Source organism: Hetaerina americana, unplaced genomic scaffold (genome assembly GCF_022747635.1).
Source record: "Hetaerina americana unplaced genomic scaffold, ioHetAmer1.1.p SCAF_636, whole genome shotgun sequence".
NCBI lineage: Eukaryota > Metazoa > Arthropoda > Insecta > Odonata > Calopterygidae > Hetaerina > Hetaerina americana.
The window spans coordinates 14670-80000 of record NW_027287246.1 but is presented as its reverse complement, the minus strand read 5'-3'; the positions used below and the strand labels follow the sequence as shown (position 1 = coordinate 80000).

Below are 65331 nucleotides of genomic sequence, written 5' to 3'. Positions count from 1 at the left end.
ACATATATATATGTATATACATATATATACATACATATATATATACATATATATACATATATATATATATATATACATATATATATATACATATATATATATACATATATATATACATATATATATATACATATATATATATACATATATATATATATACATATATATATATATACATATATATATATATACATATATATATACATATATATATACATATATATATACACACACATATTTATATTAATGTTCTCAGCATGGCAAGCTATCAGAATTGACCTATGAATATTTTGATTCCAATAGAACCTGCATCTAAGACCACTTTCTCTTGAAAGCAGTTTTTCCTGTTATTTTCTAGCACATAATTCGCAAATATTCCAGCACTTGGTCTCTCTCAGCTGTAGATCAGTATATCAAAGTCATATTCTATGTGATCTCCTGATATTTCAGGCTGCGTGAAGAGCATGTTCTCACTGAAAGTGGTGGGATATACTCCAATGTAATTATTTTTGCACCACCACTTTGTTTCAACTTTGAAGACATAGTGTACATCCTCAAGACCCTGAATCGTATATTTTTGGAAATGGAAATTGCGGAGTCACAAGAAGTGTTTGATCTCTTAAGAAGCCAACCAGGAAGGTAAGAAAGTCTAAGCTACAAGTAGAAAAAAAATGTCTCTTGAATATATTTCACATCAACCATATGGTTGTGAATATATATTTTAGTAATCATTGGTTATATTTCTCTGATATATGCCTTCACCAATTTTACCTAATTATAACAATTTCTGTATTCACAATTGAGGGCCTACTTTAAGACCCAAGTTCCACTAAACAATGGCCATTCTTGTTAATAATTAATGCATTTTATTACTTTTCTTTCCCATAGGGTATATATACCCTCCAAGATTTTTTGGAAACAACATAAATTTTGTACATTTACTCGGGTTTATTGATTTCACATTATTACAAAATTAAAAATATTTACCTCTATCACAGATTTGAAAAATATTGCCCACTTCCACAGTGGAAGATCATATGGTCATGCAGAGGGTTCTCTTGACGTGGGATATTTTTTGTCCCTTGTCATGTTTTGGCATTTTTTTTTTGTCCTCTGGTAATGGCATAATAGAAATGCGGAGCTGCATTAATAACTGTAAAAATTATACATATTAGTTCTGATCGAGAGATGAAAGATATCATGAAATTTTATTTGATGACGTCTGCTGACAAAAACAATGGAGAGGATTTTGTAAAACCTTGTTTAGAAATCTCAGATTACTGGTAACATTTTGGTGAAACTAAAAATTATGGAAAAAGGAGAAATGTCATAAAAAATCTTAGCCCAAGAGTAAAGTGGCTAAGACACACAATCGGGTATAGTGAAAGTGCCAAAAAATTCCAAAATATTTAAAAATAATTCCAGTGTAGCTTGCAAAAACTGAATAACATGAATGACGTCCGCATCTTTTTATTCAAGATGCGGTGGTTTTCTGCATAAGAAAAAAATATTAATGAAACACCTGAAGAGATAAAAATGAGTCCTTCAGAAATTTTAGTTTCATGTTTAAGGTTCATCACTGCATCTCTTTTCCAATAACTGATTCTCAAATTATGAATAATCTAGTTCCAGGGATGGACCAGAAGTAATTTGGCCAGAATCACCAGGAGGAGTAATCAACACAGGGTCTGACTACTATTCCCTTGACTGAACTAATTGGATAGTGAATTATGAAATATCTGTTACTCGCATACATTACTTTTGTTGTTCAAAATTTCCATCAATATTTTTTCCATTTGAAAGATTTTATAATTTCTAAACTGTAAATGCATTTTCATTGTTTCATTAAATCTTAATTTGAAAATTTTAAGTTAAATTTTTCATATTCAGTTGTCATTTACTGGCTGAAAATAGGTAGGGAAGTGCTTTGGTTTTGCATGAATGTTTGTTCAAGCATGCAACTGCTACATAAACTCTTATTAGTTGGTTTATTATTGTCTACATTCACTATATATGTCATTTATGTCACATGAATCCTAGTAGTTGCCATATAAAATTCATTTCCCCTCATTCAATGCGGTTGTGCTTTCTCAGTGTCAGCGACTTTAGGTTTTGTGTGCCCTGTCATTCTAAATATAAACCCCTAAATTTTCTGGGAAAGCTATTAAAATATAAAACCAACTGGGATCTATTTTCAAGTTCTATTAAAATCACAGGGATATTACCATTTGCCTTACATATCAAATATCAGAGGCAATTGAGAAATACTAATTGGATATTATTTCTACCGGTAAATAAAATATTGAAAAAGTTAGGCAATTAAATATTTAATTTTCCCTTAATTCTTATAATAGTGATGAATTTGCTTTACCTATAGCTTTCTAGTTCTCATGAATGGTAACTCATACCAAATATAATATGATAGCAGGAGACATCAAGGTAAACTAAGAAATGAGGGAAAAGTAGCAACAACTTTACTAAATATAGGTAGCACATTAGTGGAGAGGAGAGCCCCACTTGACAAAATAATATTGTTTTAACTTAACAAATATAAATGTGGCAAATGGGCTGCACCTAAATTTAAATAAATTGAAAGGTAGTGACAGTTTGAAAAAGGTACAGCTTGAAGTCATTCTAAAGAATTATTTAAGTCTTGATTTGCAACACTCTGGGACTGGAAATACCTCACTAGCATTTGCAAACAAGGCCAGCAATCACACTAAAATGGTTGAAGATTATTACACCAATCCTTTTTGTAAGAATTTCTGATTTCATATTGATTTTTGCTATTTTCCCAAAGTTTATTTGTCTCATCACTGCAAGAACATCCTCCTTATAAGTAAATTTTGCACTAAGTAATGGTGAAGTTAAGGAAATTGATGTCGCGAGAATATTAGTAGTAGTATTTAGGGGAGGAGACTGACAGGTAAGGTCATTTGTGCCATTAGGGATGGACAGGAAAGAATGAAGGGTGGAGAGAAACCCAGTGTCGGCATTAGCCTACTCTTAATGAAAGGCGTCAAGGAGTCCACAGCTTAACGTCCCATCTGACGAATGGTGCACTCACTCAATGCCTGCCACAAAGCACTTCAAGTAGGGATCTGGATACTACTGAAAATATCTGCCACCACTGGGATTCTAACTCGGGCCCTCTGGGTGGAAATCTAGTATGTAAACCAGCGCATCATCCCAATCCCTTCAAGAGAAGTGTTCCGAATAGTCATTAATCAATAACTTTTCTATTTGGACATGTCAACCGGGATGGTTCACTAAAGTATAGTGTCTTATCCATTTGCTGTGGGTTTTCATGGCATGGCAAGCTATGACTGACTGGAACACTGTCCTGTCAGTGCAGAGAGCACTATTTATACAAGTCCCTCATCTTTCCTATCCCCACAATTCTCACCTTAATTTATCACAAATACATCTTTTGGATAATGGGTAGTTCTATTAGGACTTCTAAAATGTTGGTATATCTATCAATTGCTATGATTAAATATCTAGTAGAGTGTCAAGTTTTACAGAGAAGTCAATACAATTGTTGGGGATAAAAAAATGTCTTATCAGTAAAACTTCATCATCAGACTGCTGGATTATTTTACTCCCATAATTTATTATGAAATTGTATGCAACAATCACCCTTGCTCTTAGAAGTGAATGGGTAAAAGTACTCATAAAAACAATATGAGAATGAAAGCTCCACACATTACATAACACTCATAATTGCATGAAACTACACAAAATTACAATATTTTATTAAGTTGAAGCAATCACACAATCCATTTAAATGAACCGGCCCATAGACTTACAGACCTATTTTGTCTGGAATTATCAGTTACATTACTCACCCTTTTTATTTTCCATTGCAATTTTGTCACAAACACCAACTTCAAAAAGAATGCCCTGAAATGTGATGCAAAATATTATGATCCAATAGGTCAAAAGGAATACCATTAAGATTAATTTCTTAAGGGGATCGGAATGGAGCAGTGGCTAATGGACTGGCTTCCCACCCTGAGAGCCTGGATTTGAATCCCGGCGGCGACGTATATTTTTCAGTGGTGTCCCAATCCCTACTTGAGGTGCTTTGTGGAGGGAACTTTGAGTGATTATGGCATCTGTTGGATGAGACGTTAAGCTGTGGGCACCTTCAGGCCTTTTGTCAAGAGAAGGCTAATGTCGAAACCGGGTTTCTCGCTACCCTTCATTCTTTCCCATCCATACCCTATGGTGCAAATGACCTTGGCAGTCGGTCGCCTCCCCTAAATACTACTAAATAAATTTTAAGTGGGAGAATTCATGGTTACATATGAAATGGCATGACCATAGCTAATGAAACTTTCAAGAGACAAAACAAACGAAAAATCTTTGCAAAAATCATGTCATATATTCCTGTAAGATTCCTAAACATCAGTAAAAAAAGATGAGGAATATGAACAAGAAATTATTATAAATTTTTTTGCCTAAAGCCATTGACATAGCACACACAATTGATTGCACCACGATCATCATTATATGTATATTTCGGTGAACACATTCAGGAAAGATATGTTTAAAGCCTTAAGTATTCCATTTTATTATTTTTATGATTTATATTTTGCTTATAATCTACAGCCTTTCAAATTTATTTTTCTATCATTACTCTGTTCAACCACTTCTGAATGGAAGCGCCATGGCTTTGCTTATACCTGGATGCAACCCACAAGGCATGACTCCAATCACTTCCGTGAAGAATGCTGCAAAAGGATAGCATATCATTTTATTGAAGGGCAGTATGACAAGGTTTGTTTTAAATGAGCAATGTCAGCGATACATTGGAATATTTAATATGTAACAGTAACATATTAAAATATGGACAGTATAATTCAATATAAATGCAATAAGAATAGCTAAAACACAGAGACAAATACAATGAATTTCAATATTGAATAAAAAAACGAACAAATAATCAAAAACATGAATAAAGGCTAACAGATAGTTGATGGTAGAGTCTTAAAAGTGTCTTTATAAATTCATTTCTTAGACAATCATATTTATTATAACAGTTTTCCAATTATTAAAATATGCCATCCTTCATTTATGTAAAGAGCTCAGTACAATGGGCTAATGTACTTAAATTTACAGGATTAAAATTCAAGCATCAATGATTATCAATAATATTACCTCAAATGAAAAAAATAAATTTGCAACATTTTTCAAAACTAATAATGGAAATGCTTTTAATGACATTCCTTGGAATGATATACAATGAGACAAGCAACATTTTTTATCAAGTCACAGGCTTTGCAAAAAACGATCCAGCTTTGTGGGTAGAAGAAAATGATCTGATGATGGGTATACTATTTGGGATGCGTACATTCTTTTTAAAGCAAAATGTTTTGATTTGGGAACCATTTTTCTTCCTACATGAATTCAGATTTATTGAAAAATTTGTGAGTTTTATTTAATTGGGGGAAGTACGAACAAAATGATGACACTAATGTTTTTCTTTCAAGACACAAAATGAACTGGAAAAAAAACATTGAGTTTCTCGAATTTTCAAGGGCTTCGTTGCCTACCACTCATTAGGAATGTCTTTCAAAGCTTCCAATGGCCAAAACTTGTTTGCATGCTATGCTGTAAACATCAATAACCAAAGAGTTATCACTAAATGAAATAAACAGAACATCTATAAGTATTTGAAAACAAAGTTCAAAATAAAGAGTCCAAGTTGCAGTCAATCTATCTCTTCATGTCACCAAGAATTACAATTTTATTTATAACACAAGAAAATCATAACATATCAGCATATAATTAATTATTACAGTTTTACTTCTGAGTGGCAAAACTTACTAAGACAGTCCACTAAGAACACACAAGTGCATTAAGTGAATTCTTATGCTCGAATTTATTCCATTTCCAACATACAATTTTATTTCTCAGTGGCAAAAAATTACTAAGAGAGTCCACTAAGAACACACAAGTTGATTAAGTGAATTCTTATGCTCAGATTAATTCAATTTCCAACATCCAGGGTCTGTAAATGACTTTTCAGATTGAAAAAATTCCTCACTCTACATATTGTGACAAATGAAAACCATTGGAGGCAGTAACTTAGGTTTAAACTTGGTGCCACATTAGCTTATTTCTTCACAGATTGATCTCTCCATCGAGCTAAATTTATCAGTGGTAGAAAATGATTTCGCTCAAAGTTATTACAAAAATATTTGTAATCACTAATGAACTAATTAAATGAAATTCATTATAAAACATTTTCAGGTTGTTTGATATGGTATTTATTTTTTTAAAGAACCTAATGTATGCACCATGACTAATGAAAACTTGGAATAGGAAAATTCATTTACAGGCATATGTTGCATTTACTAACAATGCATCCTCAACATATATTAAGGACTTCAAGAGCATTGGACTTGCACAATACACAACCAATAGACAAAATCTCCTGTAAATGTTGTATAAAATTGGCTGTTATAAAGAATTAGCAACAGGAACCTAACTAGAAAAATAAAAGAATTAGATAAGAGGTACAGACACCTTTATTTAAATATTTTGATTTCTTTAACAAGAGCATGTCATACAATAAGAAAAAAACAACCCATTGGGCTAAAAATATTGAGTATGACATAAAAAAAATGCTAAATAAGGAATGTCTTTTAGGGTGATAAATTTTGGCATTGAAAAAAATAAACCACACATCACATTGAGGTATCTTGTTCACTTTCTTTATCTTTTGATGTATTAACATGATTACCGGATGTTGTCACAGCACAGGAAATCAGTACATCTCCATTTTTTACACATGGAAACGTAAATGAACCTAAACTTTTATAAAAAATTATCATCAGTCTCACTTGTAAATAGGCACAGAGCATCCAAATGTCATTTTAACAAATAATGTTATAATAGATGGTTATTATTCCAATTTATTCCCACTCCACTGTCCCAGGAGGCTTTGTTGTAAGGTCATACAAAACTCGTGAAATTCCCGGAACTTTTGAAATTTCCCACATCATTTTTTTGGCCATCTGAAAAATTAATATTAGAAATTGCGGGTCAATACATAAAAAATTATACCATCAACGAAACCTAAATAAAATATAATATATGTAATAAAAAAAATGGTAATCCTCTATAAAGAGATCTACAACATATTCAAAATGGTGAAATTCATAACTCCTGCAATACTTGCCTAAAGAGGTGCAAATAAGTTATATAAGAAACCATTCTAGCTCAAATTACTATTTGCCCTTAACCTAGAGAAGCTAAAACTTAGAGGCCATATTAAATGTGAGGGTATGTTTTAATATAAGTGTATACAGTACACTCCAAAATCTCATAAGAAGAAATTGCTTAACACACCTTCACCCTGTGATATGACAATGAATGTTAATGATATTAAAGACATTTATTTATGTCAATAAAATAATGCCAGATAAGAGTCCCATTATAATTTGAAGCGAAGAAGAACTTTCCCAAAATGGCAACATACAAAAATGATTTGATAGACCAGTATTTAGATCCCCGATTTCTACCAATGATATATGTTATATTAACTGTTGAAGTTGCCATTCATACAGGCCAACAATATTAAAAATTGGAACTGAATTTTCACGACGATATTAGTTCCTGCATATACCAGGAAGCAATGCCCTGATTACTCAGATGTATTTGAAACAGTTCCTAAAAAAAGAAATATTCTGCTTATACACATCAATTTGCTTAGAGGAAAGTTATTCTCTGGTGAAAATTGTCTCACAGGATATCACCATTTCCTCTCAAAGAACAAAAAATAAATAACAAGAATCCATATTATAATAAATTATGAATAGGTTTACAAGAAATTCATGAAATTTTCCAATTCAGAGCATTTAAAAACATGACATGATAAATAAGTGAACAATGAATAAACCTCATCTCGCTTGTAAGCATACAAATGACATCACTCAATACAATCAAAAAGACATTAATGATGGATTAATGTTTTCATGTTCCCTTAAATTATTATTTCAAAATGCTATACCATATCTCTGTGATGGACTTACTCAATATCCATAACCCATTCAATGAAACCATTAAATATTGCAACAAAAACACAAGTGGAAATCTGTGTAATATTAAAAAAATTATTTTTCTTATATAAATGGAGAGGAATTGGATATCAATATAATGGGGTATGACACACACTAATGAAAAAGACTTGATGACAGACTTACATCTGGCAATAATCCATCCGTACTCTTGCCTGGAATAGCAGGATGACCTGTCATGAAGTCACTGGTGATGAATGGTCTGATGACACAAGAGTGTTGACATGAGGGGAGTCTTGTGGTTTGGTCTCTATCAAAATGTATCGGAATCAGTATCACCGGCATCTGTGAGACTTTGAAATGTGGATCTGCAGCAGCTAGGACCTAAAAATGGAATTATTATGTAAAGCATAAAGACTTCTAGAACTTCCATTATCTAAATGCACAAAAACAGGCACATTTATCAACTCAATGATAACTCTAATGAGACTATATTGTCTTATTAATATTGGAGATCACAAACAGACTAGCTATATTTCAATCTACCACAAGATTTAATTTACAATAGCAACACTTCATGCAATTCCTTAAAATCTCCTAGTTTAGTACATATTTCCTCAGTCATGATTACAAAAGTCCAACGGCCCTGAACTTTATTTTAACTCCCTATTTTCCAGTCATATTGAAAGTAAAAATCTGGCTGGATAAGATAATGGCAATTAGATATATTGAATTTACAGTAGAAGCCTGATAAAATGATTAGGGCATAAGAATCTTGGCATTACCAGTAATGGCAGGGCTTATGAATGGCATCTACACAGGTCATTTTATATCATGAGAGAATTAACATCTGCAAAAACATGGAAATTGTAAAACTGCACCTTTATTACATGGAAAACACCTGAAGGAGGGAGCATGATTCATAATTCTCCAAGCAAATATAATTTTCATGGCTCACTTGTTTTCTGGTGGATAGCATTTCACATGGCATACGGCATCATCATTGCTTGTAAACAGATATGAATAACCATTCTATATGCCACAGAATCTGCTCTTTTCAGTTGATTTTGTCAGCAGAGATCAGCAGCTGGGAAAGGTATTATAACCAGCTATATCAAGAGCATAAATAATGGAAATGAAACAATTCTTTTACAACTTCTTTCCGACCAAAACTCTCCGGATAATGTGCCACCAAAATGTGATGGATAGAGAGGATTACTGCGATGTCAAAAAAATATCTATAATCCAACTTTGAATTTATATTTAGTTCCAAAGGTAATTGACTGCAAAACGTGAGAAATGCTTTACATCAATGTTTCTGCTTGTATCTTTGCCCAGTGCTAGCGAAGAGGACACAAGGTTTTGCCAGATGGCAGAAAATTTTGAGCAATGGCAACAATATGAAAGAATGAAACATGATGGCATGTTTACCTGCTTGTGTGAGCATTTTAGCTCTGCAATTTGTTGGAAATGAGGTTTAAGTGCCTAATTTTATTAAAATAGCATTAGCTAAAGTAGGTTGTCAGTAATATTGCTCCACAAATATGATATCCATTATAAATATTTAAATGTTAACAATTATATTAAAAAGGCAAACATTAAATTTTTTTAAGTCTAAGCTTTAATATATTTCATTATTAATCCATTCCAAGATGAGATCTAGAGCTTAACGCTGATGACAGCTATGCTTGTGATATCACACTAGTATAATTACTGAGATGAGCTGCCAAAACTTTCTATACATATTAACACAATACAACAATGGATATCCAGCAAGGTCATTAAAATGAATGATAAAATTATTATTATTAGTTTCCTGGGTGATATCCTCATAACTGTGACATAAAATGCCCACAGTGAAGACTACAGGGTGCGGTTGGTGGTTATCTACGACCAAATTTCAATTTGAATTTCCCACCATATCAAAGTTCCACTGGAGGTTGCAATTGGCATTCTTGAAAGCTATAGGAATCTAGTAAACAGTCATAACCTCAAAATGGCCGAGATATTACATACAAGTGCGGAGTACAATCGAAGAGCCACTATCATCGAAAGTGTTCGTGCTGGGCGTTCGCCCAGTGAAATAGTTCAATTCTTTGGGTACCCCAGATCAACTGTTTACGATATTATGGCTAAGTATAATGCTTCGGAGAAGTCAGGGGAAGGTTTTGCTAACCCAACGAGGAAACCTCATTTGAGGAAATGCTAAGGCGCTAATTTGCAAAATTGCAAACTTTGAAGAATGTAGTGAAACCGTGAAAGGTAACTGTGGCCTCGGGGAGACAATGTGTCTTTCAACAGGATGGTGCACCAGCTCATAAAGGTCATTTAGTTCAAAACTGGCTCTCAAATAACATTGACATGTTCTGGTCAAAGGAGTTCTGGCCCCTGAATAGCCCGGACTTGAACGCCTTCGACTATTATGTTTGCAGGGTAATCGAAAGTCACCAATAAGACTAGGCACCCTAATGTCGCACTTCTACGCACAGCTATCGTAGCAGCATTCGTGAATATGGACAGGGCTATATTAAAGAGTAAGTGCGATCGATTCAGGACAAAATTGAAGGCAGTCATTGCAGCTGAAGGGGGTCACATTGAGTAATGTTACTCTTGATAGATACCACTACTTGTATGTAAAAGAATTTTCATTTTCATTTGTATTTTTTTAATAAATTTTCTTTTAAACTAAAGTTTCATTTGTTCGGATTTAATTTCCGTACCCTGTTCATTCTGAAAAGTCATACCAATTAGCTAACATGTGATTATTTAATTACCTTTGGAGATAACGATCATTCTATATACTGAGCAATTATTTAAGGATCAAATCAGGCTTCCACTGTACATATAAAATGACTGTGATTCCAGGGCATAATATATGAAAAAAATATTTTCTATATAGAATATTATGTTCTTTGTCCTAATATATTTCGCGTAATTTTAGTACTCAAATCAATGTGTCCCTATCATAATCACACTTTACATTGAGAGCATAGGAACTATTTCTTCACTAGAAAGGTTTACATTTCCACATTAACAGGCTTGTACAATCATGAGAGATTCATGTTTTGAATAACATGATAAATTATTTCATTTTCATGGTAATACACACCTGGTTGGCAACATGGTCAGCTTGGCGAAGAGTTCCTATGACATGCTGAGTCAAATAAGTCGGTGTTATGTCGAGCACCTGCTCCCTAACCATTGGACCCAAAACAGCACATACACGATTTATATTTGGACATAGGCGCAGCACCAGTTTGGCCATAAGCTGCATGTTTTCCCAATACGTTGGGCCTCCCATAAAGCAACTTTCTTCACATCCCTCGTCGGTTGATAGAGCTACGATGTAACTGTATGATCGACAGTCACCCTATAATTAGATAATACAAATAAATGTCTCAAATGAAAAAAAAACATAGTATACTCATTAAGATTTAGCAAAAAGTATACTGAAAGTGGACATAAAAAACAAGTAAATAATAATTTGCTGGTAATCTTCATTTTTTTCATGAAAAGCACCCTACTCCAAGACTACCCTGGATGGCACAAGCTCTAATTGATGCGGTTCATTTGTTCATCAAGTATTGATAACAATTGGAAATTTAAGGAGCGTATTAGACAGCATGTATGACCCACAAATCTGTGCTAGAACAATTGAAAGTTTACCTAATTTTTTATTTATTTATTCAATGACTATTGTTGCAAGATTGAGACTTTATAGCCACTTGTTACACCTAAACCATACACATTACAATGAATACAATTACAAAAATCCATGCCCTAGGTGGAGGAAAACCCATCTAAGGGGGAATTGAACCTATAACTTCTATGTTGGCAGGTGTGGATGCTACTTCACTGCCACTGGGGCCAGCAAACCTTATCTAGTAAATTATGAAGACATTGCCTTACCTGAACTCCTACACTCCGAATGGGCAACAAGGTCGCAGCCCAAGGCTGTTTCCTTGTTATATTTTGTAATTCTATTTTCTCTTCATCAGATGTTATGCTTGCTATTCGAACAAGCAGGGCATGTTTCTGAAAATTTGATAATAAAAAGAAGTTATCCATATTTTCTCAACTCTTCAGTTGTTTATTAACCAATTTCACAACAACATTGCCACTTTGTGACAAATATTGGTAAGCTTATAATAGAAGAGAAATAGACACACATGAACGAATTAAAATGTCACTTGACCGAGCATTCATCTTCCAAAAATTTAATCAGGTAACAACTTTGTTTAATGTTAATGCATCATTAGGCAAAAACAACCTCTCTGCCTTAAGTTTCATGCAAAAAAAGCAAAATATTCAATCCACCCATTATGAATAAATTAAATTTTTACTCAACCTTCTGCACCATTTGGTCATATTCAGCCACAACTTTAATGAGCAATTGAGTTTCAGAAAAGTCACGCTCCATATATGGTTCTTGAGCACAAAGTATTCTAATAGCCAAACCAGGTCCAGGGAAAGGATGCCTGTTGACTACAGCAGGGGGAAGCCCCAGGCTTACTCCAAGTGCTCTGACCTAAAGATATACAAATACAAACAAAAAAATAAAAAAACTTCTCAGGGAAGTAGCCAAGGAATACATCAACTGATTTGGAAAATTATAATTCTCTCCACTCTTAAAAAATTAATTGAAATAAACTCCTGAACAGAATTACTTAAAGTCTTACACAGGCCTGAAAAAATATTTTCTTTTGAAGTGTCCACTTCTACTTTTGAAAAAATATATCCATCCATAAACTTGTAAAGAAAATGTGCCGAAAATTATTGGCAGGCTGTCTTAATCCTAGATGGTCCACTGCAGAATGTAAAATCCATCTATCATTTACCAATATAATTAAAATATGATCTTTATTAACAATTTCATTAGAACAGCTAAGGGATTTCACCCATGAAAATACATATGTGTAATCACAATCAAGATTTTGAAGCACAACTGTCTAGTGATAAATTAATAATTGTCATTAACTGCTAAAAGCTGTTTGACTTGCACAATTTTTCAGAACTATGGGAAATTCCAAAGAAACTGCGGGAGATGCCGCAACAGTAACTTTTAACGGAGTCAACCGCTAATGTGCATTTCAATGCAACATTTTCAGAGCGTAAAAATCATTCGCCTTGACTGGGACTCGAACCCAGATCCCTCCATATCCGGTCGAGTGCTTTAGCCACTTAAGCTACCGAGGCGTCCTCGGTAGCTTTAATTGTTGACAGCTGTTTTGATTGGACGGGTTTTAGCTTATCTTCGATTTTTGCCTGTTCCAAAAAAATGGATCAAAGAATCTGTATCAAATTTTGCGTGAAAAATGAAATGAAGTGCGATGATGCATTCCGAATGTTGACTGTGGCATATGGAGAAGCTACCTTGGACTGAAGCAGCATTTATCGGTGGTACAAAATGCTCTCAGAGGGCCGAGAAGATGAGAACAATGAAGAACGTGCCGGACGCCTGAGCACTTCAACAACAGATGAAAACATTGATGAAGCGAAAAAAAAACATTGGCCAATCATCGAATCACCGTTAAAGAAGTTGCTGAGGACCTATCATATCGATTTGCTCGTGCCATTTGATTTTTACCGATGATTTGGGCATGACAAGGGTAGCCGCGAAATTCGTACCAAAATTGCTCAATTTCAACCAAATACCGCAACTACCAAAATTTGCTCAAGAGGGTCATAACTAGTGAGGAATGGTTATGACGTGGAAACTAAAGCTCAATAATCAAGGGAAGCTGCAACACAAGCCAAGACCAAAAAAAGCATGCCAAGTTCGGTCAAATGTTAAAGTTTTTCTTACAGTTTTCTTCGATTGCAGGGGCATGGTGCATCATCAGTTCTTGCCACAGGGTACAACAGTAAATAAGGATTATTCTCTGCAAGTTATGCCCAATTTGCACAAAGCAATCTGCCACAAACACCCGGATATGAGGAAGAACAAAAATTGGCTTTTGCACCATGACAAGGCCCCTGCTCACACATCGTTACTGGTGCGCGAATTTCGGCCAAAAACAACACACCTATCATGCCACAGCCACAGTATTCCCCAGACCTGGCCCCCATTGACTTTTTCTTATTCCCAAAACTGAAGAGGCCCATGAAAGGACGACGCTACCCTACGATTGGCGAGATAAAGACTGCATCCAAGTAGGAGCGGAACACGATCACAAAAAATGATTTTTCGAAGTGCTATGAGGATTGGAAAAAATGTGGCATAAGTGTATAATATCTAAGAGGGATTATTGTCAAGGGGACAAAATAGATATACATTAATAAATAATTTTTGAAAACACACAGAAGTTGCGATACTTTTTGAACAGACCTCTTAAGTTATGTCATTAGTCACTTGTTAAGCTAGTCATTTTTAAGACTAATATTGTTGCTCAATATATGAATTCATCGCTATGCAAGGTGCTTATTAAGCAAGGTTCCTCTGTAATAACCCGACTCTGAATAGATTTGGTCGCACCTGCTATGGCAGCTTGTTTCTATCAACTGTTCCAGTGGCATCTTCGAATTGCTAATGATCACGCATTTTTCCAAACTTACGTTCAAACATATTATTGGTGATTTTTTTCAAGCAAAGTTTAACAATATTTTGTGCATGCTTTTAAAAATGACCCGAATAAAAATCAGTAAGAAGAAAGCCATATGAGAATAAAAATAACAGTAAAAATGAAAAATAAAACCAATGAAAACTGGTAACAAGGTATGAGCGAGGCTGCTCTTGTATGTACATCAACGAATGGCCTCTTCTTCAAGAACATGGACAAGACTAATGAGATAGATGCTTCAAATGGAGTGACAAGAGTACCTTTGGAATGGTTACTTATTCTAAATGATGTCTAAAGGTTGCTTCTCATATGGATAAATTACATGAAAGCAATATATCATACAAAAGCAATTGCAATGCGACACCATTAATGAGAATATAATTTGCGAGAAGGGGCAAGTGATTTTCGCCGACCTCATTTATAAGATGTCAGGATCATCAATGGCTGAACAAGTATTTAAGGGGAGCCGTGCATAGCTTGAGAAGTTAACTAGAAGAACCATCATTTATGGCATTATGAAGCAACAAGCTGAGTCAGAGGCAGCATAAAACGCCATCAGTGTCTTCAAAAAGCTTATAGATTCTAAGAGTTACCTGCCACAAGTTTTTGTGACGAGAAGGTTCTCTTTGGGAAGAAGATGCCGAAGCAAACCTATATTTGTTCAACAATGCTATTTTGCACTAATGCAAGTGGCAATTGGAAAATCAAACCCGTACTTGTTTACCATTCAGAAACTCCATGAGCCTACAAGAACTGTTAAGTCCAAAACAGCAGGTTAAATGTGATTCGGAAGTTACAGGAAACATTGGCATCATACCATTCATACGAAGCATCGCCCTAATAAGGAAATGGTGATGCACACCATAAATTTATTTAATGATCATTCTGAATGGCATTTTACCAAATTTTGAAGCATTGGTAAAAACAAATTTCGCTACACAGCTTTCTAGTAGAAAGGAATTAGGTTTGTATCATAATTAATTGGCAATTTATTTAGATTTTTTTCCTTTTACAAATCGAATTGGCATTTCCAATTGTTTCATTCTGTGATTAAAAAAATGGTCAACATTATTCACGATCCTAAACAATGCATAAATAATTTTCTTTTTTTCATGGTATCAAAGCTCAACCTTTTGAACGTTCATCTTAAGGAATAAGACAAACTTTGTAAAATTCACCCAAAAAAAATTTGGTGAATTTTACGAAGCTTGCGTAATTCCACATAATTTTCTTTAAATAAACCTTGAGCATAATTAATTTTTTCAGCATGGAAAGTATTATCGTATTTCACATTAATTTTTACGTGAAAAGTTGTTTCACTAAAGAGTGAAGACTTCTGCTTTACGAGAAATATTGTGGAACATATTATGTTCTTTTTATGAGTTTCTACTGTATTTGTATTTACTCGACATCCTCCGCCTTTTATGGATTTCCCACTACAACTTCCTCTCTTCACCAACCCTGTTCAAAACCTCAGTGTTTGTCTTGCTCTCTGCTAACCTTATTTTCTTCATTCTTCATCTCACCTAAAATTTCAAAAGGCACTATTGTATAAGGCTTGACTATGAGGAAATTCATTTTTGAATCAAAGACAAATACTAGGTATTTTTCACATAATCCTTTATTTGGGAAAACAGCTGTTAAACGCCATGTTTAGATTATCAAAATTAATGTTTTCTTGCAATTTATGAAGGTTGCTATTTATATTTACAGCCTAATAATGAAAAGACAGTAATTTATCGTTGAAAATGGCTCTTTAGTGTTCGAAAGTATCCTCCGTGATAATAAATACACTTTTGCAAGTGCTGGAACCAATTTTCATGGCACTTTTTCCACTCCGATTGAGGTACCTCCAAAACATGGTTTCTGAATGAATCAACAGCTTTTTCAGACACCGAAAAACGTTGGCCACACAATTTTTTCTTGATAAACAGGAATAAAATGAAGTCAATATGTACTAAATCAGGGATGCACAGAGGATGACCCATCAATTCGACGTTTTGGCTAGTCAAATACGTAGTTGCTTCTGCCGATCTATGAGAGCTTGCATTGCTATGATGAAGAATGATCCTTTGTTGCTGCTTCTTTATCCATATTTCACCAAGCACTTATGGAAAACAAACGCTCGTGTACCATTGAAAATTCACAGTTCTACGTAACTCTAATGGTAGGGTTGCCATATGTCCAGTTATTCCGAAGAAATAGGCAATCACTTGCTTTGTGCACAAATCATTTTTGTCAGATTTGGCTCGTCTTGGAAGACCCATACAGTGGATTGCTATTTTGTTTCGGGCTCATACACATAGATCCGAGATTCGTCACCTGTGTAGATGTTATACACAGATTTTGATGCACCACGATTGTATTTCTTCAGCATTTCTTTGCACCAATTGACACAAGCATCTTTTTGAGCTTTTGTCAAATTATGTGGGATCCAACGCGAACAAATTTGTTTCACAGCTAAATGTTCATGCAATATCTTATTAATGCTGGTCATACTAATCCCCAAGGATGCCACAATCTCACGATAAGTCACATGACGATCTTCCTTCACTATTTCTTGTACAGCATCAATGTTTTCTGGTGAAACAACTGATTTTGGATGACCTTCACAACTTTGGTCGCTGAGTGAACGGCATCCATGATGGATTTCGTTGTACCAGCATTTCACAGTGGCAAAAGATTGGGCTTCATCACCAAAAGTGGAGATCAGTTGATAGATGCACTCCTGTTTTGGTAATCCACATCAAAAGTCATAAAAAATCATCGCACGAAAGTATTCACGAGTTACCTCCATTTTTTGCTGAGACAAAATTTGAGCCACAGTAAACAACACAAGTGGTGATCAAACAAAAACATTTCTGAAGAAAGTTAACGTTAAAAGGGTCAAACTTTCATATGGAAACGTCAGATGGTGCCTAGAGCACGAAGTGTTATCAGGGCTCAAGACATAAATAGCAACCGTTGTACAGCATTTTTAAGATGTCTTATAAAATTTCCTATCATTCCAATGCATGTGGAAACCCATATTAATACGATTTCATTTTTCTGCAATTCAGTTTTCCTGTTATTTGCATCACTAAGCACTGGATTAAAAATTGTTCATATACATTTACACCTAGAAAAGATGGGAGAGAGCAGCAATATGAATGGTTTTAGCAAAGAATTTGAATATGGCTGGTAATAGTGACAGAAATGCAAAGTACTTGAACTTGTAATCTCAGTCTGCCAGGGTAAGATTTATGCAATGAAATAAATAAATTGCCCAGCTAAGAGTCAGCACTGTAATTTATGCATTGCAAGAACACCTGTGGAAGATTATTCTAATAACACACAAGCTAAAATTATGTGGAATGAAAATGACATTGATCCAAACAAAAGAATGAAAAACGCTAGAACTGGTTACTGACATCTAAGGTCATTTGCACTGCCTCGACACAACAAATTTTGAAATTTGCTTAAGTGCATCAAAACGGTACCGGATTTCTAATGGCGAGATAGCTCAGATTCTCAAGTGTTTAGTTTTCCTCAATTACTCGGGACCATAAATTTTATACTAGACAATAGAAAGATAAGACAAAAAACAACATTTTCAGTAGGGGCAAAATTGAACATCTGGAACAAATTGATTCTCATGATTGAATTTTTATTGATCTGGCAACACATCTAAGATATCAGGGCTCTACACTGAATAAAATAGTGAAAAATCACGATTGAATTCTGAAACATGCAAACCAGTACAAATATTTGTCTAAAAAGAGAAAGCATGTAAAAAATTTCAAGTATGAAGAATCTCTGAAAGAGTGGTATCTAACTTGTAAGGCATCAAAATCAAAGGCCTCTAAATTGTAAGGTTTCAAAATACAATTAAAAATACTTTTTCCTCCAAAATTCAATTTATCCTCAAAACTTAATTTTACACCTTTTCACTGTTTCCTTCAAAAAATAAATTCAGGGTAATGCTGCATACAAGGTTTCATTAGTATTAATAATCATATTGGAGTGAAATTGTATGGAATGAAAATTATTCAATTAAGACAAATGCACTCCATGGTTCAAAGCAGGGGCAGATCCAAGATTCGATTAAAAATGGGATTGAGGTTAAAGGTTTGATCAAGAGTTGAATTTCATCACAAAAAAATTGAAGTTTACCAGTCGATCAAAACTTCTTTATGCTGGGGTCTAGATTTCCAAAACATGGATGCTAGATTGTTCACTTTTATAAAAGAATTAAGTGATTGATAAATATTTGAAAAAAGAGCAAGTGGTTAACCTAAAAATCATAGAAATATAAACCTACCTCATCTTTGTGAAAATCTTTAAGTGGTTCCACAACTCTCCCCTCTTCTCGAAGTTTACGAATGAGATCACAATCATTATGATGTGTCTTAATTGTATCTGCTTTCCCACTTGCAAGTGCAGATGCAGATTCTATCAAATCTGGTCGTAATGTACCCTGTGCTAAGAAAACATCTTCTGCTTTAAGATCCATTTCTGATATCACTTCATTAGCAACCTGAAAACATGAAAAAAAAACTATATTAACTCAGTAATTAGTATTTATCAGGATACCATACACTTGACTCATCAACCAAAATAACTAAACCCTCCCCTTGACCTCTAAATTTCTATATAGCAATGAAAGAACGCAAGAACATTAACACATTTAGCAACATGAAATAAAATTCACTGGAATTGTGCTGCCAACCTGATCCTGTGGTTAATATAAACCAGGCCCTTGAGGCACCTTTAACTCACCTGAACAAATACATCCCCAATTATTTTGCGTTTTTCCTCAGGATCTGTGGTCATGCAGAGCATTTTTGTGAGGGTCCTTCTTGATTTTGGATCTTTTTTATCCATTGGTACACTGGTTGTGGCATAATAGAATTGTTGAGCTGCATTAATTACTGTAAAATATAAAAAGGTATTAATTCTGATGGAGAGCTGAAACATATCATGAAATATTACTTGATTAAATATACTGATAAAGACAGTTAAATTAAAAAAAACCACTTGGTTGCACTGACAAAAATTCCCATAAGATTTCCATTTTTGGGAGCTCTAGATGTACTTTAATACAAAAAAAAATTACTCACAGTTAATTTAAATTATGTAGAATGGAAATACTGAGGTTTTACAGTAACTAAAACAGAGATAACATTGCAAATGCAACTTAACGCTTTACATATAAAATTTTACTGAGGATTCAAGGTAAGTCATCTTGCAAACGCTCACATGGTCGTTGGTCACTTGCCAAAATGTAACACCTTTAAGTAGCTAAAACAACTACATACTTTTGAGCTTGGGACAAATTTTCCTTAAGGTTTGCTCCACATCGAAACGGTCATTTTTTCTCATAAAGCCATTGTCTATGTGTACAGTTATAAGCTGGTCTTCAGGAAGGGCTTTCCTCAAAAGAGCTGCACAAACAGTGGAGTCCACTCCACCACTTGCCAGTAACTAAAAGAAAAAATATGCAAAAGAATGCATCATTAGCAATAACCACCTGATAGCATTTTTTCTCAATACTTCAAACCAAGACCTCGAAACTAAAATACTAACAAGTAAGGATAATTCAACTTCCCTGTAAAAACAAATACTCTTGTCTGAATGGCAGAATCTTATCAATGCCACTGCAAACCACTCACTTCATTTATATAAACTTGCTGCCACAATAAACCACTTTCATAACAGGCAATTCCATACAATATGAAATTATTGGCTAATACAACTTAATCAGATTCAAGAATCAAGTAAGCTTACCAATACTTGACTGGTTCCAACGATTTCTCTAATATCATTGATACATTCTGCTTCTCGACTGGCCATAGTGAAATTGCCAGTGCAACCAGCAATGTCCATTAAGAAATTTTTCATTATTACTCGCCCATTAACCGTTAAATCCACCTGAAAAGCAACAAGCAATTTGCAAAACTTAAAATATGCTTTCACAGCATAAAAATGTAACAGAAATTATCAGCAACACAGCCAACAGTATTCAATACATTATGTCCTAAAAGTAGTCACTAATTCTAAAGAAATAAATGTGCTTCCCAATATAAATAAAGAGTACACTTCAATTAGAAGAGTATACAAATAAATTTTGAATTTATCTCAATTAAGAATTATACATATACTAAATTGGTGCACAAGATAGAAACATTCTTTCTTCATTAAACCAAGAACACAATGTATATTTCCACTGTTTTTTATTTACGTGCAACTAGTTTCAACGCTTAGGTGTCATCATCATCAAGTACAAATTAATCAAGTTGCCGTCCATTTATATACCATTCATGAGGGAGAGAAGGGGTGGGTGAGAGAGAGGGGGAAGGAGAGGGAAAAAAGTGGGGTTGCGATTGGCATTGATGGGAAGGGTTGTGAAGCACCAGGAGAGGTGATTGGTGGGTTTACAGTGGGGGGGATATTGTTGGGTCTTTCTGTGAAGGAAAGGGGTACTTCCAGGATTGGGGAGAGGGATTCAAACAAATTGTAAACCAAATGACCCGTTTTTAAATTCTTCCTGATTTCCAGTTCTTCCCACTTGTCCATCCTCATTCCTTTTTCCATCTGATGTATGAATTCCGGGTTATAATCACTCCCATGATTTCCTTCCCATAGATGCTTGGCGAAGTGAGATTGCTAGACGTCACAATTTCTAAAACAGTGTTTATGTCCCTCTGCCTATTTTATAAAGATCTCCCCGTTTGACCCATGTATATAACACTACAGTCCTTACAAGTTAACTTATAAATGCCACTTTTATTTTTTTCCCTACTTTGTCTTTCGTATTATTCAAGAATGATTTTAAGTTATTTGTATTGTAAAGAGCTATTCGAAATTTTTCCCTAGGAAAGAGGTTGGCTATCTTTTGTGAAATCAAACCATAATAATGGAGTTTACACCATTTGTACCCTATTTCCTCCTCAGTAACTGGTCTGAACAAAAGGTTGTTTGCTTTAAAGGAACGTTTTCTTTGTAGTATTTTCTCAATTAAATTTTCTTTTCAGCCATTTTTTAATGTTAAATCTTTAATCGTTTTGAGTTATAGAACAAAATTATTATTGGAAAGAGGAAAGGCCAACAGTCTGTTTAGTAGGAAATGAAAAGTGGAAAGCTTGTGAGATATGTGATGGCAGGAGTTGAAGGAGATGATTAGGTCTGTGGTGGTACTTTTCCGGAAAATTGCAAATTCAAAGCCGAACCACCCTTCCACAATGAGTTTATGTCACTATTGAGATTGTGTGTTGAACAAAATTATTTCCAATATAACAATGAATTCTTCAAACAAGTAGAAGGATTAGCCGTGGGGTCCCCGTTACCACCACTGACCTGTACATGGACGATTTTGAAAGAAAAATATTCAGCAGCTCCTCAATTTTTACAAAGAATATTCAATGTTGGTTTTGATACATAGACGATATCTTTGCTATATCGACAGGCACTGATAGACCTTTCCTGGTGCTTAACACCCCTTTCCCCTTCCTATTAACGCCGATCGCAAACCCCACTTTTTCTCCTCCTGCCCCCCCGCTCTCTCACCCACCCCTCCTCTCCCCCATGAATGGTATATAAATGGACCATGACTTGATTAATTTGTATCTGATGATGATGCCTAAGCCTTTCCTTGAAACTAGTTGTACGTAAATAAAGAACAGTAGAAATAAACATTGTGTTCTTCATTTAATGAACATGAACTTCCACAAAGTTAAGCAGGGAACAATTGAATACATTCTTCCTTATTACATGATGTGATAAGATGGTACAGTAGTGAAATTTAAGGTGGGTATGGGGTCAAAAACTAGAAAAAATATTTTGTTTTGGTGGTTAAAAAGTCAATGGGGTTATCGTTTGTGAGAATGTAAATTTCAGTGGACATTAGCCTGCTTAAACTGCATACGGTAACATATTATTATTTTGATTCTGAATCATTCAAATTACCCAGCAATTCAAATACTAAAGCAGTTTTTTACCAACAGTGCGGGACTTGTGCACTCATTACTAAAGATAAAATTTAATACAAATGCGGGTGCTTTCGTAAGCCTTTAGAAAATCCAAGAGGTGGCGCTCATAGTTTTGGAAGATGTTTACATTTAGTAAGCCTCATATCTCACCAGACAGCTCTAAAACTTTCAACTCTAACCATAATGTAGTTTCATTTTTACAGTCAATTAAGTAACACACTTGCTCATTTAAAAACATGGAAATAAATCAGGTGAATAAACATGTCCATATAATAGGCTAGACACTGAAAGATACCAAAGCCGAGTTGGATGAAGTTCATGGCACATGTGGTCCTGTGTTTGCAACTGTTAACAATTAGGTTGATGAGTTTAAATGTGGCCGTACATCCAAAAATGATGAAAATCATATAGGACATCAAGTGGAAGTGACTACCTCTGAAATTATGGACGAAATTCAGAATATGGTTTCGAGTGATAGACGAATCAAAGTTCTTGAAATTAATTCCAAGAAACTGTAGGAGATGCCACTGCAGTAACTTTTGACAGTCATCCGCTAATATAAATTACAATGCAACAATTTCAGAGTAAAAATCATTCGCCTTTACTGGAATTCGAACCTGGATCCCTCATTGTCTGGCCGAGTGCTTTAGCAGTTAAGCTATCGATGCATTGTTGCATTGTAATGCATGTTAGCTGATGACTCCATCAAAAGTTACTGCTGCTGTATCTCCCACAGTTTCTTGGAATGTGTCAAAGGTAAAACCTTTGTGTTTTAAGTTGATTTGACCTCTTGGACTTAGGCACTTCGCGCATGAATACGAGTGCCCGTGACATTGTATGAACGGTATTCGTCACAACATCTTGTTCCTTTAGAGCCCCCAAAATTTCGGAGTGTAAGAGGACTCCTCGATAACTTAACTAGCTAAAACACTTGGCCTGACATCGAGGGATCCATGTTCAAATCCTGGTCAAGGCAAATGATTTTTACACTTTGAAATTTTTGCTTTCATGTTGATAATAATGGAGGACACAGGTATATCACAAGTTATATTTTTTTCAATTTTGCACAAAAAATTGGTTGTGAAAAAATTCTCGGTATGAATGGTGCCACATTTGCCTTCAGTGCAGAATAAATGCATTGGGTGGTCAATTTAGAGGCTGATTAGGTGCTTCTCTGTCGCAATCCTGAGGCGTTTCTGCACTAATACATAACCGTGGATGAGACTTGAATATACTACAACACTCTGGAGAGAAAGGAACAGTGGAAGCAGTACGTTTCTAAAAATGATCCAGCTAGAAGGCACATTCTGAAAATTTTCTTAAAACGGAGGAAGCATAAATATCTAATATAGTTTTGAAATTCCAATGTATAAGAAGACATATACAGACCTCAGGATGAAATTGAACTCCATATAGATGTAATTTGTCATTTGCAATGCCAGCAACCACAGAGTTGGACCAAGCAATTGCATGGAAGCCCTCTGCAGTTTTCTCAACACTATCTGCATGTGTTAGACACACAACTTCCTTTTTGTCCATACCTCTGCAAAAAAAAACGAAACATCAAATTGTTAAAAGGTATGTGGGTCATTCAATAACTCCTTAGAAAATCAATGATATGGCACTCAGTGTTGGAAATGGTTTGCTTTTATTAAGCCACATTTCACACCAGACTGCTGTTTATGTTTCAGCTATATCCATCAAATGGTTTTATTTTCATAGCCAATTGAAGTTTATTTAGAGGAATGGAAAAAAAAAGTTTCGTTCATTGAATAAACACTTCTATCATAAAAGCTTAACACCGCAAGAGATAAAAGCTAAATTGGATGAAGTACATGGCTAATCTGCTCCCACATTTGAGACTGTTTACAATAAGGGAAATGAGTTTAAACGTGGCCGTACATCCATAAATAATGAACATTGTTCTGATCATCCAATAAAAGTGACTTCCTCCGAGACGATTGACAAAACCAACGATATATTTTTTGGATTAATTAAAAATTGACAATTTTCCTCAAAATAAAATTTCAAACAAGACAATATATCAAGCGGAAAATCGCCAATTTTTAATTTATCATGATATTCCACCATATCATGCAGGAAACGTCTCTTTTTGTATTTTTGAGAGATCGATGAATTGAAGTTTGAGAAAATTGAGGCCACAGCATACCACATTGTTTTAGCTTTCAAGATACTCGATTGACAGAAGTCCTTTCTCATCCCAAAAATCCCACACCATGACCTTTCCAATCAATGGCACCGTATTCGACTTCTTCAGAGCTAAAAAACTTATCTCTATGCATTGCATGGATGGTTGTTTCGATTCTGGTGCATATTGGTAAATCCATGTTTCAACTTTAGTCAATTATCGATGCAGAAAACCACTCTTGTTTTTCATAAAACGCACCAAGGACGAACGTGCTGAGCGAATGCATTTTTGATCCATTGAGCATGCAGAGCACTCATCTTGCACAAAACTTTGTATTGTGCAATTCTTTGAACAAAATGTAACTGATGCATCCTCTCTCACATCCCTACAGTACTAGGAATTTAATACACCTTTGCACTGATCTTCCAAAATATTATCATTCACTTGATTTTCATTTTTTCTGACGTGGTTACACTTTTCAGACATCCTTCACGGCTTTCGCGGCCACGTTGAAAAATAGCTGCCAATTTTTTAAGGTGGAAATTGAAGGACAAGAGTTCCCATACACATTTACAACCCTTGAATGAATTACGGTCAGCATTAAGCATCTTTCAATTCTGAAACATACTGTTAGTATGAATGTTTTAAAAACACTCTACTATGGTCTATTTTATTCTCTTGTATCATACGGTATCATAATCTGGGGAAGTGGGTCATCAACTAAGTTAAATAAAATATTTATTATTCAAAAGAAATTGCTAAGGTCCATGAGCAATAAACCCTATAGAGCCCACTGCAGACCTCTCTTTCAAAACCTTGGCATCTTAACAGTCCCTAGTGTTTTTATTTATAATTCGATAATTTTTGTAAAAAAGAACATGCATCTATTCCCATCAAATAATGGCACACACGCCTATGTGACTAGGAAAAGAAATCATCTGCGGGTAGTGTCTGCTAGCATGACAATGATGTCCAAGGGACCTCGTTCTCTGTGCATCAAAATATTCAACAGGCTTCCCATGAGTTTAAAAAATGAGAAATCACTCTCTATTTTTAATAATAAGTTATTTATGTACTTAAATGAAAAATGTTTTTACAGTGTGAACGACTACTTCAGTTCTGGGTAATTCTGAATTTTATATTCTGTAAATTCTTAATTATGTGTGTAGGTGTAATTTTATTTTATTTTTCTTTTCTCTGGCTAGTAATCCAGTTACTGTACTTCTTGACGTACCCTATACAATTAAATCATTGTATGATATTCTGCACCATACTATGTACTTGTCAATTGGGGACATAAAATTATTATTATTATAAGCCTTCTTTTATGAAGATTTTCATCACTGCATGATGCACTATTTTTTCCATTTCTAAAAACACACACACTGCCACTGATTCAAACGACTGCCAACAGCAAACTGCTGGATGGAATTGCTTGCCATTTTATACCGAGTCTACTAACTGTTGTGCTAACCTAAGACAAATAAGTACGCTAGCAGTGATGCTATCTATGAGTAAGATCAAGAACTTTTCTGATCACCCTTTTATTTCCATCTGGGCTATTAAGTTTTTAAATCGTGATATTTCCTGAGATTGGAAGTGAACGAAAAAATTAGATATTGCTGAGGAGGCAATTGAAAGTATTTTTTTTCAAAAAGATGGCAAAATTATTGACTGTTACCTTGAAAAATCCCACTTTTTGGATGTCTTACAATAGTTTGATAAATGCTGCCAAATTTTTATCCAAGGACTTATTGAATGACCCACAAGCTACAATTTATATTTTCATTATTTATTAGGGAATTCTTTAAGATATACTCTCAAGGAAATATTAAAGCTATAGATCACTACTGTCTCACTCCACTGATATTATAGAAATTTATAGTAAAGGCAACCGTTTTCTATGCCTGATGCTGGATTAATCAAGAGCCAGTATTTTTCCAGCAAATTGGCTTGAATCATACAGGTAAAATTTATACCCTTGGTCTCTAAGACACAAGCTGATTTTAGATAACATAGTTGAGTAAAAAAAGCATCTTCTAGGCCCAGATATAAGGTACATAAACATGCACGATTAAGTTGAATATGCATGAAAAGTAAAAAATGTCCCTATACTAAACATAAAAATTAGAACTAGGCCATGCATTTCTAAATTTAAGAATTGGTAGTGCAGGGTAAGGGTTTATTTCAACATCTAAGATGGCTATTTAGGCCACAAGAAATAGCAAATGATCAATTAGAGAAAATAACTTTGAGTGTCCCAGAGAGTGAAATATTTTATAGTTATGGGGGATGGGAATGTTGTAGTAAGTAAATGGAGAAATGGGAGTTAATGTGGCTTAGGAATGAAAAATGACAGTGAGGAGAGAGCACTGAGTTCTACAAGAGACAAGTGTTTAATCATAACAAACAAACACTTGGTTTATATACCACAATAGGCATAGGTGCACATGGAAAATACCTGGTAATTCAGGGTATATCAAGGTCAGGCACAGATTTAGAAACAGCATAATCAATATGAATAATTTTCCAGGAAAGGATGTGAATTTAGATCATAATTTAGTAGTAAAAGTGTGTGATGTCAGATTCAAGAGGATAAAATAGGGAAAACTGATGAGGAAATGAAATGCAGTAGCATCAACTGCAATGAAAAGACAGGAATACCAGGAGGCACTAGAAAAAACTAAAGGCAATGGAGGCGAGTAAAGTTGAAGAACAAGAGGAAACATGGATATCAAAAGCTACAAAAAATATTATCAGAAATCTGTAGGAAAAGACAAGGAAATCATGAATTGCTGACAAGATGATTTGGAAGATAAAATTGAGAAAGAAATGGAAGAATGTAAACAGATTTTGTTAGAAGAAAGCATAAAGAGATCAATAATAAACGGAGGCAGGATACTAATAGGCAAAAGAAGTATGTTGGCCGATACAGTACCAGGATATGGAAAGTTTGGGAGAAATAAAAGCACTGTACAGGAAGGTGAAAAAACTATCAGAAGGTAAGAAAGGAAAATCCCTGCATACTATTAAAGATCCAACAGCAAAATTTTAAAATAACCAATAAAGATTCAAGGGGGATGGAGGATTTATATAGTAATGAATGTAAGCCATAAAGTATAGACTCAAAGAATCTGACATAGATTGGGATAACTTAGGACCAGGCAGACTTCATTGCAAGAGAGAAAGGAATGAAAGGGTATTTGAGGAATTGAAATCAAATAAGGTTGTAGGGATATGGATAACATTCACATAATAAGTAGTAAAGTAGATAATATAATATGTACCTAGAAGAGTGGGTGAAGAGAGAATCTATTCGAGAAATCCTACAAAAAGAGGGAACTATTGGGGCACTTTTCTCTTCATGGCAGTTTACTGAAGCCCCATAATTGAAGGAAATATAGAGAGAAAAAATCATTGAGGAAGGCCAAGGAACTGCTGTGAGGGAATGAAGAGAACGACAATGAACAGAACTGTTAGGAGTGCTGTTCAATAACAATCCTTGCACAAGAAGTTAAGCTAATTTCCATAGCCAATAAAAATAAATTTATAAGGCTCCAGTTGCACTATTTTGGACAGCCGGTGACCATCAACAGGAAGAGTAAAGGGCTTGAAAGTGAGAAGACATCAGTACCGTAGCACTGTTTGATGTCAAGTTTAATGCAGTTATCAGGTTGGGGGGTGAGGAGAAAAGGGGAGGTGTAGCAATGTAGGGGAGGTGGAGGTGGGAGAGGGAGGGTGCATTATTAGAAGTTTCCACTGGTGTATTTCGAACTTTGGCCTGTTTGAAATCTTAAACCATTTGGATAGGTGTTATGTTTATCATGCCTGGCTCATTGTTCATAATATTTTCTTGATGCAAGAGTACGTGTACACTTTCAATGGTGTCGAGTATGAAGTTATTTGTTTTATTAATGTTAAATCTTTGGGTATGATAACTTAACCTGTTTCATAGATGTGTTTTTCAACCACTAATTGGTTATAAGGATCATTTTTGTAATGAGCTAAGTGCTCTTTGAACCTGATGATCAGTTTTGTCTTACGTGTCCTATATACATGCATTGGCAAGTGGTGCATTGAAAAATTGTTCAAACATGTTGACACAAACACCACGCATGTAAACCTGAACACATTTAAGAATCTGTAAAAGGGAACTCCATAGATCAAACTCAGCGATTAAACAGGAATTTACGAGATTAAATGCATCACTTGCCAGTGCACCTATGCTAGCAAACTGGACCAAACCCTACCATCAGGTCCAAATGGAACCTGACTCATTACCAAAAAGGTCATTTTAACAAATCAGTGGTTGCAAAACACATCTACAAAACAGGCCATTCTATCACACTCAAAAGATTTAACATTAATAAAACAGACCAATACCTTCAAACTTAATGCCACCAAAAGCATACATTCCCTATTGATGATAACCGGCTGATCGAAATAACATTATTGGAGCTATATTTCATTTTATTGGCTAGAGGAATTAACTACACAATACATTTAAAGCCAACAGCTCACGTCTTCAATCCTTCTATAGATTACATGTGACAATGATGACCAGGAACACACTTATTTTTAAAAATAAGTAGGGGCAAAGGTAATGACTGTTTTCTTAAAATGTTGTTTCGTCAAGGAGAGGGATTGCACATGTGACTAATATTTAAATAATATTGACCTTTAGCACAAACTAACTCCCCATATTCAATCAGGTATTTTTCTGTAATAATTTCAACAAGTTGGATACCATCATGCTTTGAACTTGTTGAACTTGATAAACCTCCATTTACTACCAAAATCTGCATTTACACTTCTCTCTTAAAGTTTAACACAAAAAAGAACCAATGGCCAAAGATGATCTGATAATGCCAAGAAGCAATGACTAGGTTATGACTAACATTAACCTCTGGAATACCAATAATTACTTTCAATTACAACAATTCACAGATAGGAAGAAAATTTAGTCTGAAAGGGTAGAAATAGATTTTTCATTAAAAAATGTTCTTTGATTTGGTACATATATTTCTGCATTAATGAACATTCTACAACACTGTCCTTACTAGCGGAATCAGAGGAATGCCAGATCCCTGAAGTATAGAGAACTCAAATCCACAGCAAGCCAACAGAATATAAACTGCTCAATGTTTTGATTATTTTGAACAGAATGTTTAATATTCAAACAATACTTCACCATACACTATTTTAACACTTTCACTGAACATTATTGAACACATTTTGTTCCATTCTTTTAATATGACAATAAATACCAATGGCAATAAGACATAGATTTACAACCCATGCTCCCAATTTTACACTACTCTATTTGAAACCTTTTCAAACACAAATGACATAGTTTGTTAAGAAATTATTAACTTTCCAGAAAATGGCAAAATGCATATACTATTTCACATTAAGTAGATCTCAGGTACAGGCATCATCAACATATAACCATGTGAATGTTTACAATTTATTTTATCTGTAACTGAATGACATGACATATGTGACAACGAAACATCAAGCTACATAAACTAAACATTTTGTAAACCTCAATTTTCTATAAGTACCATGATGGCAAATTCAGAAAAAGCATATGCTAAATCATAAAAAATATTTATCTTTAGTAAAAAAATGATCACTTACTTAAAAAGTAGGCACTTATTGTCCAAGTCAATTGTTATTGCACCATCCTCATGGCCTCGTTGACAGCCCACTTGACCACCCAGCTCTTTATTCATCATTTGCATGCCATAACATATACCTGTCACAAAAAAAGTAAAATATTCATCGACTAAAGAGGACATATCACACATTACGCTACTAACCAATGAAATTTCATTCGATAAATAAGAATAGTGTATTTCACTTCACGAATGCACATGTGATTTTTTATGTTACACAACCCCAAAAGATAAATCCAGCATTAATTGCATGAAAAATGGTGTAAATGCATGAAAACATTATTCCCAAAAGAGCCCAAAACGGCACAAAACAGTACACAAAACTGTGGCTCATGGGAAAATTAGATTGAAACTAATGACTTAGTTATATGTGACCAGAATCTGCCAATGTTTCACGCTTAAGGTATAAGGCTTAAAGAAATGACATTTAAAGCCATACTCGAAGACAGAGAAATTTACTGGAAATGTTTTTCCTAACAATCCTACAAGACAGTGCTAACCTACATGGCTGCTGGCATTGAATACCTGAAGAATACTCAACAGTCTAAAGAATAATCAGGAATCTTTTACCATCAATCATCAAAAAAGGTTACTTTTGAAGAAAAAATTAAAAATGTGATGCATAAATCTCTAACTCAAACCGAAAATGTGCCTATTCCGGCTATAAAAGAAACCATCAACAATAACTTTGATGAGTGCCAAAATGAAGGCCAATACAGCAAAAGAAGTACTAATTACAGGGGAAATCAACAGCATCAACAAAGAAAGAAGCCAATTGATGGCACAGCAGACGTTAGTTAGCAAGAAAGCTGCAATATCACTGGTATTCCCAGGATGAGCAGCATGCACATTAGGCAATTTTCCAAGGACAAAACTTTGGCAGATATGGTTAAATAGCTCAGGGGAAGATTCTCAGGTGATGTGGACGTTGAACAGTTGATGACTAAGGGTAATTACTCATCCTTCTGTATATCCACCAAGGGTGACCACATACATTCATTGAGAAGCCCAGCTATCTGACCCAAAATTGCACTAGTTGTACGGTATTGTTTTGGCTAGTTGGGCAAACATTGGCTGAGAGTTGAAATCTGTACCTAACTCAACTGCTGAGGTAGCAATGGCAAGTAGGGGATCAAATGAATTACATTTTAAAATTAGTGATAAATTTTCAATGCTTAAATGATAACCTTGGAGAACTATAAAATGTTACGTCTAGTGAAAAACCAAACCTGATTTGCATTAGTGAATACTGGATGAGAAACATATAAACATAAAATATAACAATTCCATGTTATGTAATACATCATAAATATTGTAGGAAGAATCACCACCATGGTGGAGTAATTATTTACGGTAGGAGTCCTTTTGTGCTTGGCAATATGCCTATGTATCACAGTATCTTAATGAAGAGCTGACATTTGCATACACTGCCATTAAATGCTCATTTTCTGACATTAACTTTTTCATATTAGTAGCATATAGATTTCCGCTAGGAAGGTTCTCAAGATACCATGAAAAACTGGATAACTTGCTATTCTCAGTAATTAATCATTCTAATACACAAACAGTCATTCAAACAGGTGATTTTTTTTGCAATTTGTTAACAGATAGACGAGCAGAAATAGCAACTGCAAACCTTATATTCATATAATCTGAAAACATCACTCAGTACACCAACCAGAGTAACTGCTACACCAATGCCCTTCCAAATAATTTTTTTACTGATCTTAATGAACATAAAACTCACACCATGGTATTTAATACAGGCTGGTCTAACCACCTTGCCATAGCATCTATTTTTTGCGGAAAGAGGGCCGTAGCACCAAAAAACATCAAATACCATAGATTATTATAATAACTAATATTAACTACTTTCAGGTAATGCATAAAAAGCAAGATTGGGCAGGAGTATATGAAAGACTCCATTAATATTAGCTTCAATTAATTTTATTCTGCTATCATGGACAAATTTAATCGGCATTTCATCAGAAACCAAAAATCGGAACGCCCCTAAAATCATCAACATGTCAAAGACCCTAATAACGAATTTTAAACTCATTAAAACCTTAGGCGAAAACTCACTATATCAACAATATTCTCTCATTAAGAAACAGTTTAGGTATCTTATAAAGAGATCCAAAAGGGAGTAATAACCATTAACAGTTAAGGAAAACATCTTATTACTAAAACGTTGCCTGGAAAATCATTAAGAGTAACATGACCCCAAATTAATGTGAAAGTTAAAAAGGATACTGTGAGTAAGTACAGGCCTGTATCAATTAATCCCCAGTTTGGAAAAGTGTTAAGTATGTCAATTGTTTAAGGCTAATTTGTTATCTTGAAAGCAATAAACTTTTATCTGGGTATCAGTGTGGATTTTGAAGAGGAAGGCCAACAGCAAATCTCTCTTTGATACAATTAGATATGTTATAAAAGAAATAAACTTAGAAAACAAAGTAATGGGAATCTACTTTGACCTGAGCAAAGATTTTTTTTGGTAGATCACAAAATAATACTCCCAAAATGTGAGATGCTCAGCTGAGGAATGGCTCTTAGTTGGCTTGAGATATACTTATCTAACTGACAGCAAAAGGTTGTCTTCTACAAATATAGCAATATTTTACTCCACTCTACATGACCAAAGGAGTACCTCAGGAGTCTGTGCTAGGCCCTATATTTTTTAAATATTTATTAATGATCTACCCATGAATATGTATAATAGTTACTGGCAATAAATGTGTTATGCATGCTGATGATGTGGGCATCATGTATTACTGCAATCTTTTGAAAACCGTATTGGATTCTGGTGAACAGGGGATAAAGGCAATGTATGACTGGCTTAACAGCAATGGCATGGTTGTTAACAATGGTAAAACACAAATGATGGGTGTTTTCTCCAAGGCAGTGTGTAATCAACAATTTTGACATTCAAAGAAAAATGAGTGATATCTTGTTGGTGGAAAATTTAAAACTTTTAAGGTTTGTTGACCCCCAACTTAAGTAGGATGAACATATCTGCCAGGTATGTAAGAAGATTAATAGAATTTACTACCATATGTTAGTTTTAATACACACTAAGTTTAGATGTGCTCAAAATGCTATATTACGCTTAATTTACCCTGTAACTTCCTTTGAAATAATAATTTGGGGAATACCATACTCAATAAATTAAGTGTTTTTAGTTCAGAAAAATTAAGACACTTACATAATCAACCTTATCATGTACATTGCTGACCTCTTTTTAAATATTTGGGAACATAAGCTGCACCTTGTGTATACATTTAAGATGTAGTGACTAATGCTATGAAAAACAAGAATGACTTTACAATGAATAACAGTCATCACTGTCACAATTGTCTATGGTAGCTGAAGGACCAATTCCAATGCATACAAAATTGTTTAACAATCTGCCTAACCATTTGGAAAAGAAGAATTTCACCATTCAAGAATAATCTATTCGCATATCTGGTTGATGAGTTTTTTATAGTGAGATTGAATATCTATGTAAAACTTAATTTCATATCATATCTGTATTTTGTATTTCTATTTGAGAATAATGTGATCTTTAGCCCATTGACATGTCCTATACATATGTCATACATTCTCAAAGATGTACACTGTTTACTGGAAAAATAAACATTTTACCATTTTTGTGCAATGCATCTCTTAGCTTGGATTTCCGTTATAATTAAATTGGAAAATTAGAATATTTTCTTATTGCACTTGGATATTTTCCATGCAGATTAATACAGAAGCCATTGATATTGCAGTTAAATATCCCTCAAGGGTAAATGATAAGATAACCATGATAATATTGCCTTAATGTGTAAACATAAGTCAAGCAGTAAATCGATTATGTTAATTAACATACCTAGAACAGGTACTCCAATACGAAAGATATCAGCATCATAACGTGGAGCATCCTCAGCATTCACAGAATTAGGTCCACCAGATATAATAATTGCCCTAAAAAATAAACAAGTTTCACCAGAATATTATGCTTAAAGAAGTAACTGACTATGCATCCGTTTAATTAGATAATTTATTACAATTTTCTATTCAATGCCTTGATGGAAAAATGTAAATAATGTAAGATTACTATAAAATCACCAATGAACATGAGTAGGAGATTCAAAATGGGATAAAAGTGAACCAAGTTAATTAAAACTGAAAAAGGGTATTCAACAACATTCAACATCTTGCTCTTGAACAAACAAGATAAATGGCAAGAGTTGATTCTAAGCATCATTAGAATTTTATCAGGCCCATATTATTCATAATCCTGACTTGGAAAAAATAAAGGAAGGAAAAAGACATAATGCATTGACTCAAATTTGATACAGACTTCACTGCCTGCCATGCTAACATTCAACAATACAGCAAGTCAATTACAGTACTTTTATGGTAATTTGGAAGTGATTAAAAATAGGATGTAGTTGCCTCTAAGTATATTTCATATATGTTTTAACTTTACAAGCAAACCATTTCCTACTTCATCAAAAAATAAAATTTTTGTTAACTTAATGTCACATATTTCCTAAATCAGGGCAGCGGTACATCATTGATGAATTTCCTCCAAAATATTAGGAATTTAATACATATGTACAGCTCCTAGTTTTACAAGAAAAAGAATTCAATAGCTATAAATACTTCCAGGTCTTTGCCTTTGCTTAAAATTAAAAGTAATTCCACAACTGAATTACAAAACCTTCAAAATATTTGAACAATTTGTAAAACAATTCTATCCAAACTTGAAATATAAAATTGAATTACCTCTAATGAGAATAACAAATGATTTATCAAAACACCCAACCAAATTACGATGAATTAAAGATATCATCGCAACAAAAATCTTGTTCTACAATATCTTGTAAAAAATTTTGGACTATTAATTGCATACAATATCTCATTATCTTCATCATTCAAGTAATAAACACAAACCTACCTGTATCCTTTTTCCTTCAAAGTTATAGCAGGGGTGTCCAAAGGTAGGAAGTCACTAGCCACCATGAGTTCATGAACCCTTCTGTCGATGACTTTGCCATACTGTGCTCCTGCATCCAGTATGGCAACCCGTTCCACAGGTGCTAAGCTATCTGTGATTAAATCTGTCCTTGTTTCAGGCATCTTTTAGCTAAAAGACGCCACCTAACAGCTATTATAAACAGCAGCCAAACCTATGAATAGAAATAGCATTAATGTTACATACGATTTCTTAAATCCAGTTATGAAATATCATATAATTTACTAATAAGCATTTGATTGCAAGCAAAATCATTTTTAAAATATATGGTTTTAAATTAGGAATATATTCTAAAATCAAGGGAAGGCATTCGCAGGAAGCATTCTGAACTGGAAAGCACATACTGCAGCATTCCCTTATTGAGGGTCTCCAGATATCTGTAACGTTCTACCAAGCCTGTTCTAACAAGGATGACAAGTCTACAATAAAGAGGAGATATCTGTAAAAAGGTAGGAGTAAAATCGCACAGATAACAGTTCAAACACTACCGATAATTTTATAGGGTTAAAACGCAAGCACAACTTACTATTTCGAAAGAACGACTGCTGCTTACTAGGCTACTACCAAGTTTATATATATATCTGATAGTGAATCAAGTCGATTGACGGGTATTACAACATAGCACACGGTCGAAGGGTCAAATGTGCAAGGGATTAAAGCATATTCAGCAAAATTGTGACGAACGTAAATGACCTGTTGTCGCGGCATCTAATAATCAAATTACTACTAAACTTAGATGAAAATATAGAAATAAATATTGAGCACTGAGGAAGTAAATGGAAGGAGCCGGAGCCACGACAACTGGTTTCCTAAGATGAGAAACTATAAAATATTAAAGGAACTCCGTAAAATAGATGTAATGCCATATAAAACTAGGAAGATGAGAAGATGAATTAATATATAAGAACGAATATCGCAGGATATTGATATCTTCTACACCATGCCGGGTCAACAACTCGGGAAAAATAACTTTGGACGACTAAATTTTCCAGCAAAACATTAGTGCCTATGCTAGAGGGTGGGGGAATTTCTGGCACTGAAACATTAGTTATACAATTTAGTCCTCAAGAGTTAATATAAACAAAACCTTACAGTACTTGCGTGTTGCTTCGTTTGCCTTGAGGAAACTTTTGTGATCATAAGTTTACCTCTCGGAAAGGCGACACCAACACTACATTCGAAATCGCAATCGAAATTAAATAATAACCCTTACTTAATGAAGTAACCAAATATTCAGCAATCAGGAGCAAAACATTCATTGTGCGCTGTTTCAATTCCCATGCATCTAATTTATTGCTAGTGCGCACACGCGCCAAAAACAAAACTGTAATACAATTTCAATAAAACAGTTAAAAGTAAAACGAAGAGAACACGGCAACAGTATAGAATTAGCTAGCTACCTACCTATATCTTATTAGAGAATCCAAGTTCTTACTACACATTATATCAATAACTTCTTGATGAATCTTCCAAATACATCATACAAAATTTTCACGCAATGACGGATTTGCAATTATCGGTGGCATGTAATTATGATTATTACACTCTCATCAATAGAAGGTTTGTTCAAAATTCACCAAAACCTTCCCTAAGCAATTACTTATTCTGCAATATTAAATATCTGCCACAAAATCTTTGCCCTGTCACGCCGCTAGTGTAATACTCAACAACTTTTACATATTGCAGGTGGCAGTGTATTCGTACCTATTGCGAATTGGGTTCAAGGCTACCACCATGAAAATGGAAAGACTACTTACATTGGTTGAATCAAAGTGCCACAATAAATGCTACTCGATGTTATATGGAAAGCTGTTCATGATTCGTCTTCAGTAATCTTTTTCGAGCAATATGACTGAATACTGAATCGTTTTCCTTTGACTAGTCTTAAATGATTTTTTTATAAATGGATATTTTCATGAATAGCGTTTGCAGTTCTTTCAGGATCCATAAAGATATGTAGTATGTTTATCTCTGTCAGATTATAAATTTTTTCTTACCAATTCAATTATTTTAATGTTTTTCAAGTATGTTGGGCAAATTTTATCTGATTAATGCGGAATACTCGCCCCCGAGTTATCTATGTAGTGCATCATCCTATTTGAAATTCGTAATTGTTTTTCTTTCAAGAAAATAGGAGTATTCAATAATACTGTTATGCATTTACCTCTGCCTTCACGTCCTCTATTTGCAAAAACCCTGCCGAGCGTTACCATGGAGTAGGCCCTGGCCTGTATCCAGCAGTCACATCCAGTGGACTGACAAATCTCAGGGCCATTATGATCGCCATAAGCAGGACTTGGGCGCTAAGAAGCCGGAATAACGAAACTAAGATGTTTCTGGTCTTCAACTAATGGGATCTAACCTAAGAGATACAGCCACTATGAAGCAGGACTCACTTGCTCCTGCACAATTCATATTGTCCGCTCACTTGAAAAAGTTATCATAATATCTGCACAATTAATACATCGCTGAGTCTGTCCGTATTTGCAAATTAAATCCACATCGCCTCATTATAACTTAGTTGGAATATTTTTTATTACCTCTTCACGGGCTTAGCTACTAATATTATGGCTTACATGATATTTTGCCAGGTTAACTCAACCATTAGGTGAATACTTAGACCATGTATGCTTCCTCAACAGCAAAGTTCCAGGCTTTTTATATGATACTGATGTACTGACAGACATAACTTAATTCTGTTCCCGGAAGAGATTTGAGCATAAGTAGCGGCAGTTTTTATGTAATATTACTCATTTAAACCTCTAGCAGATAGTGTTTTTTTATAGTTCAATCATGGTCATTATTCCCTTTTGAGGACCATATTGGTTAACCACATCGATTTCTTCATCCCTTTAATGGAATTACAGGAATGGGCGGTAGTCTGCTCCATCGAAAAGGCCCAATATTTGTTTTGGCCTCTGTTCAGTGTCTCCTGGCTAGAGTGCAAAAATATACTTCCGTTTTTTTTCAAATAATGACGAGTGAAACGCAAACGTATCGAATCGCGCGCGGAAATAGCTAGCAACCGAATTTTTAATGTTTGATTTGAAATTACTGTACCGCAAAGTGCTCAGTAGGCGGAAGTAAAATATTTCTAAACACTTTCATCCAGATTAGTAGTCCTGTTGTAATACGGAGATTTTTTTGTGCCTAAGAGTTTCACTTTTCCATTAATCAAATACATGCGATGTTTAAGTCATATCACCATTTAAACCGCCGCCTTTAGTTTTTAGTGCCACTTTCGTTTGACTGGAGGCGCCGAGGTCGTGATTTTTCGATGCACCTGTGATACAACTATTTATTGCCTTGGTTTCTCGGCGTATGATTCTAGAGAATTCTTCGCGGATTTTTTATCGGGGTAGGGTTTCAGCTGTCGATGATTCGATGACCAACTCCGCCATCGCATTCGAACGAAACAGCCGCAACGGCTCTCTTCAGACCTTTTAGGAATAAGTTCGCTTGGATTTCAAATCGATCAGACGAGACCGATTTGAGATCGCTTGGAGAAATTAGTAAATGCCATTAAGAGAAGAGCGAGTGGGGAGGTGGTTAGTTCACGAAAAAAGAGCATTTAATGGTATGTGAAAACTATTGATTTGGGGCTGGAGGTCTCATCAAATAAACATGAAAATGTTATCATTTCCCCGAAGATCAAATATAAAGCGGACAGAAAATGAACCAATGAGCATTTTTGGAGCATCAATGTTTCATATAGGTACAAAAGATATAAAAATTGACCTTTACCAACTGACGGGGGCGAATTGATCTGCATTTTTCTTTGAAGAGGCCTGTTTGGCAGGCGAAACACCTGGTGTCAGGTTTTCTCTGGGCACTTACCTACCCCCGCTACTTCTTTCCTATGTTTTTTGTTTTCATCTGTGTGATTTACGGGTCCATGGCATAGGAGGAACCCTTGTAAACCCTGAACTAGTGAGTGAGTGCGATTCACAAAAGTCTAATACACCCGAGTGATTTAGTGATTGCGCCTTTAGGTAAGTCCTTTCTGTTTCGTTTTGTTATTTATGTGTGATTGGCGGGTCAATGGAATAGGAGAAACCCTTGTAAACCCTAAAAGTGTGAGTACGTGTGATTCGCAAAGGACCCCGTTTCCGAACATACCCGAGTGATTGCGTGAATGAGAGAAAACGTGCGAACATCCATTTTAGAATTTTGCATTCATCTATCTGATTGACGGGGCTTGGAGGAATCCTTGTAAACCCCGAAAGAGCGAGTGAGTGCGATTCACAAAGGTCTAGCTCACCCGACAGGTTGCTAACGTGAACTTGGGCCTTTATCTTTTTTGATTTTTACTTCAATTTGTTTCTCATTCCTGTGTGAGTACAACGAGTCCCTGACATAGGAGATATCCTTGCAAACTCTGAGTGTGAATGCGATTCACGACAGTGACTGTTCTTCCTTAACACACCCTATTGATTGAGTGATTGTAAGTTTGTTTCCATATTTTTGCATTGTTTATGTGTGATTGGGGTACACGTGGGTCACTGTTTCCCAAACACACCCAAGTATGCATAGTGTGTGTATTCCCTACCTTTACCTTATCTGTAACTTTGTTTTTACCTCCCCCCATTTAAACAAACCGAGTGCCAATCAAGTTTACGGTCTCGGCTATTCTGCTTTCCATTGCTTCACGACAGCAGGTACGTTCATTTTAAATTTACATTATAATCCGTATCATGGCTTCGCAAGAAAAGGCACCATCTATTGAACGCTTAGGGAAGAAAAATATAATTTACATAAGGATGAATGCCATCTTTATTTACTGTTATTAGATTAACATTCTTCTTTCCTAGTTCTAGCACATAATAGTTCTACATTCTTCAAAATATTTAAAAATACCTAACAATTCCAGCCGACCCATTGTTTATTCCGGCAGCTCCTCCAACGCATTTACGTTTCAGTTGACCGTCAACCAACCAGCCAACTCGTCTAGCCCTTATCGTCGTTCATTAAGTACACCATTGCCTAGGGAAGCTAAATGCTCACTACCTTCCCAAAATTCCAGCCAAAATTATAGCCAGCATTTATGTGATCTCACTCTACACATCGTTTCTCCCTCCATAAGGTGATACTAAGAAGAATAAATCTTTTTAAAATTCTCCTTCCTTCCACCAACTACATTTCACTCCCAAAATCAACGATACACTCAATCTGTTCACCATCTACTTCTCGGGGAAACATAAATTAAATTGAATACCGTAAGATTTAAAAAAAAACCATAAACATAAACACAGTAATCAACCAGAAGGTCAGTTTGAAAGGTGTCGTTAGAGGTCATCTAATACTAACCCCAAGGGAATGTGAAATTCACGCATCAGTGTAAGGGGCCAGATCTTTTCAATGTGCCGCCTACGGTTTCCCAGGAAGTTCTGGTACCCGAACAATTACACAGCTCGAGTGAAGCTGAGGGTGCCACGGAAGGCGTGCCGTGAATCGAACCCGGGCCCTCCGGTCAGTATTTCAACACCCTACCCCTGGACTACCACGTCATACGAAAGATCTATATTTAATTTAAAATAATTATTAATGTACCTCTTGCCTAATCCCCTAATGCTCTTCTATATTCTTCAAATCGATAAGGAAGTCCCTCTCATCCTTTGCATTCCCTTCTTCCCCAGACCTCGTATCCTCACGTCACCTGTTCGCTCCGCACCCACAGCGATTGTGTGACCAAAAATGTCATCTACATTCTCAATCAAACATTTGCCCCTCCTCTTATATTGGAGAATACAAACATTACTTCTCCGCCCGCATAGATAATCATCACTACTCAACAAAATTCCCATCCCTATCCATTCTCCCTTTTCCTAGGTACGAGTATTCTGCTTCCTAATCTATGTTGCCATTTGTAGTGTGTGTGTATGATCCTCAAGATTAAATTTAGATATATATATATATATATATATATATATATATATATATATATATATATATATATATATATATATATACACATATACATATGTATACATATATATATATATACATATATATATACATATATATATATATTTTTTTTATAGGTAATCTATGGGTTAAGGTAGGTTTTTGGATGGACAAAACTACCAAACAAATATTTTAATACTCCTAACAAAACACAAAATCCATCATCCTACTCTATATCAGGTCCCTCTTCATCTCTGGGTACTTTCTTCCTCCCTTCATCCCGTCCAACATCCCTATCCTGTTCCTTCCCTTTCCTCTTTTGCCCAACATTCTACCCTCTATCACAGTCTTCAACATCCCACTGCCGGTCAACACCCCCTTCATCCACTTTTCCTGCCTCCATAGGATTGCTCCCAACAAACCCCTCTCTTCGCCCACCATACCAAGTACTTCCTCGTTTGTTTTATTCTCTGTCCATTTCACCTTCTCCATTCTTCTCCACACCCACATTTCAAAAGCCTCCAATCTACGTCTATCCTCCTGCTTCAATGACCACGTTTCCGCACCGTACATAGCTACGCTCCATATCAAAGTTTTTACGAGTCTTTTCTTAACATCCTCACTCAACGTCCCTCTCATCAACTCCCTCCTCCTTGTGAAAGCCTCTTTGCCTAGCCCAATTCTTCTCCTTACGTCCCTACTACTTGGACCGTGTTGGTCCAAAACACTACCGAGATACGTAAACTGTTCTACCTGCTCTATTTTTTGCCCACCTATTTTAATGTTAAGCTTGGCCTTTTTCTTTCTAGAAAATCGCATAGCCTTTGTTTTATTAATATTGATTCTCATCCCATACCTGTCGCACTGAATTTCCAATTCACTCAGCAATGCTTGCAGCCCCTTGGCTGACTGACAAACTAAAGCTTGGTCATCAGCAAACCTAACTGATTTTACGAATTCCCCGCCCACTTTCATTCCTACCTCGAGTTCTTCCCATGCCTCTTTGATCATTTCCTCTGCATACAGGTTGAACAGCAACGGTGATAATGGGCAACCCTGCCTTACACCCCTTCCTAACACTGCCCATCCTGACTCCCCGTTTCCCACCCGCACCTGAGCAGTCTGAGACATGTACAGGTTGCGGATTAGCCTCCTTTCCCTCCAATCTATTCCTATTTTCTGCAATACTACCTTGATCAAAAGGTTCCCGGAATTTATTCAGAAAATTAAAAATACAAGTTTATTCATCTAAATCTATATTGTCCCCTTCAAAGTAAACCCCATCGACTGCAACACACTTATGCCAGCGCTTGATCCAATCCTCGAAACATTTTTTATATTCGGTTTTCGGTATGTCCATCAGTGCTTCCTGCGATTTTTCCATTACTTCCTCTCGGCTGCTAAAACGCGTTCCCCGTAATGGTTTTTTAACTCGATTGAACAGAAAGAAGTCACAGGGAGCCAAATCAGGTGAATTCGGTGGCTGTTGGATGGTATTTGTTGCATTTTTCGTCAAAAAATTACGAATAATGATAGCACTGTGCGACGGTGCGTTATCATGGTGCAAAATCCACGAGTTTTCTGCCCACATTTCTGGTCTCTTTCGGCGAATTGCTTCACGCAAACGTCTCATAACGCCCAAATAATACTCTTTGTTTACTGTCTGGCCTTCTGGCAAAAATTCATGATGCACTACACCGTTGTAATCCATGAAAACCGTCAGCATTGCCTTCTTTTTTGACTGAAAACGACGTGGTTTTTTTGGTCTCGGCTCATTTGGTGAACGCCATTCACTTGCCTGATGTCTGGATTGCGTGTCGTACTCATAAACCCACGTCTCGTCTCCAGTAATGATCCTTTTGATGAATGTGGGGTCGGATTCAGCCTCGCAAATCATGTCTTTTGCGACGTCAACACGGTCTCTTTTTTGCATGAAATTGAGGTCTTTTGGGCCCAAATTTGCTGCTACACGACGGAAACCCAAATCATTAACCACAATGTCTTGGGCGGATCCATAGGCAATGTTCAAGTCCTCCGCTATTTCTCTGATGGTTAATTTGCGGTTATTGACCAACATTTCTTTTACTTTATCAATTTTTTCACCGACTTTCGATGTCGATGGTCTGCCACTGCGTTCATCATCTTCGATTGACTCACGACCACTTCTGAACCGCTCGTGCCACTGGTAAACGACCGTTTTTTTTAGAGAATCGTTGCCGAAACACTTTTCCAACATTTCCAACGTCCGTGCGCCACTAAATCCGTTTTTTACGCAAAATTTAATACAAGTTCGTTGTTGCAAATTTAAATCCATTTCTGCAATTGTAAAAAATCGCCAACACACAGAGATAGATGTACTCTTGGCTACGTAACTTTTGCAAATGTCAAGTTATGACACTAAGATTTAAAGGGAATATCAACAACAGATGTACCAATTTAACAAAAAAAACAGAACTCAAATCGGAACGATGGGAGCGCCACACGTTGGTTATTCCGGGAACTTTTTGATCAAGGTAGTATACTCATTAGTTTTTCCCAATTCACTCTATCAAACGCTTTTTCGAAATCTACGAAACAGGCAAATACCTCCTGGTTTTGTTCTATATTCCTCTCGATTAATAATCTCATTACTGCAATGGCATCACGCGTACCTCTCCCCTTCCTAAACCCAAACTGATCATCCCCTAAGTAATCATTTGCCCCAATCTCTATCCTTTTGTTTATGATCCTAAGAACAACTTTATCTGCGTGAGATATCAAACTTATTGTCCTGTAGTCCTCACATGACGTGGCCTTTACCTTTTTCGGAATAGGAACTAAAACTGATCTCACAAAGTCTTCCGGCCAGATTCCCTCCTCATAAATACTACGGATCTGTCCATATAGCCTCTTCCTCCCACCTTTTCCCAAGCATTTTAAAAGTTCCACGGGAAGGTTATCTACCCCCACGGCCTTATTTAGTTCCATCTCCCTTAATGCCCTTTCTATCTCATTTTCTAGTATGCCTGGACCTAAGCTGTCTGCCTCTACGTCATTTTCTTTTTCAATGTCTAACTTTGTTGGTCTGAATATATATTTATATATTTTTATTTATTTATTGCATTAAGCCACCGAGTACCCCGATCCTTCGGCCGAGAGATGGTGTTAGGGAGCTGTTTCCCCCACCAAAGGAGAAATAGACAACACACAAGAGGAAAGGAGAGTAGGTTAGCAATCATGCAACATCATAAAGGATAATAACAGTGCGTTTCGTGGCACACATATGCATAAGCATCGCAGATCTCGGTGTAAATTACGTTTCCTGGATAGTTTAAATAGTCAGAACATCCGCCCGGTAAGTGGAAAGATCCAGAGTTCGAGTCCCGGCCTAGGAAATATTTTTACACTCGTGGTTTGCCTGATTCCGCCTTCCCCACCTCTATTGTGTTCGTCCTTTTTTGTGTTCCTATCCCTTTTCCTTATATCTATTTATATGTGAATGAATATTCGTTCGCCGTTTGGCGGGATTTCGTGTTTGAATGTGTTTATGCACATGTATCTTTCCACTTGCCCGGCGGATGCTCTCAACAACTTGAGCTATCAAGGAAACGTTGTTTACACTGAGATCTGCAATGTTTTAAGCAACCAAGTACCGAAGAATATATATATATATATATATATATATATATATATATATATATATATATATATATATATATATATATATATATATATATGTATATATATATATAGCTTATATACCGTGCCGTTATACATATCTAATGTATCGTAGATTATATATATATATATGTACTACAACCTTGACGTGGTGGAAGGGCTTGTGCGTTCCAATGACCCCTAGAGCTGTGCTGGCAGGAGTAATAAAAATTGCTCCTGGTTGGGTCACCCATGCCAGATAGGTCGAAGGTTAGGAGCCAGACGAAAGGTAGTCCACGCAGTGTCTGTTCCTCAGTGAGGGGGCTGCAATGGCGTCTGACCCCAGTGGGGCGGCCAGTAAGTGATGGTGTCACGTTAAAACCACTATTGAGGAAGGCAACGGGAAACCACCTCAATTATCATTCCCAAGATTAACATGATGGGCTATACAGAGATTTTGAGTCCTGGCAACCACGGGGCTCGGCCCAATCGGCCGTGTGTCGTGCCGGGCAGCGGGGGAGGCAAGGCTTCCGCGGTCGTCGTCCCACGAAACCCTTACAAGGGAAAACCAGCAGCAGCAGGACAGAAGACGCAGGAGAAGAAGACCAAGTTAGTTAGAACAGGAAGGTGGAATGTTAGGACAATGATGCGGACAGGGAAATTGGAGAATGTTAAGCGAGAGATGGAAAGGGGAAATATAGATATTTCGGTCTATGCGAGGTGACATGGAAGGATAGCCGGGATTACTGGAGTGATCAGTATACAGGTAGAATAATATACAGCGGCGGGGGCGACAGCCAACGAGGGGTTGCCACCGAGCAACCATTCAAACCAATCATAGATTATTACTAGTAGAGATAAAATCAGAACCGACGAACTTGGTTATTATTCATGTATACATGCCACCGAGCAACCATAAGGAAGAAGAGCTCGATAGGATATACGATCAGTTAGAGGACATAATCGCGTGTGTTCCCGCAGGGAAACATTTGATAGTGATGGAGGATTGGAATGCGATGGTAGGCGAAGAAGAGATGGCGATGAGGTGGGGGACCACGTTTTAGGCACGAGGAATGACTGCGGGGAGGAAGCAGTTGAGTTCTGCAGGAGACAGGGGTTAGTCATCACCAACACTTGGTTTAGACACCACAAAAGACGCAAGTATACATAGAAAATGCCAGGTGACCAAGAGAGGTATCAGCTAGATTATATCCTGGTTGGACACAGATTTAGGAACACTGTGATTAATTCGCACAGCTTCCCGGGAGCGGATGCGGACTATGACCACAATTTAGTTGTTATGAAATGTAGCGTCCGTTTCAAAAAGATAAGGCAGGGGCGGCGGGTTAGAAAATGGAATATAAAAGCATTTAATGGGTTGAAAAGGAAGGAATACAAACAGGCGGTAGAGAAAATCATGGAGGATGGTATAGAGCTAATTTATATCGAAGAAAAATGGGAAAGTATCAAGAAAGGGTTATCGAAAGCCGCAAAAGACACTATTGGAACCGTTAACGCGAAAAGGGCTAGGAAACCATGGATGACGGATGAGATGATTACAAAGATGGATGAGCGGCGAAAATTGAAGAATATAAATACAGAATTAGGCAAAATGAAGTACAAAGATTTGAACAATAAATTGAAGCGGGCAACAAATAAAGCAAAGGAAGCATGGTGGAAGACGCAGTGCAAGGATATGGAAAGTCTGCAGAGGAAGGGTGAAATCGGTGCGCTGTACAGCAAAGTTAAATCGTTATCGGGAAGTAAGAAAGGAAGAGCTATGCTAACAGTTAGAGATAAGGCGGGTAAGGTAATAGTTGACGCAGGAAAGTTCCAAGAGAGATGGAAGGAGTATATAGAAGAACTGTATAGTAAGGAACTCAGGGCCATTATCACCGTTGCTGTTCAACCTGTATGCAGAGGAAATGGTCAAAGAGGCATGGGAAGAACTCGAGGTAGGAATGAAAGTGGGCGGGGAATTCGTAAAATCAGTTAGGTTTGCTGATGACCAAGCTTTAGTTTGTCAGTCAGCCAAGGGGCTGCAAGCATTGCTGAGTGAATTGGAAATTCAGTGCGACAGGTATGGGATGAGAATCAATATTAATAAAACAAAGGCTATGCGATTTTCTAGAAAGAAAAAGGCCAAGCTTAACATTAAAATAGGTGGGCAAAAAATAGAGCAGGTAGAACAGTTTACGTATCTCGGTAGTGTTTTGGACCAACACGGTCCAAGTAGTAGGGACGTAAGGAGAAGAATTGGGCTAGGCAAAGAGGCTTTCACAAGGAGGAGGGAGTTGATGACAGGGACGTTGAGTGAGGATGTTAAGAAAAGACTCGTAAAAACTTTGATATGGAGCGTAGCTATGTACGGGGCGGAAACGTGGTCATTGAAGCAGGAGGATAGACGTAGATTGGAGGCTTTTGAAATGTGGGTGTGGAGAAGAATGGAGAAGGTGAAATGGACAGAGAATAAAACAAACGAGGAAGTACTTGGTATGGTGGGCGAAGAGAGGGGTTTGTTGGGAGCAATCCTATGGAGGCAGGAAAAGTGGATGAAGGGGGTGTTGACCGGCAGTGGGATGTTGAAGACTGTGATAGAGGGTAGAATGTTGGGCAAAAGAGGAAAGGGAAGGAACAGGATAGGGATGTTGGACGGGATGAAGGGAGGAAGAAAGTACCCAGAGATGAAGAGGGACCTGATATAGAGTAGGATGATGGATTTTGTGTTTTGTTAGGAGTATTAAAATATTTGTTTGGTAGTTGTGTCCATCCAAAAACCTACCTTAACCGGTAGATTACCTTAAAAAAAATCAGTTTTAGGGGAGGCGAACGACAGCTACGGCCATTTGCGCCATTATGGATGGACAGGAAAGGATGAAAGTTGGAGAAAAACCCGGCGGTGGCATTAGCTTACTCTTAACGAGAGGCGCAGAGGGGGGTCCTCAGGTTAACGTCCCATCCGATGGATGGCATACTCATTCAAATTGCACTCCAGAAAGCACCTCAAGTAGGGATCGGAATTCCACTGCAAAATGTTTCCGCCGCCGGGATTCGAACCCCGGCCCTATGGGTGGGGAGGAAGTTCGTTTGCCACCACACTATTCCGAACCCCTGGAAATTAGGTGGGATGAGAGTAAATGTAAATAAAAGAGGTTATGCATTGTTAGAACGAGAAAGACAAAGTTCAACGTTAAAAAGTTCGTCAAAGTTCAAAGTAGGAGGGCAAAATCTAAAGCAGGTTTAACAGTTTACGTATTCCGGAAGTGTTTCGGGCAAAAATGGTCAAAGTAGTAGGGACGTAAGGAGAATAATTGCATTAGGCAAAGAGCCTTTCCCAAGGAAGAGGGAGTTGATGACAGGGAATATGAGTAAGGATGTTAAGAAAATACTCGTAAAAAATTTGCTGTGGAGCCTAGCTATGTGCGACGCGGTAATATGGTCACTGAATCAGGATAATAGACGTATATTGGAGGCTTTTTAAATGTGCGTGTAAAGGAGGATGTAGAAGTTGTAATGAGCAGAAAGGAAAACAACTGATGAAGTCCTGAGTATGGTGAGGGAGAGGGGATTTATTAGGATGTTGGGTCGTGTTTTGCTAGGAGAAACAAAATATTAGTTTTTTAGTTGTGTCCATCCAAAACTACCTTGATCGGTAGATTACCCAATGGTATATATATATTCACAAAACTCTTATATTTCTTAACCTTATCTAACAAGACAAAACGTGAAATATCATATTGCACCACAGTGTCCTCTATTCCGCATACATTCCATCTCCTTTCATTCCCTCCAACATCCCTATCCTTTTCCTACCCCAATCTCGCTTGCCTAACGCTCTCCCCTCTGTCGCAGTCTTCAGCATTCCATCACCAATTACAATGCTCTGTGACCGTCTTTCCTGCCTTCTTTAGATTTCTACCAATAACTCTTTATCTCTTTCCCCCCTTGACTAATACTTCTTCATTTGCTTTCCATTCCATCCATTTCACGTTTTCCATCCTGCTCCACGCCTATATCTCAAAAGCCTCCAATATATGCATATCATCTTGTTTCGACGACCAAGTTTCGGAATAATACAAAACCACGCAACACACCACAATTTTCAATAGTCATTTTCTCCTACCTTAACGTCCATATCAATGATTTTGTGTATAAGCAAATGTTGGAAGCTGAGGAGAGAAAGAGAGGGAGAAAGGGAGGGATAGAAAGAGAGAAGCCATTGAGGATGGAGGTGAAGGAGGTGAAGGATGTAAGGAATTCTGCACCATGCAAGATAGGAGGAAATGTTTTAGGTGAATCGGATCCTGATGAAGGGAGGCAGAGGATATTTGGAGAAGAATTTTTTTTCAAGATTACAGAGGTAGAGGTTGGGGTAGGAAGAACTAAATTTACTTCCTTTGGAGCTGCCTTTGGCCTGGAGGTAGAATTAATCATTGAAGAAGGAAATATGAATGAGGATGAAATGGGGAATATTTAATCATCAGTTCTGTGCCGGATTTTTGTGGAGCTGGTCGTTTGGAAAGCTAGTAACGGAGGGAGGAGAGACCTTCGGTCTCATGGAGCCGGACAAAAACGTGACGTCAATGGTTGCCATGAGGATTGGAGGGTCTTATGGAAGGATGATTGAGGTCAGTTTTGATGCGATTGTTCATGCAGCTCTTAACTTATGATGAAATAAGCAGGAGTAAAAACTAGTTGATTGCGCATCATGTTCCACCCGTGCCCTCCCAATCACTCAACAATCTTCCAATATTTTAAATTTTCATGGTTAATAATACTTTCCGGGCCCAGGCGGAGGTATTTTCTCTTGGTCAAGCATTCGCGCTCGAATAAACCCACCCCGAGATACAGGGTTCGTCCGGAAAATAAGTGTACTGAGCTCAGGAAAAAAAATTTATTACACTTTTACATATCTTAAGCTAATATTCCTCAAAATAGGACCCTTGTGAGTCGATACACTTGTTCCAGCGGCGTTCCCATTCCTGGAACGCTCCCGCGAAGGCATCATCTGGAACCTCTCGAAGACACGTCGTCACGGCCTTTTTGACGGCGTCCAAAGTCCCGTATCGCGTTCCTTTCAAACTCCTCTTTATCTTCGGGAACAGAAAGAAGTCCGGTGGTGCCAAGTCCGGGCTGTAGGGCGGGTGCGGTAGCGTTGTCACGCCGTGCTTGGCCATGAAGTCCGACACGACAAGCGCGGTGTGAGACGGCGCATTGTCGTGATGCAGCCGCCAGATGTTTTTGATCGCTGACTATTGTTTTTGGCACATTACACTGCTCTGCTATCATCCGAACACTAAGACGACGGTCAGAGTTCAGTACATGGCGAACTTTTCGCACATTTTCGTCGGTGAGTGTCGTTGATGGGCGTCCAGGCCGTGGTTCGTCGTCGACCTCTTCTCTAGCCTCCACGAGCATCTTGTGCCACCGAAAGATCATGTTTCTGGACATGGCTGACTCCCCGTAAGCCTGGTTAATCATACCGACAGTTTCGGTAGACGATTTCCCAAGCTTTACCGCAAATTTGATGGAATAACGCTGCTCCAAAAACTTCGGCATCGCGTTCCGTGAGGTGGGTCGAGCGTGGAGGTTCGCGTTAACAGAGCTCCTCACTACACCACAGCTCAGAGCCGACTGCCTTTTTCAGCGTCGCTTGCCAACATACCCCCCTCCAATCGCAGCCCGTCAGAGCGGTGCTGGGCGCGCCTGGAGCGGCGGGAAAAAATCAGTACACTTATTTTCCGGACGAACCCTGTATACGTAGACTCACAAACTTTCTCACTACTTTAACTAATCTCTAAATTACTTGAGAATTTCAAGGTATGTCTGTAAATAGCCATGGAAGAAGATCATGGCCATTAAACATTTTTTGTTTTCATCATTTATCCAGCGTATTGTAAGTAAAATATCCCCTGAAATACTTTACCGCCGGGAAGAATTTGGTTTTCCATACTTACAAAATTCAACTTTGGAACATAAAATATACTTAAGATGCTAATTAAAATTTTCTCTTCCCTGGCCTTATTTTTTTCTTATTTCTTCTATTCTTTTCCTTACTTTTATAGCCATTCTAGCGAAAGTTAAAATATGTGGTTCCTGCTTTCGCAGGGCATTGCTGCGGGAAGATTTCTGAGACGAGTGAAGAACGCTTTCTTCTGAATAAAAAATTGAGCTACTTTTTATATGTGTTCTTACATACAACTCCCAGATACAATATAGGAATACATCACCAAAGCTCCAAGGCAACAAATATTATTGGTATATATTTACTTTTTATATTTTACACGTAACCTTCCACATCCTGAGATTATGCCATTATAAACTGCAGATTCCGTGGACCATCTTCATATATTTCGTAATGCTAAATGAAGAACCATGATGGAGCGTAACTTTTAATGACGCAAATAACAAGTATCAAAATTTAGGAAGCTGGATCCTGTGTTGCAACGAACAATCGGAGCACTCTGTTTTCTAAAGTTATCTATTGTGAACGGATCAACTGTCTGGGATACCTATTTAGCAGACTTTAGGGAAAATGTCGGAGTTGTTTTCATGAAAAATATCCCAAAAGCATTGGTGATCTGTGTTCAGATGTACGTGTACTATCAGTGATACTATCACTGAAATGTATGTGTAACCATCGGGATTAACAGTAATTTACTGCAGTAGGGGTAGTTGCCTACACCTAGGAACATTGAATTGGATTAGTGAAATGTATTGCACAGCATACATGTATTCACACGCCTCCAAAAATCGATAAGATAAAACTTTCCATACGGACAACATTGAGTATGTAGCCATTTAAAAGGGATTTAAAAGGTCGCGGCAATCTACCGGCCATTTGTACGTCATGTTATAGGCCAATTTTTGGCTACTGCATTTTCATTTCTTTGAGGTTTACAATTTTGTACCAAGAATTTCAATAAGCAAATATAATGCATTTATTTTCAGAATTTGTCTGAGGAACCTTGAACAATATTAAGACGGTAGTAACGAGTAAACAAACAATAGATGTTACGTTTATAACTGTTTCATTTTGTCTTAAAAAACATATAAGTATATTCTAATGATACCGGGAGGATTACTGCAAAGGGAGGATTGCTTTGGTGGAAACGAGTATTTCAGTTGACTGTTGACTAAGATAGTAGTCTTAATTCCAATACTTCCATTAGTCTTAACTCACACTTTTCTTAATTTTAAATCGTAATTTGAATTATTGGTACCAGTACTGATGCTTTTTGGGGTTCATTAATGGTTTTAGATGAAAATCCAAACATAAAAATAATTCATAAGCTAAGTATCTGCAGCTGGTCGCCCCAGAAGGCGTCTGCACTTGCTGCAACACATTATTTTGAGTTAACAGTGGCATTCTCAAATGGCGTGTATATAGGCAAACTGCTAAGTAAGTCACAAGGTTTATTGCTAAGGATCGCCATTTGGACTTGTTTAAACATAATTGCATAAGCAACTGAACTGAATTTACTTCACCGTCTGATTCAACGTAAGGCAACTAATGGTATATAATTGATACAGGTTTTCGCAACCTCGGGCTTTAATATTCCCTCCTTTTATTATTAATGAATAAGAAAGGTGTGAATGACCTTCGATGTGGATACTATCCTATTATCCGAATACATTACTGTCCTAATCTCATCGATTCGGCCATATTTCCGTTTAGACTAGCATGAGACCAAATGATTACAATGTTTTTGCTTGCTCAAGACAAATACTGCTCGCACTTCGCAATTACTATTCACTCCGTTGGTGATGGCAATTCCTGTTCACGTTGAAATAAGAAAAAAAAACATTAATATATAATAGAAATATTAAATATTATATATATATACATACATATATATATATATGTATGTGTATATATATATATATATATATATATATATATATATATATATATATATATATATATATATATCCCTCCCCGGACTACAACTTTGACGTGGTGGAAGGGCTTGTGCGTTCCAATGACCCCTAGAGCTGTGCTGGCGGGAGTTAAAATAATTGCTCCTGGTTGGGTCACCCATGCCAGATAGGTCGAAGGTTAGGGGCCAGACGAAAGGTAGTCCACGCAGCGTCTGTTCCTCAGTGAGGTGGCTGCAATGGCGTCTGACCCCAGTGGGGCGACCAATAAATGATGGTGTCACGTTAAAAACACTATTGAGGATGGCAACGGGAAACCACCTCCATTATCATTCTCAAGATTTAAATTATGGACAATAGAGAGATTTTGAGTCCTGGCAACTACGGGGCTCGGCCCAATCGGCCGTGTGTCGTGCCCGGCAGCGGGGGAGGCAAGGCTTCCGCGGTCGTCATCCCACGAAACCCTTACAAGGGAAAACCGGCAGCAGCAGGACAGAAGACGCAGGAGAAGAAGACCAAGTTAGTTAGAACAGGAAGGTGGAATGTTAGGACAAATATGCGGACAGGGAAATTGGAGAATGTTAAGCGAGAGATGGAAAGGGGAAATATAGAAAATTCGGTCTATGCGAGGTGACATGGAAGGATAGCCCGGATTACTGGAGTGATCAATATAGAATAATATACAGCGGCGGAGACGAGAGCCAACGAGGGGTTACCATAGTATTAAATGAAGAGGTAGGAAGAAGCGTAGTCAACATAGAGCAGGTAGCGGATAGATTATTACTAGTAGAGATAAAATCAGAACCGACGAACTTGGTTATTATTCAGGTATACATGCCACCGAGCAACCATAAGGAAGAAGAGGTCGATAGGATATACGATCAGTTAGAGGACATAATCGCGTGTGTTCCCGCAGGGAAACATTTGGTAGTGATGGAGGATTGGAATGCGACGGTAGGCGAAGAAGAGATGGTGATGAGGTGGGGGACCACGGTTTAGGCACGAGGAATGACTGCGGGGAGAAAGCAGTTGAGTTCTGCAGGAGACAGGGGTTAGTCATCACCAACACTTGGTTTAGACACCACAAAAGACGCAAGTATAGATGGAAAATGCCAGGTGACCAAGAGAGGTATCAGCTAGATTATATCCTGGTTGGACACAGATTTAGGAACACTGTGATTAATTCGCACAGCTTCCCGGGAGCGGATGCGGACTATGACCACAATTTAGTTGTTATGAAATGTAGCGTCCGTTTCAAAAAGATAAGGCAGGGGCGGCGGGTTAGAAAATGAAATGTAGAAGCATTAAAGGGTTTGAAAAGGAAGGATTACAAACAGGCAGTAGAAGAAATCATGGAGGATGGTAAAGAGCTAAGATATATCGAAGAAAAATGGGAAAGTATCAAGAAAAGGTTATCGAAAGCCGCAAAAGACACTATTGGAACCGTTAACGCCAAAAGGACTAGGAAACCATGGATCACGGATGAGATGATTACTAAGATGGATGAGCGGAGAAAATGGAAGAATGTAAATACAGAGTTAGGCAAAATGAAGTACAAAGAATGAAACAATAAATTGAGGCGGGCAACAAATAAAGCAAAGGAAGCATGGTGGAAGACGCAGTGCGAGGATATGGAAAGTCTGCAGAGGAAGGGTGAAATCGGTGCGCTGTACAGCAAAGTTAAATGTTTATCTGGAAGTAAGAAAGGGAGTTCTATGTTAACAGTTAGAGATAAGGCGGGTAAGGTAATAGTTGACACAAGAAAGATCCAAGAGAGATGGAAGGAGTATATAGAGGAAATATATAGTAAAGAACTTAGATCAACGAAGTTAGACACTGAAAAAGAATATGACGTAGAGGAAGATAGCTTAGGTCCAGGCATACTAGACGAAGAGATAGGAAGGGAATTAAGGGAGATGAAACTAAATAAGGCCGTGAGGGGGATAACAACCCCGCGGAATTATTGAAATGTTTAGGAAAATGTGGGAGGAAGAGTCTATATGGGGTGATTCGTAGTATCTATGAGGAAGGAATATGGCCGGAAGACTTTGTGAGATCAGTTTTAGTTCCTATTCCAAAAAAGGTAAAGGCTACATCATGTGAGGACTACAGGACAATAAGTTTGATATCCCACGCAGATAAAGTTGTTCTTAGGATCATAAACAAAAGGATAGAGAGTAGGGCAAATGATTACTTAGGGGATGATCAGTTTGGGTTTAGGAAGGGGAGATGTACGCGTGATGCCATTGCAGTAATGAGATTATTAATCGAGAGGAATATAGAATACAATCAGGACATATTTGCCTGTATCGTAGATTTCGAAAAGGTGTTTGATAGAGTGAATTGGGAAAAACTAATGAGGATATTGCATAAATTAGGAATAGATAGGAGAGACAGGAGGCTTCTCCGCAACCTGTAGATGTCTGACTGCTCAGGTGCGAGTGGGGGACGGGGAGTCCGGATGGGCAGTGTTAGGGAGGGTGTAAGGCAGGGTTCCCCATTATCACCGTTGCTATTCAACCTGTATGTAGAGAAAATGATTAAAGAGGCATGGGAAGAACCCGAAGTAGGAATGAAAGTGGGTTGGTAATTCGTAAAATCAGTTAGGTTCGCTGTTGACCAAGCTTTAGTTTTTCAGCCGACCAAGGGGTTGCAAGCATTGCTGAGTGAATTGGAAATTCAGTGCGATAGATATGGGATGATAATCAATATTATCAAAACAAAGGTTATGCGATTTTCCAGAAAGAAGAAGGCTAAGGTGAACGTTAAAATAGTAGGGCAAAAAAAGAGTAGGTGGAACAGTTTACGTATTGCAGAAGTGTTTTGGACCATCATAGTCAAAGAAATAGGGACGTAAGAAGAATTGCGCTAGGAAAAGAGGCTTTCATAATGAGGGGGAGTTGATGACAGGGACGTTGAGCAAGGATGTTAAGAAAAGAATCGTCAAAACTTCGATACGGAGAATAGTTTTGTACGGCGCGGAAACGTGGTAATTGAAGCAGGAGGATAGACGTACACTGGAGGCTTTTGAAACGTGGGTCTGGAGAAGAATGGAGAAGGTGAAATGGACTAAGAAGAAAACAAATGAGGAAGTACCAGGTATGGCGGGCGAGGAGAGCGGTTTGTTTGTTTTAGAAATCCTAAGGAGGCAGGAAAAATGGATGAAGGGCGTAGTGATCGGCAGAGGGATGTTGAAGATTGTAGTAGAGGGGAGAATGTTAGGCAAACGAGGAAAGGGCAGGAATAGGATAGGGATGTTGGACGGGTTAATGGGAGGAAGGTAGTACACAGAGATGAAGAGGGACCTGATGTAGATTAGATGGCTGGATTGAGTTTTTTTAGGAGTAACAAAATATTTATTTCGTAGTCCATCCAAAACCTACCTTAACCCGTAGAATACCTCATAATAGTAATGTACATACTAGGCTCACCCGAGAAAAATATTGGGTAATAATCTTGAATCTCGAGTGTATAAGTTTACATAGGAATAAATGGTCACCCAAACAAACATTCTTCTTCACAGTTAACAGTTTCAGGCTTACCTTTGTGGAATTCCTTTATGATGAGGGTAAAAAATAGCAGCAAAGTTACACTTCCACACTTTTAATGTCCTACGACCATGGTTTCGATGATGCGCTGCATCGAAATCATGGTCGTAGGACATGAAGAGTTAGTGGAAGTGTAAAGTTTCTGTTATTTTTTACCCTCATTCTTCTTCAAATTTCTGGCCTTGTATTTATTATCATAGCAAAAAACAGTTAACGAGACCAAAAGCTAGGCATAATTTACCAATTCTACAAACTAAAATTATCAATGAAAAATATGTGGCGAGCAGAGGGCCCGATCGGCCAGGTTTTTATCGGGGCAGTAAGTTTATTACGTATATGCTACCTAGCAAGGACACGCAGATTTTTTCCTCCAATGTGGAGATACCGTCATTGGGCGCATGTTTGCACATATACATACACCTGTATACATCTGTATAAGTCAAAGAAGTATTTTCTTGAGTACGATAGTTCTAATAAATAGTTTATAAAATATATAAACTCTATCACAAATGCCGTTTGTTTCTTGTACGGTTGGGAATGTTATCGATGGAAGACGGGTAATTAGAAGAACGGAAAGGAAATCTAACCTAATTTAAAAGGGGACGGGCTAGATAACTCCTGTACTATCTGGAGATACGGAAACAAAATAAATCCCGCTAAATATTTTAGGTCTATAGTTATCTAAACAAACAAACTGATAACTTTTGAGTGGGTAGACATTTTAAGTTTCTTATTTTTTTCCATTCACTCTAATATGGGTATGTTTTTCTCTAAAAAGACGTGAAATCCTGCAGAAATAACTTGAATAAGTGAGAGATAATTATTACTGATATTTAAAGGTAATATATACGATTATTAAACCTAAAAAAAGGTTCTTTAAAGTTACTCTTCGGTAGAAACTTTAATTAACGCCGGAATTAATTATTCCGATTTAAAAGTACGCAAGAAAATGGCTTGTGTGACACGTTGTCACACAAGCCATCTTATATTTACGTTTTGAAAAGGCGCTCACTCTCGTGATTTTGTGCCACCAGAGCTGAACATCCGTGGTCCCTCCTCACATTAAGCGTGACTGTCACAATGCTTGACGGTGTGACGTAGACAAATGAGGAGTTACGGATTCCGCTTGCCTCTCTCAGATCGGAGATGGCTGTATAAATATATAAATAAATAAATAAATAAATAAATATATATATATATATATATATATATATATATATATACACACACACACAATTGTGATTGAGTGAGGATCATGGCAAAGAAACACCACTTTTACACCTTGGAAGGAAGCCTACGCAAATATTCCTTTAGCGGCTCCTGCCAGCTGGCAAGGCTCTCGACTAACATCGCTTACCGCTCATATGCATAGTTCTACTCGGAATTCGTCCTTCCTTTCCCTCAGCTTTCCAACTGGTTCTCAGCCGATGAAAATACTGTTAATGACCCTGTCCGCGAAAACAAGGATAATTTTGATGCGTAATTGTAGGTACACTAGACTAGGTCACCTATATAACGCTCTCCTTAACCTAGATGACTCGAAGCGAGTGCAAAATAATACGCTAGTACGATCTTTCATAATTGAATAAGAATAAATTTTGCAGTAAAACCTTTGAAACTTTGTGCTCCGCAGTCATAACCCCCACCAAGGCAAATGCGAACCCGTGGAAATGTTATATTTCATTGAAATATTTATTCATTCTAGTACTCGCGCGAAAGAGGGAGTTCCAGCCAGTAATCGCTTACGCAAAAGCTGGAAGGTGGGGTTTGCGAGGATTTTATCCAAAATATTATTGCCGTGTAAGAGAAAATGCTGTCGAGTACACTCTTCAGTAAAAATATACTTTGCGGTGTAATCTGCAGTAACTTTACAACAACGAACACTCGGGCAAAATTCCTGGCCGCTTCCTAATACTTGCCAATTCCTCCCTTGGCGCACGACAAATGCGCGAAGGCTGCGCCGATTTGAAGTTAAAGAATTGAAGGCGTCTTTTTTTATCGAGGGATGGCCGGAGAAAAAAATTCCCGGGTACAGCCATTGTAGTTGGTTTAATTCCCTGAAATACTATGCGCTACCACTGTTCGTTCATTCTTCCCCTCTAGAAATAAGGGAAAACGGCAAACGAATGATAACATTCCTTATCATAACTAGGTAAAGGCGATATCCAAAATATTTTAATAGTTTACATTAATGAAATTCAGCCATAAATTCACTGACAAGAATGGTTGATGATATTATGCTGAGTGAGGAATTGACTATCAAGCACGAAGAGACTATTTCTTGACATTATATTGTAAAATATATGACCAGAATATATAGATACGTTTAGCTGGAGGAAAGATCAGTACCTGCCTCTTGTCAAGCCAAACCTGCTCCAGATTGACCTCCAGACCGAAATGTCTACTTTGGACTATCTCGTAGTAGAGTACTTTAAACATAAAAAATATAAAATTAGTGAGCAAAAGAGAAAATTGGATTATAAAAAACAACGATATCACGATAGAAGTTAGAGAAAAGGAAGTTACATGAGCAATTAAGTAACTAAGAAATAGAAATTTGACTGGAAAAAAATGATATCACGAAAGACCTGAAAACATACGGTTAGTAGAAGCTAAGAGAGAAATCAATAACATAAAGTAACAAAAATTAAGAATTCCAAACAAGTACAAGGAGTAGGATTGGAAAAAAAGTACCCATATGCTAACCTTCGAGGCAGGCGATACAAAATCCCCAGAAAGCAATAGGTTAATTATGTGAGTTTGCTTGGCATATTGCTCAAGTTAGCACCAAGATTAATAACCGGAAACCTGAACAATTCATATATTTTTCAAAGAGTACGAATCATTCGTCTTGACCGGGATTAGAACCTGGATCCCTTGATGCCCAGCCGAGTGACAAAGCCAGTTAAGCTACTGGAGACGTCCTCTTACACTTCGGAGCGTAGGAGGGCGCCTCGGTAGCTTAACTGGTTACATCACTCGGCCGGGCATCAAGGTTCGAATGTCGGTCAAGGCGGATGATTTTATACTTTGAAAAATTGTTTCATTGTAACGCGCATTAGCGTACAACTCCGCTAAAAGTTAGTTTCGGCATCTCACGCAGTTTCTTTGAATTTTGAAAACTATAATGTTTGAAGGTAAATAACAGTCTCAGGAGTGTTAGATTCTGTAATGATACTGTACTCGTAATTCACCGGAAAAATCCATAAAAATAATACATGTGCTCTTGTGTGATCTGTAAATCCAAAGATAGCTTCTGAAAGAGCTCGTTTAGAAGACATTTTAAAATTTTAAAAGAAAGTGCAGTTACTACGCGGTTACTAGGAGTCAGTTTAAGTATAAATATAATATAAGTACAAATATAAGTCTATGTACACTCAAAATAAGATAATTATCAAATGTAAATGTGAGTTTTCTGGCCAGTAACGGCACAGAAAGGAATTAAAAATGGAGACACTCTTAGCACGCCCTTGTTTAATTATATTAATGGACGAAATTATATAAAAAATTACAGTCTAAAATATTACAGAATGAAAGGAAGTAACATAAACGACCTTGTCCTGCAGGAAATGCGGTACTGGTGACAGTAGATAAGGACGACTTGCAACGCGCCTCTTTAAGATTCCCGAAGGAAAGAAAAAACCTTCAACGTGGTAATATCAGCAAAAACTAATTAAATGGTAGCTTCCCAAGAAGCACCATAACGCCAGAAATTCATATAGATTGAGCACCGCGCAAGATGCGCTTTTTCAGCGAAATTACTCACGCATATTACGCGAAATATAATGCACTATATTGCAATTCAGGTTTCATTGGGGAGGAGATAATTGCATTTGAATGTGTGGTGGAGGCAGTTTATTTTTGGGATTTGGCACAAAACGGCACACCATTATCCGTCCATTCCAGAATACATTGATTTCCATCCAAATTATCTGTCAGTTGTTATCATTCTCAGCCTGTATTGATCACCTTTATGACAAGTCTTTTTTTTTAAATCAGTGAAACAGTACTACATATGGTGTCCAATAAATCATGTTAAAAGTTTATATGCTTTCATTGACATTAACAATCCGATGCAGCCCACGGAATGCTAAGTATATTTTGAAAATCCCGAATACAACACAGGTTCTCAATATTAGATGATTTAAGGGTCTAAATAATGACTCACCGGCGAAAATGGTCAATATAACTAATTAATTAATGGATCTCCTAAAACTGGTTGTGAAAAATTCCAAAAATATCAAGTATGAGGAAAAGAACACTTAAGACGGTTATAACATTACGCATCCGGATAACGATCTTCATAAAAGAGAAAACTGATTAAACATATAACTAACATACCTCGAGAAAATGAGGGAACTGAGCATTCGCATCTTCTGATTCAAAAATTTGTTAACAAAATAAAAGTTTTCCTTTTTATTAGTCCTGGCCGTAAATCCCGAGTTATTGCTCAACGTCCATGTAAGGTAGTAGATGTCTACCACACAGTTTTTAAAAATTGTTCCTCACCAATAAAAAAAGGTTTTATGGGGCATCGTCATAATTTTAGCGTAGAAACCGTGAGTTCTTCTTTTGCTTCCTCATACGAATAAGAATTACGTTCCCTTCTCTTTTTGATCGCCGGATAGTTTTTTTCGTGCAGCAAAATCATTAACTGCGTGTACAATTATCTTACGAGGATTTTTTTGTAATATATTGCTCGGGGAAAAGTTTGTTCTTTTTCCATTCAATAATGAGACCGCAAGAAGGAAACGATAGTTGATATTGGATTGAGAAACAAATAGCTATCTCTCACTGTACACTGTTTCCTGCGCATCAAATATAAGTTTTACGAAAATTAGCAATGCTGATTTGAGGACTAAACCGAAGTGCAACGTTATTCGCACATAAAATTCATGTTTACGCACAGTTAATTGATAGATAATCCATATGGTTGGTGCCATGACTTTCCAGGAAGAAGGCCCAAAGTATAATCCCAGAGATGAAAGAATTTTTAAGTCATATACTGATCCCTATGCGAAAGCACTTCAGATGGAGACCGCCGTCCATTGGGCAGAACATTAATTAAATTGTGGGCTCCTATGTAAATTTTATTAACAGTAGGCTAAAGGGTTTTTCTCTCCGCCCTTCCCCAGATCAATCCACCACTACTTATTACTTCTATATAAATAAAGCAGTAATCCGGCCCATCGCCAAAGATTACACGGAAACAAGAGAACAGGAAAGCAAAGCAAATAATGAAAACTGTAGAAATGATCGAACTATGAGGAATGAAGTAAGCGAGACTGGGAAATAAATGTAAATACAAAGAAATTAATGCAAAGCACAGTTCATAGTGGGGTGGAAAAGCAGGTAATCGTATCTAAAAAGAAATATGGATGGAATCAACGTGTAATAGTAATGGAAGAAAGACAGTGATAATAGAAATAGACACAACAGGAAAGAGAAGCGTAGTTTGAACACACGGGACATGGTCTCATTATTTCGCAAGACAGGGCATGACAGATAACAGACAGAAACAGCTTCAAAGGAGGGGAGTCTTAAGCACTATATTCTAATTTTATAGTATAACCGAATAGCAGCGCTGTAAGATCAATTAAGTGTGATCTTTCATTTTAAATGTCATATGAAGTAAGTAAAAATTTAACTTTGTAATATCTTCAGCTTTATGTGAGTACATGAATGCAACGCGGCAGAAGGTTTATGGAGAGCCGGTTCTTCATTATAGCACAGCCTGAAGATGGTATAAAATGCCTAATAAGGGGAGAATATCAATTTCAAAGGAAGGTGTACCCGGAGGACGTCATTACCCTGGTGGAAGTGAACATTGACACCGCTGCTGACATTGCTAGAGAAGATAGTCGAATAAATAAAAAGTCAGAACACTATCTATAGAGCAGAACACTATCTATACAGAACTATCACAAATACTGAATATTTATTTGGATGCCACCCAAACGTGGATGACAGATAAATTGCGCGAGACGTGCGTGTGTCCGGTGACTCCCACGAAATCGCGATTATCTCGCTTAATTCAACGGTGTGGTTTACATTGTCACTGCTCCCTATTCTTCCTAATTTCTAGAATTATCCTCATGTGAGTTTTTTCTGTCGCCCTATGCAAAGAGGCACCTCTCTTGAAAGCATTTTTCTAAATCAGAAGCAGTTGCCCTTTTCACATTGAACGAACAAAACAACATAAATAAAATTCTCTACAATAAATTATGTGAATAAAAATTGTATAACCTATCCATATTAAACATCCCTGATAGAAGTACACACCTTAAAGAAAGATAGTCAATGGCCATTTCAGACGTACGAGTATCCTCTAATCAGCAGTGCGTATCGATTGTTTGTGATGTGACTGATCATTTGATCAGTAAACACAGAAAATTCAATATATATATATTTCACAAATTGCTAGCATGAAATTATGTCATCTGCACTCAGAAGAGGGGGTACTGAAGTGTTTTAAATGTATCTGGTCAGCGGGGTTAATGTCTAACTGGAGAAATGGTGACTACCAGATATCCGCTAAGAGAGTACTCATCGGGGCCGCTTAAGATAACTGCAGCGGTCCAACCGACGGGTTAGGGAGTTAGATAAGTATGCTTCGTTCGCGGCTCTACCGCGAAGATTCCTTTTTTCTAGTCAGGCCTGTGCAGACTGATTCTCCGAAATACATCAGCACGCACACCTCGCACGCTTTGTGAACAGATGGATCGACCATCAGATTCTCGCTTCGCATTAAGTAACCACAGGATTGCTAGTCTTTCACAAATATAAATCTAACCGCGATGACTCTAAAATATGGCTGAACATAAATTCATGAGATTAAAATGATCTCCCATACATCGCGCACAAATATAAATGCGAAGTTTCTCTGTCATAAAACGGTAGTAGTTATCGCTCTCAGCAGCAACGGTATCGGCCAGGAGGAACTTTCAAAGTGACGAAAGGAAGGAGCAGATAGAGAGGAAGGTAGGCATTTGCTCATACTGCCTTGTTGAAATTAGCACGAAAGAAATTGGGAAGTCAAATAAAAAATAGTTGATATTGCACATAATAATCAAACCGGCTTTGGAATTTGTTCTTCGCTTCAAGTATCACATATTAAATTCGTGCATAGTCAGCACTGGCGCTACGGACATTAGGGTCGCCTTAGAATCGCTTCCGTAGGTTTGGCAAAGAAAGCGTAAAGAAATAAATCGTTTTAAAAATATCACAAGAAGATACTAAATAAATATAGGTTGAAAATATACCTAAGGAAAGGCAGCAAGTGGGAGCTTCCCTCAAACCACAATAACAAGGGCTTGACATGCTTGGAGATTTAGAACACATTCCAATCTTTACCTGATTATTGTTCTGCCAATACACCTGATGAGAAGGTACCATTTGAAGGGTGGCAAGAAAAAAGCCACAATCGATATTGAATAAGTGGAGTGGAAAGGACCCACCGTAAGGAGATGGGAAGGGGAAGTTTTGGGGTGCTAAATTAGTGAGGAAAACAAGAAGAGAAGCTGGAAATTTTGGCTAAATCAGTAAAACCAATTTCACACAGTCAGAAAGGTTGCTAGTGAGTCCAATTTTAGTTATGCCAGGCTAATATTTACAATCAATGATCATTATTAAATCCTAAGGCAGTTGACCTACTCTTCTTGGATGACTATGCCAGGGAAGGGAAATATGCCTCAATAATTCAAATAGAACCATCTCTGCCAAAACAAGACATTGATTGGGTATTAATATCCTAATATTTTTCTATCGTTCAAGCTGATCTTTGGTGTATCTCTGATGTATGGATACTTTTTGTATTTTCATATATTAATTAGTAAGAAATGTATCTTCACCTCATTATGCACTTATGAAAGTTCTTTTAAGCCTTAAGTCTGAGTTGAAAGAAAGGAACTGATAATAGCTTCATATTCTAACATGATAAAATACGTCACAGGCATAAAAGGTGTTGGCCATGGGAAACCAGTGTTCTAAACTGCAAGGAAGACAATCGAGCAACTCTGGTCCATATATTTCTGCTTAGGATAGGCACATATGATCAAGAACCACCAAAAACAATATTACTAAGATAGTACGTGTGATGACATGAGCATACTGTGACAAGGTGATGGGATGAAGCATTGGGCCTATCACCATCTGATGCTCTGTTTCAATCTTGATTACCATGTCCTCTACAGAACTCTGTCATCCACCCCAAAATAAATTCCCATTTCATTAATGCCCTTTTGAGAAGCTTAGAAGGGGTGGGACATAGCAGGAATGGAACCACCCTTTTGCAAATCTTACTGATTTCATAGTTAATGCATGGGAGAAGAATTGTGGTAGGGGATGGCTGCTCCAGTTCCTATACTGTTGAATAAAATCACAACACAGATTAGATACATACATTTAACAAGGTATTACTTATAGCCGAAAATTCAAAGGGAAAATTCAAATCAATTAATCAAAATATTTAATAATTATGACACTTTGCGACTATATAAGAGACATTTCATTATAGTAGCTACCGGCAAGCAAGGAGAATTTTAAGAAATGTAACTAGAAGGCTTTATTAAATTCTGGTTGGTCACCAAGAACCATTTCCTAATTTATATGCTGAATGAATATAAATCTTTCCCTTATGACCACCAATATACGAATAAATGAATGAATAATTCAACAGAAATCAACCAGAAGGTTACTTAGATAGGTGATGCCTGTTGTTTGCATTCACCCAATACTTGAGTTATTTATAAAATGCTTCCGAATTACTCTAACAAAACACAAATTGACAAACATTACTTCCATTAGGCAGGGCGAATAAAACAGACACAATCATAAGGATCATCCTCACTTTATTCACACAGTAGTTTACATAATAAAATCTGCACAAATAATTACTGCAGGTAAACACCTATCTTTAAATTTAGATGACAAAATAGAATACTTTCTGCATAAGATTTCACA

The 65331-nt window shown here is 36.9% G+C and overlaps 1 protein-coding gene across 3 annotated transcripts; it reads right to left on the bottom strand.

Annotated features, from left to right (window-relative positions):
- Positions 1-4839: 4839 nt before the first annotated feature.
- Positions 4840-37044, bottom strand: bur (GMP synthase burgundy). Of its 3 annotated transcripts, XM_071594570.1 has the most exons (15): positions 36809-37044; positions 36618-36728; positions 35327-35558; positions 34253-34347; positions 30344-30461; positions 23944-24097; positions 20354-20497; positions 19885-20050; positions 19346-19497; positions 18888-19103; positions 12376-12555; positions 11937-12062; positions 11137-11397; positions 8214-8411; positions 4840-7025 (listed from the first exon to the last, which is right to left on the bottom strand). In XM_071594570.1, exons 3-15 carry the CDS (start codon positions 35506-35508, stop codon positions 6924-6926), a joined length of 2094 nt encoding a protein of 697 aa, XP_071450671.1. In that variant the 5' UTR covers positions 35509-35558; positions 36618-36728; positions 36809-37044; the 3' UTR covers positions 4840-6923. The 3 variants fall into 3 exon arrangements, with proteins under 3 accessions (XP_071450671.1, XP_071450672.1, XP_071450670.1); XM_071594571.1 differs by lacking the exon at positions 36618-36728; XM_071594569.1 differs by lacking the exons at positions 36618-36728; positions 36809-37044 and adding an exon at positions 35749-36564.
- Between the last annotated feature and the right edge of the window lie 28287 nt (positions 37045-65331).

What these genes read in the sequence shown, in the direction of transcription:
- bur (XM_071594570.1), bottom strand. Translation starts at nt 35,508, where the DNA reads ATGCCTGAAACAAGGACAGATTTAATCACAGATAGCTTAGCACCTGTG. An exon ending in AATTTGTCCCAAGCTCAAAA is followed by an intron (nt 19,498 to 19,884) that starts GTATGTAGTTGT and finishes TATATTTTACAG; the next exon opens with TAATTAATGCAGCTCAACAA. An exon ending in ATGACCAAATGGTGCAGAAG is followed by an intron (nt 12,063 to 12,375) that starts GTTGAGTAAAAA and finishes TCAAATTTTCAG; the next exon opens with AAACATGCCCTGCTTGTTCG.